The sequence below is a fragment of the Rattus norvegicus genome, chromosome 5 (genome assembly GCF_021556685.1).
Source record: "Rattus norvegicus strain SHRSP/BbbUtx chromosome 5, alternate assembly SHRSP_T2T, whole genome shotgun sequence".
Classification (NCBI taxonomy): Eukaryota; Metazoa; Chordata; class Mammalia; order Rodentia; family Muridae; genus Rattus; species Rattus norvegicus.
Genome location: NC_141538.1, coordinates 138,483,668 through 138,555,756, shown reverse-complemented (window position 1 = coordinate 138,555,756; position 72,089 = coordinate 138,483,668). Strand labels below are relative to the sequence as shown.

Sequence of the window (72,089 nt, the reverse complement as noted above, 5' to 3'; positions counted from 1 at the left end):
CTATAAGTGGAGAGACTCACTCGTTCCTCACATTTGCTCAAATTTGTTGGGAATTCATTCATGTAGTCAGTCTCAGGTCTATCCTGAAAGAGCCATCCGGTATACAATACATTCAAGAACAGAAGGAATGGAATAGTGGATAGGACCTAGAACATGTCAGCTTCTCAATAGCGATCAGCCTCCCCTGACAGACATTCTTTTGCCAGTGAAAGCATCAAAATCCGGCCTGACAGCAAGAGGTTGGGAAATATTTTACTTCCACAGAGAAGCAATGTAAGTCATGTGACAGTGGTCTGGTGTTTATAGTTCCAGTATAGAGAAATAAATAATTACTAGGAGTTATGTAGCGGGCTGTATTTTCCTGGAAGTCCACTGCATACACTTAAGTCAGCAGGAAACTTGTTGTTAGTGATATTGTAATAGAAACAGTAGAGGCTGATGTGCTGCAGGCTAAGTAATACAGCACAGGTTGTCATTATTAAAATTAAAGCAGTGTTGGACGGACATACAGGTTGAGACCAAGTTTCCTGCCTAAATTCAATGTAGTCTCTGGTTAAACATAATGAAGTCCGCCTTGTGTGGTCAAGTGGAAGCTGAGGGAGCTGGTTTCCTTGCAGAAGTCCCAGCTCTTGCTGCAAGTGGCATGAAGCATCTGAGGACACGTCTCCCCTGTGACAGCTGACGCTGGTCCTTTTCTACACTGAGGTGGTGGTATCCTTTACCTATCAGCTCCAGAGTAGCTCTTGTCTGGCCAATAAGCAAATTCCTCTGTGCTTCAGGGCCTGAACTATTCTTTCACTAATGATGTCTGCCTTCTGATTTTCTTCTTTAATCATGTTTGTGGGTTGTGTCCTAAATATAATCCATTGATAGAATTTATTATTTATTTGTGGGTTCGTGTTAAGAGAAGGCCTTATAAACCCCATGCCAGCTCGGACTTTTCAATGTATCTAGAAACAATGTTGAATTTCAGATCTTCCTGTCTCCACCTCCCATTACTGTGATTATGGGTCTATGACACAAGACCTGCTGATATTTCAGTTTTTGGATGATGTCTTTTGTATCATAAGGGCCTCACTTTGGTAAAATCCACCTCAATCACTTTTATCTCTGTCTCCTAGAATATATCCAAGGTATAATTTCCTAATGCAAGGTCCTGAGAAATCCTCCTAGATTTTAAACATTTCATTTACATTTCGATCCATTTTGTGGTAATTTTGTTCACAGCATGTGACCATGGTCCAGTTTTCATTCTTTTATGTGTGCTTGTCTCATTGAGTGATCTTTACATCCTTGACTATTATTGGTTGATGTACATTTTAGTGCTTCTGTTGAGTTAATTGAGATAATGTCATCTTTTTCGATCCCCCTTTGCCTTTGCCTAAACAATCCTCTGCCTTCTTCCTCCCTCCCCAGAAAGGCCAAATCTGCCTTGTCAACATAGTTGAGATTTTTCATGGCCTTAACTATGGTCCAGATGTATTAACCAAAATAATTGTCAAGTTTTGTGTAAAATAACTATTATGCCCTCCCAGGGGTGAACAATTCAAGGTTCCTCTGACCATAATGTAACTGTTATAATTATTAGTTTTTGCTCTTAAATCGGTATCCCAGAAATTGGGCAGCAAGAGGTTCTTCAGAGGATTGACCCTACTCTGTTCTAGCTACCAATAAAATCTACCAATAAAAAGGACTGAAAAATCTTAATTGGTGTAACCAACATGGTTGTCAAGAACTATCGTGTTTGTGTCAAACTTTGGAGTGTCAGTCTTATTATAGTCAATCTCATGTGAACCTTTTGCCACCATCTTTCTTTTCTGGTTGCTATGGATGTGAGATTGGAAATCAGGAGCCCTCCAACCTTCTTTTTTTCAAGATTCTTTTTGCCTTTTCTGAATCCCTTGCAATTTCCAGTGACTTTTAGGACCCATTTCACAATTCTAAAGAATGTGGGAGTGAGGACTATGAGAGAGATACATTGAATATGTAGAGCAATTTAGGAAGCATTGGCCTCTTAACAACAGAATGTCTTCTAATATAGGAACCAGAAGGCATTATGTAATCAGAGGGCCTCATTGACCATGATGAGCTAGGTGTTATTTATCACAGAAGCTGTGTACCACAGAATGACAGTGTGCAAATACAGTTAACTCTTACGTGAACATGAGATTACTCAAGGAGGTGACCCAAGATAGTAGGGGTTTTCTTCTTTTATTCTTCTTTTTTCTTTTCTTTTCTTTATTTCCTTCCTACCTTTCTTTTGTTCTTCCTTCCTTCCTTCCTTCCTTCCTTCCTTCCTTCCTTCCTTCCTCTCTCTCTCTCTCTCTCTCTCTCTCTTTCTTTCTTTCTTTCTTTCTTTCTTTCTTTCTTTCTTTCTTTCTTTCTTTCTTTTGACAAGGTTTCTCTGTGAAGCCCTGGTTATGCGCTGGAAAAAGCTCTGTATTTTAGATTGGACTTGAACCCACAGAGCTTGGCCTGCTTCTTCCTCTTGAGTGCTGGGATTAAAGACATGCACACTACAAACCAGCTATAATTGTAGTTTTAGTTAACTTTTCATGTTGAACGTGTTTCAGGACCAGCTCACAGTACTTTAAAAATCATGTCAATGCTATGGTGGCCTGTGGTAGGACAGGCAAGACCTCTCAGCCCACTCTTCACCTTTGGAATCTTTAGGACTCTAAGGCACAAGAAGAAGTCAGGGATGGACATTCATGATTATGCAAAGTCGGCCACTTCTGGTACCAGGTGCTTGCCATAATCATACTTAGTTCTCTCAGCAACTGCAGATGGGAAGAAGTTATTCTTGGCAATTTACAGAGGAGATAGCTGAGGCGGGGCCACAGTGAGTTTTAGAGAGAATGTTCTAGAACCTGATGTATCTGGAAACCAAGTCTTATTAATGTACTTAAGATCTATAAGTCCCTGAGTGAGTTCCCGCACTCCACTGGGAGGGAGAAGACACCGCTGCCTGCCTATGATGATATACCAGAGTTGACTGTTAAGTACCTGCTGGGGCAGTGATGGCTCAGGTATTGGATATAGAGTTGAAGCAGGAATAGACTCAGGTGTTGTCTCATTGGAAGTGAGAGAAGGGTTTGGGCATTAAATGAGGAGTTTAGGCCTTGACTTTTATGTCAGGTGACAGTGTCACCTCCTCTGTTCTGAGCTGCTCATATTGCCCAAGTTGTCCTGAAATGGAGGTCATGGTTCCTTCATTTGCTAGTTGTTTCCCCTCCCCTGTTGTTCCCCAAGAGTCTCTTCCAGGTAATGTTTTTGTTTACAACATTCAGGGAATCACCCCTGGGAACAGAAATGGCCCTTCTCCAACTCTGCTGGGTAGGCTAAGAGGGAAGGCAGGGTCCTAAAGTCACAGCAGCTTGTACCATGGGAGAAGTTTGACAATTGGAGACTCAATTTGCTATGCAGGTTCTGCACCCTCAGAAGCCAAGCCCAGCCTGCTCTTAGGGGGAAAAAGGCTGGAGACTCAGCTACTTGAACTGTCAGAAACCTTGGATATTGTCTGTATATTGTGCTACATATAATATCAACTCTCTGGATCCAGTTATTTAGTGATTTTCCTGATTAGTCTCTGCCACAAGAGCAAGAAGCAGCCATTCAGTGGCACCTTCTTGGACCAGGAGTGGCATCACAAGGGGTGTGAAGATCAGAAGTAGCGGGACCGCCCCTTTCGACTGTGTACACATCACCATAGACCTGCGGCCCAGCCCCTCATTGCCTGCTCTTCTTCCTTCACCCTGGTTTACCTCACCCTTGTGCCCTTCATTCCTTCCTCTTCACCCTTCTTCCTCCTTTATGCATTGAATGTTTCCTGACAGTTTGTTTCCCGCCATGCTCTAGGTCAGTACTAGACACAAGGATGCAGTGTTATTCTGAGCTCAAGGATCTTTTTTTTATTTATTTAAAGATTTATTTATTTATTATATATATAAGTATACTTCAGACACACCAGAAGATGGCATCAGATCTCATTATTGATGGTTGTGAGCTACCATGTGGTTGCTAGGATTTGAACTCAGGGCCTCTGGAAGAGCAGTTAGTGCTCTTAACCACTGAGCCATCTCTCCAGCCCGAGCTCAAGGATCTTAAGTGAGGCTGAAAACCATAGCCATGAGTATAGACAGCAGTGTTCTGTTAGAAACAGCCTTCCACCAGGCAGGGGGACAGCTGGATGTGCTCTTAGGACATAGACAGATGGATCTCATGTAGCCTAGCCTGGATGTCTTACTATATAGGCGAGGCCACCGTGTCTGATTTACAACACTCTAGGTCCTGGAATTTGGAATTATAAGTTTTTAAATGTGTTTTAATGTTTTCTCCTGAGACTTCAATATTGCCAGGTAGTCCATTTTTGCCCAGAACTCATAAAATGGCTGTTTTTCCCTGGATAGTTCTGGGACTGTGATCTGGATAACCAGACTTAGTAGTAGGATGTTATAAATGAAAACAGACTGCTGGGCAGTCAAGACAACAAAGGTTTTGCTTGACTAATTCATTGTCTTCTCTCTCTCTCTCTCTCTCACTCTCTCTGTCTGTCTGTCTGTTTCTCTGTGCTCTGTATCTCTGTCAGTCAGTCAGTCATTCAATTATTCCTTCAGTCAGTCACTCTCTCTGTCTGTCTCTTTCTGTGTCTCTCCCTGCTTATCTGTCTGTCTGTCTGTCTGTCTGTCTCTCTCTCTCTCTCTCTCTCTCTCTCTCTCTCTCTCTCACACACACACACACACACACACACACACACACACACACACACACACTCTGTAGGTGGAGATTTTCACCCAAAGTACTTAGTTCCAGAATACTTATAATTTACCAAACCCTCTCCCTTTGTTTCCTTTTACCTTTCAATAAATTCCTTGAGCCTCCCCAACTCAGACAAGAGGGAATTCTCACCCTGAGAGCTAATCTGTGGGTAGCCATCCAGCTCTGTCCTAGGATCTCTGCTCTGAGCAGACTCTCAGTGAGCTCAACAGAGGACACTGAAGGCTGTGTTCTTCACCTCCCACTCCAGAGTCTGTGAGCCAGAGCAGAGAAGGCAGGGACTGAGAGCCAGGCTCTGAGACTCTGCCACACAAACTCAAACTTGTCACTGTATTCTTGAACATAACACTTACTTTCCTTATGTCCTAGATTTTCATCTGACAGGCACAACAAAAAAATCTCTCCTTCAGTGACTTGATTTTGGTTGAGCTGAGATTAGTACACAGTTACTGGCCTGGACCAATCACCCTTTAAATATCACTCGCTATTGTTGCTGGACAGCAGAGTGGACAAATCCCCCCTCAGCCATACTCTTATTGTCCATCATCCTTTCCCAGTTCTCTGGGAATTCAGTTAAAATGGAGGAAAGAATTTTCTAGGATTCTTCAGATTGTATCCAGCCAAAGATAGGATGTCTCCTGCCTGGGTTAGGGGTGAGAGGTGGGCATCACTGTGCGGGTGTTGGTCCACCTCTCCATGGTGTGACGCTCGGTAAGTGCCTTAAGGAGGAAGAGGGACAGAGATGTGTAGAATACTCCATTTGCATGGAGATTTTGGAGTGGAGACAGCTGTGCCTGAGATTGACGCCTTCAGTAAGCAGAGCACTGGGGCTATTGTCATCATTCTGGTACGTGAGTGGTGGTCAGGCCTCAGGGATGACAGAATGAGTGAGTGTGAGTTTATGCTGTGGTCTTACATGTTACCCTGCTTATTTAGGCAGCCACCTCTGGGAATGTGTATGTGTATATATTCTCTTTTCTTGTAAAAGTCTTTAAAAATTAATTTTTTCACCATCTGCACCTGGATCTCATCCTCAGCCACAGCCCTCTGTGCCCGGATCCTCCTGGGAGAGAGCTGATCTCCAGGAGTGTGACACACCTGAGACTGAGGTAGCACTACTACTTCTGTTCCAAGGGACCTGCCTGGAGCCCTCGGGATGCAGGAGTTGAGGAGAAGTCTGAGATAGGATCCTTTTAGTTATGTCTGCCCTTGGAAATGACCCTGTGCCACAGTCCTCAGGGCCAGGTCACACTAGGAGAGAGCTAATCTCCCAGGCTTGCTGACACACCTGAGAGTACAGGAGTGTCAAGCCAGTGTCAAAGACAGCAAGACCAGCTAACACCAGAAATAACCAGATGGCGAGTGGCAAGTGTAAGGACATAAGGAACAGAATCCAAGGCCATGTAGCATCTTCAGAACCCAGTTCTCTCACTACGGCAAATCCAGGTTACGCCAATGTTGGTAGCTATTTCCTTAAAACCCTTCATTATTGATGTTATTAGTATAGCTAGAGGTAAGTATGACTGGGTTCATGGAAAATCCCCAGCCAGCTGCAGAAGACTAATACAAATCTGGTGGTCAGGATGAATAATGATCTAATAAAGCTCTGACCTTGCTGAGAAATACATCTGACATCAGGATGCCCAATGTGATGACCTGTAACCTTTCTGAGAAACCAACATCCTGCTGACTAATGATATGACAAACATGTAACCTTTTTGAGAAACCAACATCCTATTGACATCAGCTGACCACAAGAGAGTTGTGTCCTTGGCTTGCGTAAATGTTTGACACTTCCCCCCTCCCTCTGTTACCCCTATTATGGTATACATTCAGCCTTGGGAAAAAATAAAATTATTGTCTTGATCATACTTTTGTCTTGGCATCCTTTTTCGTGTCTCTTGTCCCCTATTCTCTTCTAGGTACCCTCTGCACCCTTGTTGATTGTCCTGCAGGATGGGACAACTGACCAGGACACCTCAACACATCAGAAAAGCAAGATTCTGAGTTGAAATCACACCTCATAATGATGATAGATGAATTTGAGAAGAACATGAATAAGTCCTTTAAACAAATATAGGACAACACAGGTAAACAGTTAGAAGCCCTTAATGAAGAAACACAAAAATCCCTTAAAGAATTATAGGAAAACACAAGCAAACAGGTAAAGGAATTGAACAAAACCATCCGGGATCTAAAAATAGAAATAGAGACAATAAAGAAATCATAAGGGAGACAACCCTGGATATAGCAAACCTAGGAAAGAGATCAGGAGTCACAGACTCAAGTACCACCAACAGAATACAAGAGATAAAAGAGAGAATCTCAGGGGCAGAAGATACCATAGAAAACATTGATAAACAGTCAAAGAAAATGCAAAATGCAAAAAGCTCTTAATCTAAACCATCCAGGAGTCCATGGCATAATGAGATCAAATCTAAGGATGATAGGTATAAAAGAGAGTGAAGATTCCTAACTTAAAGGGCCAGTAAATATCTTCAACAAAATTATAGAAGAAAACTTCCCTAACCTAAAAAAGATGCCTATAAGCATACTAGAAGCCTACAGAACTCCAAATAAATTAAGAAAAGAAATTCATCCTGTCACATAATAGTCAAAACCCCAAATGCACAAAACAAAGAAAGAATATTAAAAGCAGTAGAAGAAAAGGGTCAAGTAACATATAAGGACAGACCTATCAGAATGACACCAGAATTTCAATAAAGACTACGAAAGCTAGAAGATCCTGGGCAGATGACATACAGACCCTAAGAGAAAACAAATGCCTGCCCAGGCTACTATAGTCAGCAAAACTCTCCATGACCATAGATGGAGAAACCAAGATATTCCATGACAAAACAAAATTTACACAATATTTTTCCACAAATCCAGCCCTACAAAGGATAATAAATGAAAAACTCCAAAACAAGCAAGTTACAGTCTAGAAAAAGCAAGCAAGCAATCTTCTTTCAACTAACCCAAAAGAAGATAGCCACACAAACATAATTCCACCTCCAACAGCAAAAATGATAGGAAACAACACTCATTGGTCTCTACTATCTCTCAACATTAGTGGAGTAAATTCCCCAATAAAAAAACATAGCCTAACAAACTAGATACATAAACAGGACTCAGCATTTTGCTGCATAGTGGACATGCACCCGAGTCTGCACAAAGGTGCACAAATGCACAAGAATAGACACTTACTCAGAGTAAAGGGCTGGGAAAAATTTCTCCAAGCAACTCTTCCCAAGAAACAAGCTGGAGTAGCCATTGCAATATCAAATAAAATCGACTTTAAACCAAAAGTTATAAAAAAGAATAAGGAAGGATATTCATCAAAGGAAAAATCCACCAAGAAGAACTCTCAATTATGAATATCTATGCTCCAAATGCAAGAGCATCAACATTCATAAAAGAAACTTTAGTAAAGCTCAAAGCATACATTGCACCACACAGAATAACAGGGAGACTTCAGCACCACACTCCCATCAATGGACAGAAACAGAAACTAAGCAGAGACACAATGAAATTAACAGAAGTTATGAACCAAATGGATTTAACAGTTATTTATTCACCATTTCATCCAAAAGCAGAAGAATATACCTTCTTCTCAACACCTCATGGTACCTTCTCCAAAATTGGCCATAAAACGGGACTCAACAGATCCAAGAAGGCTGAAATATTCCCATGCATCCTATCGGATCTCCACAAACTGATCTTCAATAACAACAAAATGACAGGAAGCCCACATACACATGGAAGCCGAACAATGCTCTGCTCAATGATAACTTGGTCAAGGAAGGAATAAAGAAAGAACTTAAAGACAGGTTAGAATTTAATGAAAATGAAGGCACAGCATATCCATACTTATGGGACACAATGAAAGCAGTGCTAAGAGGAAAACTCATAGCGCTCAGCGCCTCCAAAAAGAAACAGGAGAGAGCATACACTGGCAGCTTGACAGCACACCTGCAAGCTCTAGAACAAAAAGAAGCAAATATATACAAGAGGAGTAGAGGGCAGGAAATAGTCAAATTCAGGACTGAAATCAACCAAGTAGAAACAAAAAGAACTATACAAAGAATCAACAAAACCAGGAGCTGGTTGTTTGAGAAAATCAACAAGATAGATAAACCCTTAGCCAGACTAACCAGAGGGCACAGAGAGAGCATCTAAATTAAGAAAATCAGAAATGAAAAGGGAGACATAACAACAGAATTGGAGGAAATAAAAAAATCAACAGATCATACTACAAAAGCATATATTGAACAAAACTGGATAATCTGGATGAAATGGACAGTTTTCTAGACAGATATCAGGAACCATAGTTAAATCAGGATCAGAGAACCCATCTAAACCGTTCCATAACTCCAAAAAAAAAAAAAAGCAGTCATTAAATGTCTTTCAAAAAAATCTAGGACTAGATGGATTTAGTGCTGAATTCTATCAGACCTTCATAGAAGACTTAGTACCAATACTGTCCAAACTATTCCACAAAATAGAAATTGAAGGAATACTACCCAATTGATTCTGTGAAGCTACGATTACACTTACACATAAGCTACACAAATACCCAACCAAGAAAGAGAACTTTAGACCAATTTCCCGTATGGATATGGATGCCAAAATACTCAATAAGATTCTCACAAACTGAATCCAAGAACACATCAAAATGATCATTCATCATGATCAAGTAGTCTTCATCCCAGGAATGCAAGGATGATTCAATATATAGAAATCTATCAATGTAATGCACTATATAAACAAATTCAAAGAAAAAACCCACGTGATCATCTCATTAGATGCTGAGAAAAGCATTTGACAAAATTCAGCACCCCTTCATGATAAAAGTCTAGAAAAGATTAGGAATTCAAGGCCCATACCTAAACATAGTAAAAGCCATATACAGCAAACCAATAGCCAATACCAAACTAAATGGAGAGAAACTTGAAGCAATCCCACTAAAATCAGGGACTAGACAAGGCTGCCCCTCTTTTTCTACCTATTCAATATAGTACTTGAAGTCCTAGCCAGAGCAATTAGACAACAAAAAGGTCAAGGGAATAGAAACTGTAAAAGAGGAAGTCAAAAATATCACTTTTTGCAGATGCCATAGTAGTATATTTAAGTAATCCTGAAAATTCCACCAAAGAACTTCTACAACTGACATAGAACTTTGGCAAAGTGGCTGGATATAAAACTTACTCAAATCAGTAGCCTTACTGTACTCAAAGAATAAACAGGCTGAGATAGAAATTAGAGAAACAACACCTTTTACAATAGTCACAAATAATATAAAGTAACTCAGGGTGATTCTAACCAAGCATGTGTCTGTATGACAAGGTCTTCATGTCACTGAAGAAAAAATTGACGAAGACCTCAGAAGATGGAAAGATCTCCAATGCTCATGGATTGGCAGGATTCATAGAGTAAAAATGACCACCACTGCAATCCCCATCGAAATCACAAGTCAATACTGAAGTACTGACAGAGTTAGAGAGAGCAATTTACAAATTCATTTGGAATAACAAAAATCCAGGGGGTTGGGGATTTAGCTCAGTAGTAGAGCACTTGCCTAGAAAGCACAAGGCCCTGGGTTCAGTCCCCAGCTCCGGAAAAAAAAAAAAAAAGAAGAAAAAGAAAATCCAGGATAGCCAAAACTTTCCTAAACAGTAAAAGAACTTGTGGAGGAATCACCATCCCTGACCTCAAGCTGTATGACAGAGCAATAGTGATAAAAACTGCATGGTATTGGTACAGGCAGGTAGATCAGTAGAATAGAACTGAAGACCCAGAAATGAACCCACACACCTCTGCCACTTGATCTTAGACAAAGGAGCTGAAACCACCCAGTGGAAAAAAAGACAGCATTTTCAACAAATAATACTGGTTCACCTGGAGGTAAACATTTAGAAGAATAAAAACCAATCCATTCTTATTTCCTTGTACAAAGATCAAGTCCAAGTGGATCTTGGGCCTCCACATAAAACCACATACACTGAAACTAATAGAAGTGAAAGTGGGCAAGAGGCTCCAACACATGGGCATAGGGAAAATTTCCTGAACAAAATACCAATGACTTATGCTCTCGAAAAATGGGACTCCATAACATTGCAAAGCTTCTGTAAGGCAAAAGACACTGTCATTAGGATTAAACTATAACCCACAGATTGGGGAAAATGTCTTTACCAATCCTACATCCTATAGAGAGCTAATATCCAATATATACAAAGAACTCAAGAAGTTAGACTCCAGAGACTCAAATAACCCTTTAAAAAATGGAGTACAGAGCTAAACAAAGAATTCTCATGTGAGGGATATAGAATGGCTGAGAAACACCTAAAGAAATGATCACCATCTTTAGTCATCAGGGAAGTACAAATCAAACAACCCTGAGATTCCACCTCACACCATGAGAATGGCTAAGATCAAAAACTCAGGTAACAACAGATGATGGCGAGGATGTGGAGAAAGAGGAACACTCTTCCATTGTTGGTAGGATTGCAAGCTGGCACAACCATTCTGGAAATCAGTCTGGTGGTTCCTCACAAAATTGGACATTCCACTACCTGAGGACCCAGCTGTACCACTCCTGGGCATATACCCAAAGGTGCTTCAACATAATAACAAAGACACATGCTCCATTATGTTCATAGCAGCCTTACTTAAAATAGCCAGAAGCTGGAAAGAACCCAGTTGTCCCTCAACAGAGGAATGGATATAGAAAATATGGTACATTTAGACAATGAAATACTTCTCAGCTATTAAAAATAATGACTCATGAAATTCACAGGCAATTGGATGGAACTAGAAAATATCATCCTGAGTGAGGTAACCCAGTCACAAAAAACCACACATGGTATGCACTCACTGATAAGTGGATATTCTCCCAAAATCTCGGATTACCCTAAATACAATCCACAGACCACATGAACCTCAAGAAGAAGGATGACCAACATGTGGACTCTTTGGCTCTTCTTAGAAGGGGGAACAAAAATATTAATAGGAGGATATACAGAGACAAAGTCTCGAGCAGAGTCTGAAGGAATGGCCATTCAGAGACTGCCCCACCTTGGGATCCAGCCCATATACATACATTTACCAAACCAAGTCACTACTGGGGATGCCAAGACACGCATACTGATAGGATCCTCATATAGCTGTCTCCTGAGAGTCTCTCCCAGAGCATGACAAATATATAGGCGGATTCTGGCAGCCAATCATTGAACTGAGAATGGGGTCCCCACTGGAGGAGAAAGGATTGAGGGAGCTAAAGGGTTTTGCAAACCCAGAAGAACAACAATACCAACCAACCAGAGCTACCATTGGACTAAAATACCATCCAAAGTGTACACATGAACAGACCCATGAGTCCAGCTGCATATGTAGCAGAGGATGGCCTTGTTGGACACCAATGGAAGGAGAAGGCCTTGGTCTTGTAAAGGCTAGACCCCCTAATGTAGGGGGATGTCATGGTGGGGAGGTGGGTAAAGGTGGGTGGATGAGTGGGGAAGCACGCTCATAGAAGAAGGGGCATGGAGAATGCAATAGGGAGTTTATGTATGGGATACCTGGAAAAGGGATATACTTGAAATGTAAATAAAAAGTATCCAATAAAAAAAGAATTGACAAATGGGACTTCATAAAATTGCAAAGCTTCTGTAAGACAAAGGACACTGTCAATAGTACAAGAGACAACCAACAAATTGGAAAAATATCTTTACCAATCCTACATCCATTAGAGGGCTCATATCCAATATATTCAAAGAATTCAAGAAGTTAGACTCTAGAGAATCAAAGAACCCTTTAAAAATGGGGTACAAAGCTAAACAAAGAATTCTTAACTGAGGAATATCGAATGGTTGAGAAGCACCTAAAGAAATGGTCAACATCCTTAGTCATCAGGGAAATGCAAATCAAAAAACCCCCTGAGATTCCACCTCACCCCTGTCAGAATGGTTACAACTACTCTGGAATTTCAGTCTGTTGGTTCCTCAGAAAATTGGGCATAGTACTAACTGAGGACACAGCTATACCACTCCTGGGTATACACCCAAAAGATGTGCCAACATATAATAAGGACACTTGCTCCACTATGTTCATAGCAGCCTTATTAATAATAGCCAGAAGCTGGAAAGAACCCAGATGCCCTTTGACAGAGAATGGATAAAGAAAATGTGGTACATATACACAATGGAGTACTACTCAGCTATCAAAAACAATGACTTCGTGAACTTGATAATAACATCCTGAATGACGTAACCCAATCACAAAAGAACTCACATGGTATGAACTCACTGGTAAGCGGATATTAGCCCAAAAGCTCGAATTACCCAAGATACAATCCACAGACCACGTGAAGCTCAAGAAGAAGGATGACCAAAGTATGGATGCTTCAGATCTTCTTAGAAGGGGGAACAAAAATACTCACAGGAGGAAATATGGAGACAAAGCATGGAGCAGAGATTGAAAGGTCATCCAGAGACTGCCCCCATGGAGATATATTCCATGTAAAACCACCAAACCCAGACAATATTGCAGATGCCAAGCAGTACATGCTGACAGGAGCCTGATATAGCTGTCTGCTAATATGCTCTACCAGAGCCTGACAAATACAGAGGCAGATGCTTACAGCCAACCACTGAATTGAGAACAGGGTCCTCCGGGGATGAATTAGAAAAAGGACTGAAGGAGCTGAAGGGTGTTTCAACTGCATAAGAAGACACTATCAACCTAACAGACCCCCCTTCCCCAGAGCTCCCAGGGGCTAAACCACTATCCCAAGAGAACACAGGAATCGAAGTATGGCTCCATCCACATATGTAACAGAGGATGGCCTTGTCAAGCATCAATGGAAGAAGAGACCCTGGTCCTGAGAAGGCTCAATGCCCGAGTGTAGGAGAATGCCAGGGTGGGTAGGAAGTGGGTGGGTGGGTGAGGGAGCACCCTCATAGAAGAAGGGTGGTGGTGGTTGCATAGTGGGTTTCTGGAAGGGAAACAGGGAAATGGGATAACATTTAAAATGTAAATAAAAAATACAATTAGATATGTCAGACCAATCTTCAGCTCTGCAATATTTAGGAAGCCGAGGCACAGGCAGAAGGCAGGGATGGCCATTCATGGTCATGGAGCATTAGCCAGTTCTTGTACCAGATGCTCAGTATAATCACACTTAATTCACAGTCACACACAACCCTAGACAAGAAGAGGTTACTGTTGGCACTGTGTGAAGTGTGAAGACACTGTTGTTGTCTTCAGACACACCAGAAAAGGGCATCAGATCTCATTACAGATGGTTGTGAGCCACCATGTGGGTGCTGGGAATTGAACTCAGGACCTCTGGAAGAGCAGTCAGTGCTTTTAATCACTGAGCCATCTCTCCAGCCCCAAGAACTTATTCTTAATTACAAATGGATACCTTAACCTGCAAGGACTTGACACCTATCAAAGTAGAACTTATTTCTTTTTTTTGAACTTATTTCTTAACTACAAACAGAAACCTTAATGAGCATGGGACAAACAGGAAGTTATTCTTAACCAGCTTCAAACAAAACCCTGAACCTTCTAGGTCTGTTGTTTCTGCTTTGGTCTCACAGTAGACCCTGCTGACCTCCAATGACCACAAGTCATGGTGGGGTGTTATATCCCCCTGTGATAGTAGATCTCAGATAGTTCAGGAAGGGATAGAGACCTGACTCAAATGTGGTCTCATTGGAATTCAGGGCTCAGGGTCTGGGCAGTAAATGGATTTTAGGTCTTGACTGACTCATGGTCTATGTTCAGGTGTTGACCGATTCACAGTCAATGTTCTGACTGCTCCTATTCTTCAGTCTGTTAAAGCAAAGAGGTCATTACTTCTCCACATGGAGTCATATCCTTGTAGTGTGTTCCCCAAGAGTCTCTTCCTTGGCATGCTCTTGTTGAGAGCATTAGGGGATCCCCACTGGGAACAGAAATAGCCCTTTCCCAGCTCTCCTGGGGGCCAAGAGAGAAGGCAGCAGTTTTACCCAGCAGCTCATTCCACTGGGAAGAGGGTAAGATGGGGAAGCTCCCTTGGTGTCTCAGGATCTTATAGGCAACATTGTCAGGAGCTGTTCTGCTCTGTGTGGAGAAGGCAAAACACTCAGTTCCCATTAAGGTCTAAAAACCTTCATTATTTTCTGGAAACTGGGCTGCCTAGAATCTGGGTTCCCTCACTGTGTTGTCCTAGGAACTTCCTGGTTAATATCTTTCCCACAAGAGCAAGAAACAGCCACTCACTGACAGCTGGTTGGATCCATGGGTGGTAAGATGTCCAATGGTGCTGGGCTTGTGTGGGGTCCAGGCATGTGTGGGGCTAGAAATCAGAAGAAGCCAGACCAGTTGTATGTAGCCCTTCCGTGTATGTGTTCCAGATCTTTGTGAAGCTTCTCCAAATTACCTGCTTCCTCTCTCAGTTGTGTTCCCTTTATTCCTGGCTCTTTGCCTTCCTTCTGTTAGGAGAACTTACTGCTTCAAGCCACATTCTTCATTGGTATTGAGAACGAACAGTACAACACCCTGAGCTCAAAGTCTCAACCTGCAAGACTGCATCCTCGAGAGAGCAGTGCTGGCCAATGTTGATGGGAACTTTTCTCCATCACAGAGAGGCAGCTTGTCATGGTTCTTAGGGGACAGAGTCATAGCAGCTTTACTCTTTGGTTTTGTGAGACAGAGTCTGCTGTGGACTCATCTCTCTAAGAGCAAGGTGTGCAGCCGAGTCTGTTCTTAAAATCCTGAACCTCTGTCATGGGACGGGTTGTACACCTTTAACTCAGCGTTTGGGATGCAGACACTCGTGGATCTCTGTAAATTAGAAGTCAGCCTGGTCTATATAGTGAGTTCCAGGACACCCCAAGTTACCTAGTGAAACCCTGCCTGACCCTCAGCTTTCTAGGCTCTAGAATCACGGGTTGGAGCCAAGACACCTGGTTGTGCTTTTTTTTCAATACGATTTTTACCATGTAGCTTGTTTCCACCTGGAATTTGCATCCAAGCTCTCACCTCTCCAAAGTGCAGGTCTCAGGCCTGAGCCAGGAAGCTGAGAAGGGACACTGTCCGGGAAGACAGAGGCCATTGTTGGTGGAAAACATAAAAAACTTCAGTCAGTTTAATGGGGTCATCTTCCACGCCATGGGACTGTATTTGAAAGAGGCGAGAAAGGGGGAGGGATTTTTCATCAGTATCTTAAGTTCCAGGATGTTCAGAATTTCTAAAATCTCCTTCAGTTGGTTACCTCTGCCTTTAAGTACAGCTTGTGGCCTCCCCCATTCAGACGTGAGAGGAATCTCGGCAGGAGAGCTGGTCTTTGAGTAGTCATTGTCCTAGGAGCTCTGCTCTGTGCAGAATCACAGTGAGCTCAACTAGAGGACACTGTGGAGACTGCATTCTTCTCCTCCCACCAAAATCTGGTGTGCCACAGCGGAGAAGGCAGGGACTGAGGGCCAGGCTCTGAGGCTGGACCACCTCTCCTCCCACTTCTAGCTTGAAATCTTGAACGGACTTCCTTCTCTAGGTGTTAGGTTTTCCCCTACAATACGGATAAAGATACTCCTTTCAGTGAGTAATTGTGATGTCAGGCTAAAGTTAGTGGAGCGATTTCTGGGATATATAAATCATCCAAAATAAATTGTGGTTCTGTTGTTGCAAAGGTAGAAAATCATCCATATAGTTCTCTGTTGTAGGTCATTCTCTCCGTTGCCTGGGAATTCAGTCCAAAATTGTCTTCAGACCCCTCTTGGATTCCTCAGATTGTAACCAGCGACTAAACAGGAAATGCAGGATATCTCCTGCCTGGGTTAGGGGTGCAAGGTGGCAGCATAGAAGGGAAGTCTTCCTGCTGACCTGTGGCCACAGGGTGGGTCCCCTCTCCGTGGTGAGAAGCTAGGCAAGCAGTTTAAGGTGTGAGGGAGGCAGAGGTGCACAGGACCCTGAGGGACTCCCTGGAGAGAGGGGAGATGGAGACCCCTGTCCTATGAGGCTGAAGTGTTTGCAGATATGGTAGGTTAGGAATGATCTCTGTCTCTGTCTGTCTCTGTCTGTCTCTGTCTGTCTCTGTCTCTCTGTCTCTGTGTCTGTCTCTCTGTCTCTGTCTGTTTCTGTCTCTGTCTCTGTCTCTGTCTCTCTCTGTCTCTCTGTCTCTCTCTGTCTCTCTCTGTCTCTCTGTCTGTCTCTGTCTCTCTGTCTCTGTCTCTCTGTCTCTCTGTCTCTGTCTCTGTCTCTGTCTCTCTCTCTCTGTCTCTCTCTGTCTCTCTGTCTGTCTCTGTCTGTCTCTGTCTCTGTCTCTCTGTCTCTCTCTCTCTCTCTCTCTCTCTCTCTCTCTCTCTCTCTCTCTCTCTCTCTCTGGCTTAAACAACAGAGCCGGGGAACTCTTAAAGGGACCCAGACAGCTCCAGCATGATATACCACCACCCCTGACCAACCCCTCTCCAAACCAGAGAACCAAACCAAAAACCCCTGCAGCACTCATGGGAAGATGCTAAGAGGCAGGGAGAGCATGGTTGGGGCAAGGGGGAGGATGCCGACCTGAATGCAGGTTTATGTGATTGGCTTCTGACCTGGGGTGAAAGCGAAGGGTGGTGATAGCCCAGCCATGGGGGTGGGGAGGGAAAGTGAGCACTGAGGAGGACTTGATGTCTCTTTGCTCTTCAGTCCAAGGTTACCCCTGCTGTATTTATGGTGTTGGTTATTGCACTTGACTGATGCTCTATTGCAGTCCATTTGAGTAGTGTTTGGAAGTCCCTGTCATGTATCTTTTCTTGACCATCTGTATGGATGTGCATAAGCATGTGTGTGGGAATGCAGTTCATTGCTGGGTAATGCACTCTGTGCTCAGTTGAGGGAGATATGCGCCCTTCCATATTGGAAGGGACAGTTGAGTTGGGTCTTCTCCCATTGGCTCCTGTGCTCTCCTCACCAGGGTGCATACTTCACCGTAACCATCCTGGTAGTCATGAGGTGATGGGAGCCTAAGAGACTGGGCAAGTGGAGGTAGGGTTTACGCTGTAACTGTGCTGCACACGTTCATGCTCGAGTGATGCTCGCCTCTGAGAACGACCTCTTTGTTTTCCATTATTCTGTTGGAGAGGTTGCCTTTGTGTGTATGTACAATTTTATAAGTAGTTCTCTTCATAAATCTTTTCTGTCCTTTTAATTCATTCGGGCCTGCCATTCTGTTCTCTATGGTAAATATTCTTCCATTTTTTCATTCTTATTCAATTTTAATAATTTAGTTAATTTGTTTATACTTATTCAATCTCATCTCACTCACCACTAATTTTTTAAAGACTAATTTAGTTTTATTTATGTAAGGGCTCTGTTGCTTTATTCAGACACAGCAGAAGAGGGCATCAGATCCCATTATACATGATTATGAGCCTGTATACGGGTGCTGGGAATTGAACTTAGGTCCTCTGGACTCTTAAGCTGTGAGCCATCCATGTATTTTTGTTTACTCTTCCAGAACACAAAGAAGTATGTATCTGGTTTGATTCCAAAAATTTAGTTGCTTTATATTTAGCACTTAAATCTATCCACACTTGGAATTGATTTTGTGTGTGTGTGTGTGTGTGTGTGTGTGTGTGTGTGTGTGTGTGTGTGTGTGCACAAAGAGGTAGAGGAGACAGAGAGAGAGAGAGAGAGAGAGAGAGAGAGCGAGAGAGAGAGAGAGAGAGAGAGAGGTGTTATGGCACTAACAGACAGTCATCTGCATTTCCTGGAAGGACTGTCAGGTCCCTAGAGCACCATACTGTAAAATTATGTCATAAATCATAAGGCAGTGTATGCGTGTGTGGGGCTTGTGTCTGGCTTGTTCTAACATCTTCATCTGTCTGTTTACGCTCTTTTTTGCATATGTCTGTGGTGTGTGTGTGTGTGTGTGTGTGTGTGTGTGTGTGTGTGTGTGTGTTCTGTGAGTGACATGAAATTCTTCCTCAATTGCTCTCACTTTATTCATTGGGCGGAGTCTCTCACTTGAACCTAGTGCTCATCATTTCAGCGAGAGTCACTCACCCTCTTGCTGTGGGCATCCTCTGTCTCTGCCTTCCCAGAGCTCTACTGAGGATGTGAGACAGCATTTGACCTGTCATGTGCTCTGTTGTTTTTCCAGAGGTTATGTGAGATACCTATCTATGAGGTTGAATAGATTAATAGTTACTAATAATTAACAATTAGCTATTCAACATAATCCAGGGAAATGAGTGTCATCAGCTTCATTTTATAGATGAAGAGACTGAGGCCTGGGTAGTCAATTAACTTGGGAAGAGTGGAGAAAGTGAGCAGTGTGTTCAGAATCCACGCACCAGTCTTCCTCCCTCTGTAGGTGCCATCTTGCTGGGCCACCATGTATCAGGTGTCTCAGTGGAATGCACACAGCTGAATGGGATTCTTTTACAGGCTTGGTGATTTACATGATTCCAAGGCAGAACCAAAGTTGGGTTTCAGAGTTCATCTTGCTTGGCTTCTCCAGTGACCCCACGACCAACAACATCCTCTTCTTTGTCTTCCTTCTCATCTACCTGAGCTCAGTCCTGGGCAACGGGCTCATCATCATGCTGGTCTGCCTGGACACACAGCTGCACACGCCCATGTACTTCTTCCTCTGTACCCTCTCCCTGTTGGATATGAGCTATGTCACCACCACCGTGCCCCAGATGTTGGTGCATCTTCTTGCTCACTCTCAGACCATCTCCTTTGCTGGCTGCTGGGTGCAGATGTATGTGTTTGGTGCCCTGGGTGTAACTGAGTGCACCTTCTTTGTTGTCATGGCTTATGACCGGTATGTGGCCATTTGCTATCCATTGCGCTATACTGTCATCCTCAGCTGGGGCCTGTGCATACGGATGGCAGCAGGGTCATGGATCTGTGGTTTCTCTTCCTCTTTGCTGCATACTTTCTTCACCATGAGTCTGCCCTATTGTGGGCCCAACAGGGTCAACCACTACTTCTGTGAAAGTCCTTCAGTGCGGAGCCTGGCTTGCATGGATACCCACCTCACTGAGATGGTGGACCTGGTCCTGAGTGTTTCTATGATTATCACTCCAATCTCCCTCATTGTGGCCTCTTACATTGGCATTGCCAAGGCAATTCTGAAGATCAAGTCCACCCAGGGCCGCTGCAAGGCTTTCTCTACCTGTGCCTCCCACCTGACTGTGGTCACATTCTTCTATGCTCCAGCCTCTTATGTCTACATGAGGCCCAGCTCCAGCTACTCTCCTGAGCGAGACAAGCAGATCTCTCTCTTTTACAATACCTTCACAGCCTTGCTCAACCCTGTGGTCTACAGTCTGAGAAACAAGGACATCAAGAGAGCATTTCTCAAGATGATAGGACGTGTTAGGGTGGACTTGTGAAGCAGGACGGTAAAGCCTTAGATAAACATTGCATAAAATGTTCAGTGTTTAAGGCATAGTGTCTTTGTTGTATGTGAGCAACATTGTGCATGTGACTGGAACTGGCGACATTTATGAAACTGAGAGGGCTGTCTTGATGAAGTATAGTCTTACAGAAAACACCACCATATCTTAGGGGCTATGAGTGGAGAGACTCACTCGTTCCTCACATTTGCTCAAAATTTGTTGGGAATTCATTCTTGTAGTCAGTCTCAGTTCTGTCCTGAAAGAGCCATCCGGTATACAATACATTCAAGAACAGAAGGAATGGAATAGTGGATAAGACCTAGAACATGCCAGCTTCTCAATAGCGATCAGCCTCCCTTGACAGACATTCTTTTGCCAGTGAAAGCATCAAAATCCGGCCTGACAGCAAGAGGTTGGGAAATATTTTACTTCCACAGAGAAGCCATGTAAGTCATGTGACAGTGGTCTGGTGTTTATAGTTCCAGTATAGAGAAATGAATAATTACTAGGAGTTATATAGCGGGCTGTATTTTCCTGGAAGCCCACTGCATACATGTAAGTCAGCAGGACACATGTTGTTAGTGATATTGTAATAGAAACAGTAGAGGCTGATGTGCCGCAGGCTAAGTGATACAGCACAGGTTGTCATTTATAATTAACATTAAAGCAGTGTGGAACGTAAGTACAGGTTGACACCAAGCTTCCTGCCTAAATTCAATGTAGTCTCTGGTTAAACATAATGAAGTCCGCCTTGTGTGGTCAAGTGGAAGTTGAGGGAGCTGGATTTCCTTGCAGAAGTCCCAGCTCTTGCTGCAAGTGGCATGAAGCATCTGAGGACACGTCTCCCCTGTGACAGCTGTCGCTGGTCCTTTTCTACACTGAGGAGGTGGGTATCCTTTACCTATCAGCTCCAGAGTAGCTCTTGTCTGGCCAATAAGCAAATTCCTCTGTGCTTCAGGGCTCGAACTATTCTTTCACTAATGATGTCTGCCTTCTGATTTTCTTTTTTAATCATGTTTGTGGGGTGTGCCCTAAATATAATCCATTGATAGGATATATTATTTATTTGTGGGTTCATGTTAAGGGAAGGCCTTATAAACCCCGCGCCAACTTGGACTTTTCAATGTATCTAAAACAATGTTGAATTTCAGATCTTCCTGTCTCCACCTCCCATTACTGTGATTATGGGCTTATGACATAAGACCCGCTGATAGTTTGGTTCTGAAAGTGTACATTGTATCATAAATCTCTCCCTTCGGTAAAATCCAACTCAGCCACTTTTACCTCTGTGTTTTCAACATAATCAAGACATTATTACCTGATGCCAGGTCCTAAAATACTCTTGTATATGTTAAAATTTCATTTACATTTTCATCCATTTTGTGGTAATTTTGTTCACAGTTTGTGTCCAGGGTCCAATTTCATTCTTTTGTGTGTGGATGTCCATTGTCTCATCATTGTCTGTTGAAAACAGTGCCTGTGTCATTGAGTCATCTTTATATCCTTGACCATTATTGATTGACGTACATTTTACTGCTTCTGTTGAGTTCACTAAGATAAAGCCATCTTTCCTGACTCCATTTTGTGTTTGCCTAGACAGTTCTCTACCTCCCTTCCCAGAAAGGCCACATCTGCCTTGTCAAGATAGTCAAGATTTTTCATGACCTTAACTATAGTCCAGATGTATTAACCAAAATAACTGTCAAGTTATGTGTAAAATGACTATTATGTCCTCCCAGGAATGAACAATTCTAGGTCCCTCTGACTATCGTTTAACTGTTATAATTTATTCGTTTTTGCTTTGAAATCTGTATCCCTGAACTTGGCACCAAGAGGTTCTTCAGAGGATTGAGTCAACTCTTGGACTGGCTATCAATAAAAAGGACTTAAATTTCTTTTTTTAATTGCATTTTTAAAATTTACATTTCAAGCGTTTTCCCCTTTCCCTGTTTCCCATCCATAAACCCCATATCCCATATCTGCTTCCTCTTCTTCTATGAGGGTGTTCCCCAATGCATCAACCCTCTCCTTCCTGCCACCCCACCCTCCCATTACCCTACACTGGGGATTGAACCTTGACAGGACCAAAGACTTGTCCTCCCATTGGTGCCCAACAAGGCCATCCTCTGGTACATATGCAGCTGGAGCCATGGGTCTGTCCAAGTGTAGTCTTTGGGTAGTGGCTAAGTCCCTGAGAGCTCTGGTTGATTGGTAGTGTTGTTCTTATGGGGTTGCAAGCCCCTTGAGCTCCTTCAGTCCTTTCTCTAATTCTTTCAACAGGGATCCTGTTCTCAGTTCAATGGTTTGCTGCTGGCATTGGCCTCTGTATTCGTCACACTCTGACTGAGCCCCTCAGGAGACAGCTACACTAGGCTTCTGTCAGCATGCAATTCTTGGCTTCATCAACATTTTCTAGTTTTGGTGGCAGGGCTGGATTCCCAGGTGGGGCAGGCTCTGAATGTCCATTCCCTCAGGATCTGCTCCAAACTTTGTCTCCATATTCCTATCCTATGAATATTTTTTGTTCTACTTTCTAAGAAGGACTGAAGCATCTGCACTTTGGTCATCCTTCTTCTTGAGGTTCATGTGGTCTGTGGATTGTATCTTGGGGAATTTGAGCTTTTGGGCTAATATCCACTTATCAGTGAGTTTTCTTCTTTTTTTTTTTTTGTGATTGGGTTACTTCACTCAGGATGATAATTTCTAGTTCCACCCATTTGCCTCTGAATTTCATGAAGTCATTGTTTTTGATAGCTGAGTAGTATTCCATTGTATAAATGAACCACATTTTCTATATCCATTCCTCTGTTGAAGGGCATCTGGGTTCTTTCCAGCTTCTGGCTATTATACGGCTACTATGAACATAGTGAAGCATGTGTCTTTGTTACATGTTGGAGCATCTTTTTGGTATATGCCCAGGAGATGTATAGCTGGGCCCTCAGGTAGTGCAATGTCCAATTCTCTGAGAAATTCCAGACTGATTTCCAGAATGGTTGTACCAGTTTGCAATCCCACTAACAATGGAGGAGTGTTCCTCTTTCTCCACATCCTCGCCAGCATCTGCTGTCACCTGAGTTTTTGATCTTAGCCATTCTCACTGGTGTGAGGTGGAATCTCAGGTTGGTTTGATTTATATTTCCCTGTTGACTAAGGATGTTGAACATTTAAGCACTTCTCAGACATTCAGTATTCCTCAGCTGAGAATTCTTTGTTTAGCTCTGTACCCCATTTTTTAATAGAGTTATTTGGCTCTCTGGAGTCTAACTTTTTGAGTTCTTTGAATATATTGGGTATTAACCCTCTGTAAGATGTTGGATTGGTAAAGATCTTTTCCCAATCTGTTGGTTGCCGTTTTGTCCTAACCACAGTGTCCTTTCCCTTACAGAAGCTTTGCAGTTTTATGAGATCCCATTTGTTGATTCTTGATCTTAGAACATAAGCCATTGGTGTTTTGTTCAGGATAATTTCCCCAGTGCCTATGTGTTTGAGACTCTTCCCCACTTTTTCTTCTATTAGTTTGAGTGTATCTGGTTTGATGTGGAGGTCCTTGATCCACTTGGACTCAAGCTTTGTACAGGGCAATAAGAATGGGTCAATTTGCGTTCTTCTACAAGCTTACCTCCAGTTGAACCAGCACTATTTATTGAAAATGCTATCTTTTACCCACTGGATGGTTTTAGCTCCTTTGTCAAAGTTCAAGTGACCATATGAGTGTGGGTTCATTTCTGGGTCTTCAATTCTATTCTGTTCATCTACCTGCGTGTGTCTGTACCAACACCATACAGCTTTTATCACTATTGCTCTGTAATACAGCTTGACGTCAGGGATGGTGATTTCCCCCAGAATTTTTTTATTGTTGAGGATCCTTTTGGCTATCCAGGGTTCTTGTTATTCCAAATGAATTCCTACATTGGTCTTTCTAACTCTATAAAGAATTGAGTTGAAATTTTGATGGGGATTGCATTGAATCTGTAGATTGCCTTTAGCAAAATGGCCATTTTTATTATATTAATCCTGCCAATCTATGAGCATGGGAGATCTTTCCATCTTCTGAGATCTGCAATTTCTTTCTTCCGTGACTTAAAGTTCATGTCATACAGATCTTTCACTTGCTTGGTTAGAGTCACACCGAGGTATTTTATGTAATTTGGGACTATTGCGAAGTGTGTCATTTCCCTAATTTCTTTCTCTGCTTGTTTATCCTTTGAGTACAAGAAGGCTATTGATTTGTTTGAGATAATTTTACGTTCAGCCACTTTGTAGAAGTTGTTTATCAGGCTTAGTAGTTCTCTGGTGGAACTTCTGTGGTCACTTAAGTATGCTATCATATCATCTGCAAATAGTGATATTTTTTGATTTACTCCTTTGTATCCCTTTGACCTCCTTTTGTTGTCTGATTGCTCTGGCTAGGTCTTCAAGTACTATATTGAATAAGTTGCGAGAGAGCGGGCAGCCTTTTCTAGTCCCTGACTTTAGTGGGATTCCTTCAATTTTCTTTCCACTGAGTTTGATGTTGGATACTGGTTTGCTGTATATTGCTTTTAATATGTTTATGTATGAGCCTTTAATTACTGATCTTTCCAAGATTTTTTAACATGAAGAGGTGTTGAATTTTTTCAAATGTTTTTCAGCATCTAATGAGATCATCATGTTTTCTTTTCCTTTGAGTTTGTCCATAAAGTGGATTATGTTGATGGATTCCTGCATATTGAACTACCCCTGCATTCCTGGGATGAAGTCTACTTGCTCATGGTGGATGATTATTTTGATGTGATCGTGGTTTCGGTTTGTGAGAATTTTATTAAGTAGTTTTGCATCAATATTCATAAGGGAGATTGGTGTGAAGTTCTGTTTCTTTGTTGGGTCTTTGTGTGGTTTAGGTGTTAGCATAATTGTGGCTTCATAGAAGGAACTGCATAGTGCTCCTTCTGTTTCTATTTTGTGGAATAGTTTGGACAGCATTGATATGAGGTCATCTATGATTATCTGATAGAATTCTCCACTAAACCTTTCTGGTCCTGGGCTCTTTTTGGATGGAAAACTTCTAATAACTGCTTCTGTTTTTTTAGGAGTTATGGAACTTTTATGGGATGGTTCATCTGATCCTGATTTAACTTTGGTACCTGGTATTTGTCTAGACAATTGTTCATTTCATACAGATTTTCCAGTTTTGCTGAATATAGGTTTTTGTAGTGGGATCTGATTGTTTTTAGATTATGTTTTAAGTCTCCCTTTTCATTTCTGATTTTGTTAATTTGGATACACTCTCTGTGCCCTCTGGTTAGTCTGGCTAAGGGTTTATCTATCTTGTTGGTTTTCTCAAACAACCAGCTCCTGGTTCTGTTGATTCTTTTTATAATCCTTTTCGTTTCTGCTTGGTTGATTTCAGCCCTGAGTTTGATTATTTCCTGCCTTCTACTCCTCTTGTGTGTATTTGTTTCTTTTTGTTCTAGAGCTTTTGGGTGTGCTGTCAAGCTGCTGATGTATGCTCTCTCCTTTCTTTTTGGAGGCACTCAGAGCTATGGATTTCCTCTTAGCACTGCTTTCATTGTGTCCCATAAGTTTGGGTATGCTGTACCTTCATTTTTATTAAATTCTAAAAAGTCTTTAATTTCCTTCTTTATTTCTTTGTTGACCATGTTATCACTGAGTAGAGCATAGTTCAACTTCCATGTGTCTGTGGGCTTTCTGTCGTTTTTGTTGTTATTGAAGACCAGTCTTAGTGCATGGTGATCTGAAAGGATACATGGGATTATTTCTATCTTCCTGTATCTGTTGAGGCCTGTTTTGTGATGGATTATATGGCCAATTTTGGAGAAGATTCCATGAGGTGCTGAGAAGAAGGTATATCTGTTTGTTTTAGGATGAAATGTTCAATAAATATCTGTTAAATCCATTTGGTTCATAACTTCTGTTAGTTTCTCTATGTCTCTGTTTACTTTCTGTTTCCATGATCTGTCCATTGATGAGAGTGGGGTGTTGAAATCTCCCACTAATCTTGTGTGAGGCGAAATGTGTGTTTTGAGCTTTAGTAAGGTTTCTTTTGTGCATGTAGGTGCCCTTGTATTTGGAGCATAGATATTTAGGATTGAGAGTTCATCTTGGTGGAATTTTCCTTTGATGAATATGAAGTGTCCTTCCTTATCTTTTTTGATAACTTTTCATTGAACATCGATTTTATTCGATATTAGAATGGCTCTTCCAGCTTATTTCTTTGGACTATTTGCTTGAAAAATGTTTTCCAGCCTTTTACTCTGAGGTAGTGTCTGTCTTTGTCACTGTGGTGTGTTTCCTGTATGTAGCAAAATGCTCGGTCCTGTTTACATATCCAGTCTGTTAGTCTATGCCTTTTTATTGGGGAATTGAGTCCATTGATGTTAAGAGATATTAAGGGATAGTGATCGTTGTTTCCTGTTATGTTTGTTGTTAGAGGTGGATTTATGTTTGTGCCTCTCTCTTATTTTAGTTCGTTCCAAGAAGACTACTTTTTCTTTTCTAGGGTATAGTTTCCCTCCTTGTGTTGGAGTTTTCCATCTATTATCCTTTGTAGAAAAATATTGTGTAAATTTTGTTTTGTCATGGAATATCTTGGTTTCTCCATCTATGTTAATTGAGAGTTTTTGTGGATATAGTAGCCTGAGCTGGCATTTGTATTCTCTTAGGGTCTGTAAGACATCTGCCCAGGATCTTCTGGCTTTCATAGTCTCTGGTGAGAAGTCTCGTGTAATTCTGAGAAGTCTGCCTTTATATGTTACTTGTCCTTTTTCCATTGTTGCTTTTAATATTTGTTCTTTGTTTTTTGGGTTTGTTGTTTTGACTATTTTGTGACAGGAGGACTTTTTTTCTGGTCCAATCTATTTGGAGTTCTATACAGTCCTTGTATGTTTATGGGCATCTCTTTCTTTTGGTTAGGGATATTTTCTTCTATAATTTTGTTGAAGATATTTACTGGCCCTTAATTTGGGGATATTTGCTGTCTCCTATACTTATTATCCTCAGGTTTGATCTTCTCATGTTGTCCTAGATTTCTTGGATGTTTTGGTTTAGGAACTTTTTTTTTTTTGCATTTTCTTTAATTGTATTGTCACTGTTTTCTATGGTATCCTCAGCCTATCAGATTCTCCCTTCTATGTCTTGTATTCTGTTGGTGATGCTTGCATCTGTGAATCCTGATCTCTTTTCTAGTTTTTTCTGTCTCCAGAGTTGTTTCCCTTTGTGATTTTCTATTTCCATATTTAGATCCTGGACTGTTTTGTGCAATTCCTTCACTTGTTTTGTTGTGCTTTCCTGCAATTCTTTAAGGGATTTTTGTGTTTTTTTTTTTTAAGGGCTTCTACTTGTTTACCCATGTTGTCCTCTATTTCTTTAAGGGAGTTATTTATGTCCTTCTTAAAGTGTCTCCATCATCATCACGTGATGTGATTTTAAATCCAAATCTTGTTTTTCCTGTGTGTGGGGATATTCCATATTTGCTTTGGTGGGAGAACTGGGCTCTGGTAATGCCAAGTAGTTTTGGTTTCTGTTGCTTAGGTTCTTGTGCTTGCTTCTCTCCATCTGGTTATGTCTGGTGTTAGCTTGTCTTGCTGTCTCTGACAGTAGCTTGTCCCTCTTGTAAGCCTGTTTGTCAGCACTCCTCCACACCAGTTTTCTCCCAGTCGGGTCTGGATACAGAGAGCTGTGGGACCAGGTTAGGTCTAGGTGCAGGCAGGAACTGGAAGCTTGCTTGTTTGCCTTCTTCCGTCCGTCTGTTCTCTCTCTCTCTCTCTCTCTCTCTCTCTCTCTCTCTCTCTCTCTCTCCCTCTTTCTTTCTTTCTCCCCCCTTCCCCTCCCTCTCTCTCTTTCTTAAGACAGGGTTTCTCTGTGTATCTCTGATTGTCCTGAAAATAACTGTAGACTGGCTGGCCCTGGGCTTGAACTCACAGAGCTCGGCCTGCTTCTTCCTCTTGAGTGCTGGGATTAAAGACATGCACACTACAACCCAGCTATAATTGTAGTTTTAATTAATGTTTAATGACGAATTTGTTTCACAACCAGATTACTGTATGGGGGCTGTGGTGGCCTCTTGTAGGACAGGCAAGACCATAATTCTTTAGGACTCTAAGGCACAAAAAGAAGGTAGGAATGGGCAGTCATGGCTCTGGAAAGTCGGCCATCTCTGGTACCAGGTGCTCACCATAATCATACTTAGTTCTTTCAGCAACCCCAGATGGGAAGAAGTTATTCTTGACAATTTACCAAAGAGAGAGCTGAGGCAGGGCCACAGTGAATTTAAGAGAGAATGCTGTAGAGCTTATATATCTGGAAACCAAGTCTTATTAATGTACTTAAGATCTATAAGTCCCTGAGTGAGTTCCCACACTCCACTGGGAGGGAGAGGACACTGCTGCCTGCCTATGATGATATACCAGAGTTGACTGTTAAGTACCTGCTGGGGCAGTGATGGCTCAGGTATTGGATATAGAGTTGAAGCAGGAATAGACTCAGGTGTTGTCTCATTGGGAGTGAGGGAAGGGTTTGGGCATTAAATGAGGATTTTAGGCCTTGACTTTTATATCAGGTGACAGTGTCACCTCCTCTGTTGTGAGCTGCTCATATTGCCCAAGTTGTCCTGAAATGGAGGTCATGGTTCCTTCATTTGCTAGTTGTTTCCCCTGCCCTGTTCCCCAAGAGTCTCTTCCAGGTAATGTTTTTGTTTACAACATTCAGGGAATCCCCCCTGGGAACAGAAATGGCTCTTTTCCAACTCTGCTGGGAAGGCTATGAGGGAAGGCAGAATCCTAAAGTCACAGCAGCTTGTACCATGGGAGAAGTTTGACAATTGGAGACTCAATTTGCTACGCAGGTTCTCCACCCTCAGAAGCCAAGCCCAGCCTGCTCTGAGGGGGGAAAAAGGCTGGAGACTCAGCTACTTGAACTGTCAGAAACCTTGGATATGTTCTATATATTGTGCTATGTATAATAGCAACTCTCTGGATCCCGTTATTTAGTGATTTTTTTCTGGTTAGTCTCTGCCACAAGAGCAAGAAGCAGCCATTCAGTGGCACCTTCTTGGATCATGAGTGGTAAGGTAGTCCCTTGTCTCAGCTTGTTGGAGGGATACAGGCATCACAAGGGGTGAAGATCAGAAGTAGCGGGACCGCCCCTTTCAACTGTGTACACATCACCATAGACCTGCGACCCAGCCCCTCATTGCCTGCTCTTCTTCCTTCACCCTGGTTTACCTCACCCTTGTGCCCTTCATTCCTTCCTCTTCACCCTCCTTCCTCCTTTATGCATTGAATGTTTCCTGACAGTTTGTTTCCCGCCATGCTCTAGGTCAGTACTAGACACAGGATGCAGTGTTATTCTGAGTTCAAGGATCTTAAGTGAGGCTGAAAACCATAGCCATGAGTATAGACAGCAATGTTCTGTTAGAAACAGTTTTCCACCATGCAGGGGGACAGCTGGATGTACTCTTAGGAGTTTGGTTTTGACCATGAGATGGATCTTATGTGGTCTAGCCTGGATGTCTTGCTATATAGGTGAGGCAACAGATTCTGATTTACAACACTCTAGGTCCTGGAATTGTAATTGTAATTTTTAAATGTGTTTTAATGTTTTTCTCCTGAGACTTTAATATTGCCAGGTAGTCCATTTTTGCTCAGAACTCATTATCTGGCTGTCTTTCCCTGGATAGTTCTGGGATTGTGGTCTGGACAACCAGACTTAGTAGAATTTATAAATGAAGACAGAGACTGCTGTGACTAAGTCATTGTCCTCTCTCTCTCTCTCTCTCTCTCTCTCTCTCTCTCTTTCTCTCTCTCTCTCTGTCTGTCTTTGTCACTCTCTGTTCTGTATCTGTGTCAGTCAGTCAGTAAGTCAGTCAGTCAGTCAGTCAATTATTCCTTAGTCAGTCACTCTCTGTGTCTGTCTCTTTCTATGTCTCTTCCTGCTTATCTGTCTGTCTCTGTCTGTCTCTGCCTCTCTCTTTCTCCCTTTCTTTTTGTCTCTTTGTGTCTCTGTCATCTCTGTCTCTTCTCTCTCTCTCTCTCTCTCTCTCTCTCTCTCTCTCACACACACACACACACACACACACACACACACACACACACACAGTGGGAGGAGACTTTCACCCAAAGCACTTAGTTCCAGAATACTTATAATTTACCAAACACTCTCCCTTTGTTTCCTTTCAATAAATCCCCCAGAGCCTCCCCAACTCAGACAAGAGGGAATTCTCGCCATGAGAGCTAGTCTGTGGGTAGCCATCCCACTCTGTCCTAGGATCTTTGCTCTGAGCAGACTCTCAATGAGCTCAACAGAGGACACTGAAGGCTGTGTTCTTCACCTCCCACTCCAGAACCTGTGAGCCAGAGCAGAGAAGGCAGGGACTGAGAGCCAGGCTCTGAGACTGTGCGACACAAACTCAAACTTGTCGCTGTATTCTTGAACATAACACTTACTTTCCTTATGTCCTAGATTTTCATCTGACAGGCACAACAAAAAAATCTCTCCTTCAGTGACTTGATTTTGGTTGAGCTGAGATTAGTACACAGTTACTGGCCTGGACCAATCACCCTTTAAATATCACTCGCTATTGTTGCTGGACAGCAGAGTGGACAAATCCCCCCTCAGCCATACTCTTATTGTCCATCATCCTTTCCCAGTTCTCTGGGAATTCAGTTAAAATGGAGGAAAGAATTTTCTAGGATTCTTCAGATTGTATCCAGCCAAGGATAGGATGTCTCCTGCCTGGGTTAGGGGTGAGAGGTGGTCATCACTGTGCAGGTGTTGGTCCACCTCTCCATGGTGTGACGCTCGGCAAGTGCCTTAAGGAGGAAGAGGGACAGAGATGTGTAGAATACTCCATTTGCATGGAGATTTTGGAGTGGAGACAGCTGTGCCTGAGACTGACGCCTTCAGTAAGCAGAGCACTGGGGCTATTGTCATCATTCTGGTACATGAGTGGTGGTGAGGCCTCAGGGATGACAGAATGAATGAGTGTGAGTTTATGCTGTGGTCTTACATGTTACCCTGCTTATTTAGGCAGCCACCCCTGGGAAGCATTTGTGTGTGTGAGTGTGTGAGTGTGTGAGTGTGTGTGTGTGTGTGTGTGTGTGTATGTATAGTGTGTGTTTTCTTGTAAGAGTCTTTAAAAATAATTCTTTCTAGGAATTATTTGAGTTTTACTTACTTACTTACTTACTTACTTATTTTTGTACCTTGTTGTATTTCTGTGTGAGAATGTCAGATCCTGTGGAACTGGAGTAACAGACAGTTGTGAGCTGCCATGTGGGTCCTCTGGAAGACCAGTCAATTATCCTAAACCATTTATCTAATCCTCCCTCCTGCTCTTCCAGAGGTAGAATTTCTCTATACAGACCTGGCTCTCTGGAACTCACTGTATAGTCCAGCTGGCCTCAAACTCAGAGAGCTTTGCCTGCCTCTTCCTCCAAAGGACTGTGATTAAAGGTATGCACCACACCACACAGCTGAGTACTTCTCCTTTAAAAAAATACAGTACTTTATTCTGTTTTTTAAAAAAGATTTATTTATTCTATGTATATGAGTATATTGAAGCTGTTCTCAGGCACACCAGAAGAGGGCACCAGATCCCATTACAGATGGTTGTGAGCCTCCATATTGTTGCTGGGATTTGAACTCAGGATCTCTGGAAGAGCAGTCAGTGCTCTTAACTGCTGAGGCATCTCTCCAGCCCTGTTTTTTTTTTTTTTTAAAGGAATCTTTGCTTACCTCATAAGGCAAAGCCCATTATTATTATTATTATTATTATTATTATTATTATTATTATTGTTGTTGTTGTTGTTGTTGTTGTTGTTGTTAATTTTGATTCTAAAAATATGGGAGCCCTGGAATTGATTATTGTGTGTGCAGAAAGAGGAGGATGTGAGGAAGAAAGAAATCTTTTTCTGCATGAATATCCACACTGAACAGTAGCCTTTCTTGTAGACACTAGACCCAGTGCTCTGTAGCGTGACCTTCCACCCTAAACCATTTGACTATGTGTGGGGCCTGCATTTCAATTATTTGTCTGTTTTGTTGTTCTCTTTGTTGATTTGTTGTGTGTGTGTACTTGCATGCTGGCACCTTTGCACAGCATACTCTCCTTCTATGTTGTGGCTTCATGGATTGCACTGGGGCCATCCCTGAGGACACACACACACACACACACACACACACACACACACACACGCGCGCGCGCGCGCGCGCGCGCGCGCGCGCGCATGCTAGAAAGTAATTATTTTATGGCCTTAGGTCATACTTTTTATTCATGATTGCATTTCAAGTTTTATAGTGCTTGGCACAAATTCAATGCACACGGCATCTTCTTAGAATTCCACATCTGGAGAAGCCCTGTGTTCACATGCTCCAACGACACTAATAACTGTGACCACTCGAAGACTCTGTCCGATTCCCTTACTCTCTATTAGCTGTTCCTTGGCAATTTGTAAATGATAAAAGTGCTTTGAAGTTAGGCAGATTACAGGTCTATAAGAACTTCTGTGTTTCTTATCAAAATTATTCCCGCGGATAGGGCATTTGCATCATTCCCCATTCAGTAAGGACACAAGAAGAACCCTAATTTGAACTGGGAGAATACAATATGAGAACTTGCTAACTGATAAAAAGTACACTGGAAAAGAATCAATGAGAAGCTAAAAAATCCAGAAGTGGCAAGGAAAAAGGAAACAAAACCACTAGGCTGTACTTGTGGGCTGCAGGAGTGTGCACAGTGAAGGGTCTGAAGATTCAGACGGTTGTATTCTTTCTTTGCTTACCCAAGACAAAAAGCCTAAAAATGGTTTGGTAAGAGAAGAAACAAGATAGCTGATGGCTACTTTTACTTATTTTTCTAAATATAGAACCTCACATAGCTCAGGCTAGCTTCAAACTCATTAGGTAGCCTAGACTACACACGAACTGCTGATTGTTCTTCCTCTGCCTCTCAAGTGATGGGATGACAGATGTGTCACCATCTTATATAGCCTGTGTAATCTGGACAGAGATCCAGGCTTCAATGAAGAGGCCGTTAAATAAAGAATGTGTAGCCTGTGAGTGGACACTACCTGATAGAGTTTGCATGAAGTGGCTACCATATGTGGAAAACGTTGCCTGGAGTGTAGCCAGGGCTGCTCTGCTGACAGGGAGCTATAGGCAGCCTACTGGAAGTGTCAGGATTACAGTTGCTGGTGTGGTGTGTGTGTGTGTGTGTGTGTGTGTGTGTGTGTGTGTGTGTGTAAGAGATAGTGTGGCACTTGTCATGCTGGCTGTTGGTCCAGTGAGACCATGGAGGACGAGGTGAATACTGCCAGTCCTGACACATCCACTGGCTTTCGAGACCGGGGAGGGAGGACTCAAGACCAGGGAGGGAAAACTCAAAGCAGCAACTGTGAAAGGACTGTCCTGGACTTGTTGAAGCTCAGAGCCTTCCACTTCTCTCTGTTGATGAAGCCTCAGGATGCACTATCTGGTCAGGTAGAAAGGATTCCATGGTGTACGGAGAGGCCAGTTATGCACAGGACACAGACTCTACAAGGTTGATGGCCATTTCAGGTCTTCTAAGGCACCTATTGCTGGGTGGGTGGGGAACTAATGTACACTATGGAGTAGAATGAGAGTATGAGACAGTCTAGGACATGCCATGTGTTATGTGGTCTATACAGAGTTATGTTAGACATGCTAAATATTCACAATAATATCAGGCTGTCGGTGTCATCAGCTTCACTTTATAGATGAAGCTCACTGAGGCACTGAGGGGTTAAACAACTTGGAAAGAGCACAGAAACTGAGCAGTGTGCTCAGAATAACCACTCCAACCTTCCTGCTTCTGTAGATGCCATATTTCTGGGCTACCATGTATCGAACGTTACATATGTGGCTGGGATTCTTTTACAGACCCTGTGTTTTGGATGATTCCAGGGCAGAACGAAAGTTGGGTTTCTGACTTCATCCTGATCGGCTTCTCCAGAGACCCCACAACCAACAGCATCCTCTTCATTGTCTTCCTTCTCATCTACCTGAGCTCAGTCCTGGGCAACGGGCTCATCATCATGCTGGTCTGCCTGGACACACAGCTGCACACGCCCATGTACTTCTTCCTCTGTACCCTCTCCCTGTTGGATATGAGCTATGTCACCACCACTGTGCCCCAGATGTTGGTGCATCTTCTTGCTCACTATCAAACCATCTCCTTCGCTGGCTGCTGGTTGCAGATGTATGTGTTTGGTTCTTTGAGTATTACTGAGAGCATTTTCTTTGTTGTCATGGCTTATGACCGGTATGTGGCCATTTGCTATCCACTGCGCTATATTGTCATTCTCAACTGGGGCCTGTGTATATGGTTGGTGGCTGGGACTTGGGTCTGTGGTTTCTTTTTCTCTCTGTTACATACTTTCTTCACCATGAATCTACCATATTGTGGGCCCAACAGGGTCAACCACTCCTTCTGTGAAGGTCCTTCAGTGAGGAGCCTGGCTTGCATGGATACCCACCTCTTTGAGATGGTGGACTTTGTGTTGAGTTTCTTTGCAATTGTTATTCCAATATCACTAATTGTGGCCTCCTACATTCATATTGCCATGGCAATTCTGAAGATCAAGTCCACCCAGGGCCGCTGCAAGGCTTTCTCTACCTGTGCCTCCCACCTGACTGTGGTCACATTCTTCTATGCTCCAGCTACTTACATCTACATGAGGCCCAACTCCAGCTACTCTCCTGAGTGAGACAAGCAGATCTCACTCTTTTACAATGTCTTCACGGCCTTGCTCAAACCTGTGGTCTACAGTCTGAGAAACAAAGATATCAAGAGGGCATTTTTCAGGTTGATTGGGCATGGTAGGGTGGACTGGTGAGTCAGGTTCCTAGGACGTTGGAGTTTTAATATTCACTATTTAAGAAAAGAACAGTGTCTTTATTTTATGAAACTGACCTGTGCATTTGAACCAAGGTAGTACTTAGTAGTTGGGACAAAACATCCTGAAACCATTATGGCTTATTGATTGATAGGTTTCATGAAGTATAATTCCAAACATCTTGGTAATCCGCTCTTGTTTGTAGCTATAGGTTGGGAGTGACTCTCTGCGCTCTCATATTTGTCTTGTAGGAGGAACCTTATGTCCAACTTGCCATTCTATAACAGAAGGAAAGAAACAGTGGAGAAACTCGCAGTGATTCAGCTTGGGAAGGATATCCGGCTTCTCTTCCCATACATTCTTTTGGCCAAAGCAAGTAGTAAGGTCTGGCCTGACAGGAGATGGAAAGAATTTGTCTATAGAGAAGTAATGCAACTCATTTGGCTATGGTCTGATATGTTGGTTCCTATACCTAGAAGACAAGTAATGTACATCATGTAACTTCATGTAGTTCACAGAACAGAACAGCATACCTTTAAACCAACAGAAAACACACCAACTCTGGAGAGCACCATACCATAGGCAGCAGAAGGCTGAGGCAGTGTATTCTAAGTAGCACAGCATGTGTTGTCATATTGATGGTTTGTGGTACAGAATCAATATAGCTCAGAGAGGAAACTTCACATAGAAGTTCAGTGTGGTCTATGGGAAACCATGGTGACCTCTCCTGTGAAATGGTGCACTGATGAAAGAGAAGGAGTTTGGTTCTCATCAGAACTTCCCAATATCTGCTCTACATTGCCTGCATAATCCAAGAGTGTGTCTCACCTTTGGCTGCCCACTGCAGGTTCTTTTCCCCCTAATTGATGGTGGCAGATATGGACAGCCTGTCATCTTCAGAGTAGAATTCCATGACTAATCGGGAAATTCCTCTGTGATTCAATACTTGAACCATTCTTTCACTAAAGAGGCCTCAGTCCCTTCAACTTTATTCTGTGGCCTGGAACTTCTCACATTCATAAAGATAACCTTGAATTTTTGATCTTCTTGCTTCCACCTGCCCAATGTTGGGATTATAGGAAGGGGCACCACGGCTGGGGGAACTTTTGATTCTTTGATGATTTCCTTTGGGATGACATGTTTTCTGTTAAGTCTTGGCCTGCATCTGGACAAAGCACAATAAGCCAACATGGTTTCATATGGAAAGGTTTAATGAGAGAAGAAGAGTAGAGGAGAGGAAAGGCTGACCATGAGGGAAGAGGGGGATGAGGAGAGAAGGGACAGGGACAGGGGGGAAGAGAGCAGAGAAGTGAATGAGAGAGAGAGAGAGAGAGAGAGAGAGAGAGAGAGAGAGAGAGAGAGAGAGAGTGTGTGTAAGAGGAGGAGGAGGGGGCAAGCAACCCTATAGTCAGGCACAGCTGGCTGTTGCCAGGCAACTGTGGGGCAGAGCATACCTGGTTGTTCCCAGATAGCTGTGGGGGGCAGAGCTTAGACAGAATACCAACATTCCCCTGTTTTAGTTTAATTAAAAAAAGAGAAATTAGAGGTGATTGTGGAGCAGGAATAGGGTCATCATGATCTCTGACTACTTCCTGCTTGCTTTGGGGCAACATGTCTCTAGGGAACCTAGAAATGTGGGTATGGGATGTTTGTCCAGTCTTAGAGTTGGCTGTTTCCTTGTTGTCCAGAGTCTGTGGAACCATCTGAGGACAGGTCAGAAGGAACAGCTCCAATAGAAGCATCTGTGTCTGTGAGAGGAGAGTGAACATCTGGAGGTCACTTCTCTGGAGCTGTCCCGGGTGTAGCAAGCTCCTGGACTTGATAAGATGCTGGAACACACATATATATTTATTATAGGTAGAGAATAAGATTAAGCACATTTGGGAGAAAAAGAAAACATTTTTTTCTTAGATGTACATTTGAAACGCAGAGGAATGCCACCCTTTGGTATAGGTAGTAAGTGGGAACTTTAGGCAGATGAACTTACCTGGATGGAGTCTATTTGGTCCATGAGAGGTAGGTCTGAGTGGGTTTCCTGTAGCTTATAAGTTCACAAAAAGATAACAACATGAGTTAGCAACATGAACATTCTGTAAGATAAGCTTTTCGTGGAGCAGAAGGAAGAATTTGTCCTATAAAACGTGTCCTGGATGTCTTTTTTTTTTTATCTTTGTTAACTTGAGTATTACTTATTTACATTTTGATTGTTATTCCCCTTTCCGGTTTCCGGGCCAACATCTCCCTAACCTCTGCCCCTCCCCTTCTTTATGGGTGTTCCCCTCCCCATCCTCCCCCTATTACCTTCCTCTCCTCAACAATCTCGTTCACTGGGGTTTCAGTCTTGGCAGGAACAAGGGCTTCCTCTTCCCCTGGTGCCCTTACTAGGCTATTCATTGCTACCTATGAGGTCAGAGCCCAGGGTCAGTCCATGTATAGTCTTTAGGTAGTGGCTTAGTCCTGGAAGCTCTGGTTGGTTGGCAGTGTTGTTCATAGGGGTCTCAAGCCCCTTCAAGCTCTTTCAGTCCTTTCTAAGATTCCTTCAACGGGGGTCCCGTTCTCAGTTCAGTGGTTTGCTGCTGGCATTTGCCTATGTATTTGCTGTATTCTGGCTGTGTCTCTCAGGAGAGATCTACATCCGGTTCCTGTCTGCCTGCACTACTTTGCTTCATCCATCTTATCTAATTGGATGGCTGTATATGTATGGGTCACATGCGGGGCAGGCTCTGAATGGGTGTTCCTTCTCCCTCTGTTCTAAACTTTGCCTTCCTATTCCCTGCCCAGGGTATTCTTGTTCCCCTTTTAAAGAAGGAGTGAAGCATTCGCATTTTGGTCATCCTTCTTGAGTTTCCTGTGTTCTGTGCATGTAGGGTAATTCGAGCATTTGGGCTAATAGCCACTTATCGATGAGTGCATACCATGTGTGTGTTTCTGTGATTGGGTTACCTCACTCAGGATGATATTTTCCAGTTCCATCCATTTGCCTACGAATTTCATAAAGTCATTGTTTTTGATAGCTGAGTAATATTCCATTGTGTAGATGTACCACATTTTCTGTATCCATTCCTCTGTTGAAGGGCATCTGGGTTCCTTCCAGCTTCTGGCTATTATAAATAAGGCTGCTATGAACATAGTGGACCACATGTCTTTTTTATATGTTGGGGCATCTTTTGGGTATATGCCCAAGAGAGTTATAGCTAGGTCTTCAGGTAGTTCAATGTCCAATTTTCTGAGGAATCTCCAGACTGATTTCCAGACTGGTTGTACCAGTCTGCAATCCCACCAACAATGGAGGAGTGTTCCTCTTTCTCCACATCCTCACCAGCATTTGCTGTCACCTGAATTTTTGATCTTAGCCATTCTGACTGGTGTGAGGTGAAATCTCAGGGTTGTTTTGATTTGCATTTCCCTTATGACTAAAGATGTTGAACATTTCTTTAGGTGTTTCTCAGCCATTCGGCATTCCTCAGCTGTGAATTCTTTGTTTGGCTCTGAACCCCATTTTTTTTTTTTCGGAGCTGGGGACCGAACCCAGGGCCTTGCGCTTGCTAGGCAAGCGCTCTACCACTGAGCTAAATCCCCAGCCCCTGAACCCCATTTTTTAATAGGGTTATTTGTCTCCCTGCAGTCTAACTTCTTGAGTTCTTCGTATATTTTGGATATAAGGCCTCTATCTGTTGTAGGATTGGTAAAGATCTTTTCCCAATCTGTTGGTTGCCGTTTTGTCCTAACCACAGTGTCCTTTGCCTTACAGAAGCTTTGCAGTTTTATGAGACCCTATTTGTCGATTCTTGATCTTAGAGCATAAGCCATTGGTGTTTTGTTCAGGAAATTTTCTCCAGTGCCCATGTGTTTGAGATTCTTCCCCACTTTTTCTTCTACTAGTTTGAGTGTATCTGGTTTGATGTGGAGGTCCTTGATCCATTTGGACTTAAGCTTTTTACAGGGTGATAAGCATGAATCGATCTGCATTCTTCTACATGCTGACCTCCAGTTGAACCACCACCATTTGCTGAAAATGCTGTCTTTTTTCCATTGGATGGTTTTAGCTCCTTTGTCAAAAATCAAGTGACCATAGGTGTGTCGGTTCATTTCTGAGTCTTCAATTCTATTCCACTGGTCTATCTGTCTGTCTCTGTACCAATACCATGCAGTTTTTATCACCATTGCTCTGTAATACTGCTTGAGATCAGGGATAGTGATTCCCCCAGAAGTCCTTTTATTGTTGAGGATAGTTTTAGCTATCCTGGATTTTTTGTTATTCCAGATGAATTTGCAAATTTTTCTGTCTAACTCTCTAGAGTTTCTACTTGTTTACTTGTGTTTTCCTGCATTTCTTTAAGGGAGTTCTTTATGTCCTTCTTAAAGTCCTCCATCATTATCAAAAAGTGTGATTTTAAATCTAAATCTTGCTTTTCTGGTGTGTTGGGATATCCAGTATTTTCTTTGGTGGGAGAACTGGGCTCTGATGATGCCAAGGATTCTTGGTTTCTGTGCTTTGGTTCCTGCACTTTCCTCTAGCCCTTGGGTTGTCTCTGGTGTTTGCTTGTCTTGCTGTTTCTGGGAGTGACTTGACCCTGCTGTAGGCCTCTGTCTCAGCACTTCTGTAGAACTGTTTTCCTGTCTTCTTTCAGCCTTTCCTGAGAGCAGGTGCTATGGTTTAGGTGTGTAGGTGCACCTGGTGACTGTCTTCCAGCTCTAGGCATGGCCAGGAATCAGAAGGGCCCTGTTCCTGATTGCTTCTAGAACCTTGTGCCAAAAGGGGGCTCATTTGGCACTAGGCAAATCCCTCTCAGGTCTGGAATGTGGGCAGAGGGTAGTCTCCTCTGGCTTCTCAGGAGTGTCCACACTTCTGAGGGTCCAGCTCTCTCCCCCATGGGATTTGGGTGCAGGGAGATGTTTGGCCAGTTCAATTCCATCCTGGGGCAGACAAGATCCACAGGTACCGGTGGCTGACTGTTCCTATATCCCTGTGTCCAGAGGCACTGTGCAGTTTCCCCTTGGACCAGGGATGTTGGCAGAAGTGTGCAGAAGTGCAGTCTGTCCTGTGGTCTCAGGATGTCTGCACTTCTGGTTGTTCAGCTCTCTTCCCCATGGAATTTGGGTCCTGTTGTAACATCTTAATATGCAAAGTCCCGTTGTAGTCACTGGTGTGGTACTAACTGTACAGTTCAGTTTCCTGACCTGGAAATCAAGCTAACACTACATTTCATAGGGATGTTCTGGCTGTGAAATGAGTTATTTTAAGTAAATCCTGACAAAAAAGTAACATTCTTGGATACTGTTGCTAATATGATCATCACCATCATCCTTACATACCATTTGTTGTTTCTGGTGACATCATTTGCATGCTGCTGACATCATTTGCATGCTGTTGACATCATTTGCACACTGCTGACATCATTTGCACACTGCTGACATCATTTGCATGCTGATCAACATCCTTCTGTTTTCCAGGTCTCTGTGTCCCTCTGTTCTCCCACATACCTTTGAAAATACAACACGGGACTCTGGATGTTAATAACCTATGCAGGAAGATACTGTGGTGGGTGAATTAAGTTGGAGAGCAAGACAAACAGCCCTTCAAAGCCCCAGAGAACGAAGCTGATGGACAGGGCCCACAGCTTGGGGGCCACACAAGAAGAATCCAGGCTCCCACACGAGTCCACCTGTTTGATAATCATTTTCATTTGGAGGATTTATATCTAGGCTTAGTTTCTATGGCTCTAAAAGAATAAGCAGCTGGATGTGTTGGCCCTTCCTGACTCAGAGAACAGCAAAATGTCCTAAAGCAGCATCAGCAACTGTCCTAGGCTTTGCTATAGCAATGGCTCAGTGTCTATCACCGTGGAGATGGAGACTCTAAGGCTTACCCAAGGGACCATGCTAATGCTCTCAGTGGTTACTAACAGCACAGCAAACTCCTGCCATTCCTCTTTGTTTTTTCCTCCAGACAGTAACCCAGAAAAGTTTGTGAAGTACTCATCTTAGCAAATGAGCCAATTCTCACACGGTCCACTAATGAGGCATTGTCAGCTGGGGCCAATTAGGGAGTCCCTGGTTGTAAGAGCTGTGAATCTACTGGCTTCTTCTTCCTCCAAGCTCACCATCTTCTCCTTAATACCTGTGGGTCCCCCTGGTGCAGACTGAAATCCCTAGAGTTGGACTTGTCCTTCACGCTGACCTCGGTGTAGTCTTATAACCACTGTGGGTCAGGCCCAGCTCTGAGCCTCAGGAGGGGTTTTGGTTACAGCCCAGCATTAGCTTGAACTCACACAATTAGACATGTGATAGACATGGCAGAGTCAGTCTCTCCCAAGAGACCATGGGCCCAGGCCCTGAAGTTGGTTCTACCACTTTCGAGCTGGGTGACCTTTGCCAAATTGCTCATGTCTTCTGGGTCATTGCTCATTATCTGAGAAATGGGCAGATAGGGCCACATTGACACTCTCTTGGTGTTGCAGTCATTTAAAAAACAAACAAAAAAACAAAAAGAAAAAAAAAAACCAGGGTGTGTCGCAGTTGGCGCAGTGCGCTGATCTACCTGAATTATGGCATACCGGGCCAGCATCTTGTTGCTGCTTTCTGGCTGCCCGGGGGGCCATGAAATGCCTGCCCTGCCTGCCCAGGCTGCTGCCCTGCGCCGAGCAGTCCCGGAGGGCCCTGTGTATGGCGGCTGTGTGCCTGAGCCTCACTCACTGCCTGCTGTGGCCGTGCGACTGCTCTGCCTCCAGGAGTCAGACAGCGCCGAGCACACCCAGTGCTGCAGGTGATGTGCAGCGGTTTAGAACCTCTGATGCCTCTCAAGCTACTTTAGCTAGCATGACCCGGGTGTTTGCTGTGACAACGTTTGACAAAGAAGGACGCGTTACCTCTTTTGAGAGGAAGAAAACTGAATTACACCGTGAGTTAGCACTCCAGGCCAGAGACGGGCAGTTTCAGCACATGATGAGCATCGCTACCAGAAACAACAGGATCATCACGAGGATGGAGCATTTAAAGGCTGTGATAACTCCAGGGTGCCTTCTGATACTAGATTATCGGAATTTAAACTCGGAGCACTAGCTGTTCCGGTAACCGCCATCACAGCTGGCTGGGGAAGGTCACCACCCATTCCTGTTTGAGTTCAGAGCTATTGAAGCGCTCCTGCAGTCTTGGGCCATGGTGTTATCTAGATTGACACCCTTCAGGGAAACTAAGCATCCTGCAGCCACTGATCCTTGAGGCCCTCCATGCATTCATGCATGCATTCATGGATCCCAAGCACTCTGCTGACGACAGAAGCAAACTGCATGTCCTACTCCAAAACGGCAAAAGTCTCTCTGAGTTAGAAACAGACATGAAAAATTTCAGAGTCGATTATGGAGCTCTCGGATGAGGAGGAGGTGCCGGAAGAACTCTATCTAACCGAGTGGAGCGACCCACATGACTTAGAGAAGAGCAGCACTGAGGTTGACCACGCAGAGGAGATGTAGCGGGAGGACCTCTCCAAGGAGCCTCGGGAGCTTCGGGTCCTGACTGACGATTCACAGAGCATCATCTTCATCAATCTAGACAGCCCTCGCAATGTGATGATGAGGTTAAATCTCCAGCCGACCACGGGAACCTTCTCCCTTTCACGCTTGGACTGATGGGAGTTACCTTTGACATGAATTTGGAATCGCCCCTGGAAGACGATCATCGTGTGTTTTGGCTGATGACAGGAATTATGTTTAGAGGAAGTGGCCCCATCTGGAGGAGGTTGCTTTCATCCCTTGGGAGACAGCTGGAAGCTCCTTTACCCCCTATGAGGGCCTCCTTTCCTAAAAAGGAAAGATAGAAGGATGGACGTGAACAACAGAAGGGCTTGGAGCAAGCAGGACCATCCTGGCAAGCCGCTAGCAGCAGCCTGGCCGACAAGAATTTTTATACTTCTGAAGCTGTTATCACTTTCTGGGGAAAAAAAGACAACTGGTGTTTAAATTATGAATGACTAAAAATACTCTGGTGTTCACAACTTGATCGTGTCTTCAGAATTCTTTGAGATAATGCTTTCTTTGTAAAAAGCCAAAATCCTATGTCCTACCAAGTTTGAGGACTGCCTTTATGGGTGTTTTAAAGTATAGATTAATTTATTGTGAGTAGACTTATCTAGATCAGTGCCATCACACATATCGAGGAGAGTGCAGCTTTGTGCTGATGGCCCAGGGACTCAGCAGAGCCCGTGGTTCCTGTCAGCACAGTTGGATTCCAATTAATCAATATTGTTACTATCTTCTTTGATCAGTTATAAGTAGAACCATGGGAAGTTAAGTTTAAAGAAAGTGTTTATTTATTCTCTTACAATTTTATAGATGTTTTGATCATTGCCTGATTTAAGAGCTTGTCGTGCTACCCACTCCCCAAGAGAAAATGTATACAGCGGGCTAATGCCTTTGCCTACCTCTCAAAACTTAACAGGTGGGCTTGTCAAAGAAGAACATAGCTAATGTAAGAATTATAGAAGCACTATCTTCCCACTCAGAAGCTCTTGTTTAAAATAAATGGCAAGGCAGGAAAAACAAAACAAAACAAAAAACCAGGGTGTGTAGTCCCTGAGAGCAGCCATGAGGTTGTGTCATGTTGCCTACTTTTTTGAGTCCTCATTGGGAAAGGTGTAGCATCTCCCACCTCACTTTTCTTTTTTTCTCTTTTGCCAGATCACTTTTTCTAAGTCCCATCCCCATCATGTGACTGCTTTCCAGCCATTCTCTCTCTCTCTCTCTCTCTCTCTCTCTCTCTCTGTCTCCCTCCCTCCCTCCCTCCCTTCCCTCCCTCCCTCCCTCCCTCCCTCCCTCCCTCCCTTCCTCCCTCTCCCTCCTCTCTCGCCTCTCCCTATGATAAAATCTTCATTACTAAAACCAACAGAGCCAGGATGGCTGTTTCACTCTACTTGCAACACTCAATCAGTTCTGTCTGGTTCTCCTTGAACCTCTGTCTCCTCATTGATCCTGCGGGGAAGACTCTGCCTGAACTCACCTGCCTCTCCAGAGCTAATGGGGGTCATCAGCACTAGTGAGAGGAGTTTGGCTCAGGACTGTGGAACATGCTTAGCATCAGCACTGCAGGGGCCAGGGCTGAGGCCAAGGCAGTTCACATTAGTGATGACTGCCAATTACTGAGATGTAAATACACCCATCATGGCCAACCTCACGGTTGCCAACGTGCCACTGAACAACAGTGGAGATTACATACCACTACACAGTATTTCAACCAGCAAATGCACCATGCTAATCAACTGCCTGAACACGGACCACAGGAAAATGTAGTCAACCATCAGGGTGTGAAGAGTTTTGGAGAATCTGTTGCTTTTCTCTTTTTCAATGGGATGAATCAAACTCCAGACTCAAGCATTTTGTTCACTCAGGTGCTATCCAGCTGAAGTACATTCTTAGACACCCTGTCTCTGTTTCCAATACAATTGATTTAATTGCCTTTTTATAATTAACTCTTAGTATCTGGTTTAAGGATCAGCTCACAGGAATTCTAAACTTTATCAGTCGATTACCCTAACCAGAAAGGACCTAGAGTCCAGTCTTCTCCTTTCTGGATACTTTTAGGAAACCAAGACTCAGACAGAAGGCTGGGATGGAGATGAAAGGTCATGGAGCAAAGGCCAGTACTTGTGGCAGGTGCAGCAAGCACATCATCACATTTTAATCTAGCAAGCCTAGAAGGGAGGAGGGTACTGTTGGAATTCTACAGGAAATGAAACCAAGGTAGAATAGCAGCTCTGGAGCTTGATGTATTTGGTCCCCATTTCTTATTTGTATCCAAGAGTATGGAACCCCTGGGAATTTTTCTCAGCCTGCTGGCATCAGGATGCCTCAGCTGACTTCTATGTTGGTATGATATGGTTGACTATTTTTTTGGTTATGTGTATGAACATTTCGCCTGCATGTATGCATGCATTCCTCATCCCTGGGGAGTCAGAAGATGGTACATGGTCCTTTAGAACTGAAGACGGATAGTTGTAAGCTGCCCTGTGTGCTGGGATCCAGACTAAGTCTTCTAAGTCTTCTGCAAGAACAGAAAAACTTAAAAAAAAAAAGCCCTCACAGCTGCCTTTCTAGTCCCCATTGTTATTTCCTCTTCATTGGCACCAGGGTATCTGAGTAACTAGATCCGTTGTATAGTAGGGAAGGGAGGACTTTGGTTTGCCCAAAGGTAGAGGAAGTGTGAGCAAACATGGTCTCATTACTGCTTGTCTGGGCTCAGGGTTTGGATGGTAAAAGGAATCACAATGAGAACTTGATCACAAGTTCACAATGACCTGTGTAACAGGAGACCAGGTTCCATCTCCTGTTCTCTGAGCTGCTCTTATTCCCCAGTCAATCCAGAAAAGGGAACAGGTCCCCATCCCCTCACCTGTGGGCTGTTTCCTCCTGCCTTGTCCCCAGGGCCTCACTTGTAGTGCTCTTGTTGACAGCATCCTGGGATTCATCCCAGCATCCCTACTGGGAACAGAAGTGAGCCTGTCTGTGCTCTCCTGGGAAAGCTAAAAGAGGAGGCAGGGTCATAAAACCTCAGCTGCTGGTCCCACTGGGAAGAGGTGAAGATGTCTGAGCTTGCCTTTGTTAGTCAGGATTTTATAGACACCATCCTCAGGTGCCAGGGCTGCCTGCTCCTTGTAGAGGAATCAAAAGACTTAGCCTTCAAACTCCATGGCACTTGGTATTTTCCTGGACACTAGACTGCCTAGAATCTTGACCCTCTTTTCTCAGTTGCTTTAGGGGTTCCCCCTCTAGCTTTTTTTCCCTAAGAGGAAGAGACAGCCATTCAGAGACACATTCCTTGGATCTACGAGTGGTGAGATGGTCACTGGTGTTTGGTTTGTGGGTGGGTTCCAAGCCTCTGTGGGACTGGAGAAGAGAAGTAGCAAGGACACCCATCTTAAGGTCCATGGTACATACATCTCAAGCATCCCAGAGCTCTCCTATCCTTGCCTGTGTCACAGAAAACACACCTCAAAACCTCTTTCATTGGACCTTTCTACGTTCTCTACACACTGGCTCCTTTCACACTCAGACACGAGGGGAATCTCACCAGGAGAGCTGCTCTGTGGGTAGCTGTCCAGCTCTGTCCTAGGAATTCTGATCTGTGCAGAATCTCAATGAGCTCATCTAGGTAGCGTGAAAACAAAGCACAAAAGCTTCATCTCCCACTTGAGAGCCTGTGTGCCAGAGCAGAGAAGGTAGTGACTGAGAGCCAGGCTCTGAGGCCAGATGCTCCAAACTCCCACTTCTAGCTTGTAATCTGGGACAAACCACTCTTCTCCAGTCCTTACGTTTTCATCTATAACATACAGGTAATAACATTTCCTTCAGTGAATTGTTGTGCTGTTAAGCTAAAGTTGTGGGAACAAGAACAATGGCTGGTTATGCAAATGACTCAATAAATATTAGTCATTATTATTGCAAAGGTTAGGAAATCATCCATATAGACGTATTCTATCATTGTTAATTTTTTTCCTCAGTCATGTGGGAATTCAGATAACAGGACAAGAGAAGGGGTTTGTCCAAGGCATTAGACGTCAAAATTGTTATCAGTTCCCTCTAGAACTTTTCAGATTGTAGCCGGCCAATGACCAATAAATGCAGAATGTATCCTACCTGGGTTAGGTCTAGGAGGTGGTAGCAGGGAGTGCTTCCTGGCTTATATGTGTCCTGCTGTGGTCACAGTGTGGGCGACAGTGCAGGTGGCGGTCCCCTCCTAAGGCTGAGAAGCTAGGCAAGTGTCCCAAGGTGGGCGAGAGGCAGGTGTGTACAGGACACAGAGAGTGCTTCCGTGGAGATTTGAGCATGGAGATGGGAGGTGGAGGAGACAGCTCGTACTGAGGCTTAGCCTTCACAGAGCAGGCAGGTTAGGAATGAGCAGTGTGTCTGCCTCAAATGATGGAGTTTCAGAGCTCTTAACAGGCTTTTAACAGGGGCCAGATAGGACAGTGAAATTTTGAAAAACCCCTGGAGCAGTCACATGAAGAACACGTTGACACAGACACATGCCTATTACTGAGAAGGGAAAGTGGACATAGAGTCCCGCCCCTAAACAGGAACCTATTTGTGACTAATATGTACTAGGTAAAGCGGAGATCAGACTTCTCCACTAAAATATCACTGAACATATGTGGTCACACTGCAGGGCAGGGCAGGGCAGGGCAGGGTGGGGCGGGCCACATGCCCAGGAGTACTTGTCCAAAACAAAACTGACTCCATGTTGGTTTTGGTTTTGTAACTTTTTTTTTTTTTTAAAGATTTTATTTCTTTCAGTTTGTCTTTTCTACTTTCCTCCTTTGTTGTGTTTTGTATTAAAAGTGAGAATGAGAGGCGAAAAAAACTTGAAGCAAGGGGAAGGGAAAGGAAAAGATCAAAGTATATTTCTAAAAATAATTTTAAAAATTAAAAATAAAAGCCAGGAGGTGGTGGTGCACACCTTTAATCTTTGCATTCTGGAGGCAGAGGCAGGCCAGCCTAGTCAATAGAGTAAGTTCCAGGACATCCAAAGCTACACAGAACAGCCCTGTCTCAAAACTAACAAACAAAAAGATAGTATTGAAGGAGAAATACTTAGAGACAATAAGTGTATGGAGACTCTGATTAAAAAAAATGTCAGGAGAGATCATGGGCTTCTGGTATGCTGTGAAGGAAAGGTTGGCTGTGAGGGCAATGAGCAGTGACTGGTCAGGAGAGGGGATGGGGAAAGTGAAGACTAGGAGGGCTTCAAGTATCTTTCATGGTTCTACTCCCATCAAAAGCAATTCCTGCCTCAACCACTGTCTTGCTCATTAGCTTATGAGTGGAACCTTGGTTCAGACTCTTTAGAGTAGTGTTTGGAAATTTCCTCTACAGTCTTTCCTTGAGCGTATACTTGTATGTGTCTATGTGCTTGCATCTCGTTTCAGAATTATACCCAATATTTGTATTGCTGGGCAACGCATTGAATGTGTTCAGTCTTAGGGAGCACAGCCAAGCACACAGTAAGGAGCTTTTTAAAATTTTCTTCCTCATTGGATCTAGTCACACTGGTTAGTACTAGATCTGTGTCACTGCAGCCCTGCTGGTAGGTGTGTGGGGATGTGAGACTGAGAAGCAGAGGTGGGCGTGGCTCTGTGGTTTTCTTCTGCAATGTCCAGAGGAGTGATGGTGTGAGAACCTCTTACCCTTCATGAGTGCTTAAGAGACAGCTGCCTCCATGAGATGCCTTCAGTAGTGTCCTCTGCTCTCCTGGAGTGTCTGATGTTATGTTTGTGCTTTTCTGAGTCTGCGTATAAATACTTTGCGTACTTCTTTTTTGGTTTTCTGGCTTACCAATACTTTTCCCCTCCATGGAAAGTACTTCTTTGTGTTCCTTTAAGAAAATCTTTGCTTACCCCCAAAAGATATTTATAAGGATTGATTCTAAAAATTTTAATTGCTTTAGATTTATCCCTTGAATCCACAGTGTACCTGCAATGGACGTTTGTGTGCAGAGAGAGGTGGGCATTTTCCTAACAGAGACAAAGTGTCCCCAGTGCAGTGCACACACGCACGTCACAGTGTCCCTGATGCACACATGCGATTCTATCCTTGTTCATTTAACCTTATGTGCACGGGTCTGGGGTTCATTTCTGCCTTTTTCATCTATTTCTCTACTAGATTTTTCTCATGTCAGTGGTGTCCATGCCTCTGTCTGTCTGTCGGTCTGTCTGTCTGTTTGCCTTCCTGCCTGTCTGTTTTTCTTCCTGTGTGTGTGTGTGTGTGTGTGTGTGTGTGTGTGTGTGTGTGTGTGTGTGTGTCCAGAGACTGATATGCAAACCTTACTCAGTTGTTCTCCATCTTATTCACAGAGGCAGGGTCTCTCAGTTGACTCGAGTGCTCATCATTTCAGTGAGTGGAGCTTCTCTCTCTTGCTGTGGGGACTTCCTGTCTCTGTCTTCCCAGAGATGCATTGAGAGTTTGTAACAACATGTGACCTGTCCTGTGTTATGTCTTGTTTCCAGGAATTATGTGAGATGGTTTAGATAGCCATCATAACCCTGAGACATGACTGTCATCAGTCTTAGTAGATGGATGAAGAGAATGAGGCTTTGGGAGGTTCAGTAACTAGAGAAGAGTGCAAGGAGCTGACCACTGAGCTCAGAACCCACATTCCAGTCTTTCTTCTTCCTTTTTTTTACCATCAGAAACATTACTTTTTATTTTATGTATATGGATTTTGCCTACGTGCATGTTTGTGCACATGTGTGTATGTCTGGCCTGTGGAGATGAGAGCAGATCTCTTGGAACTGGAGTTGGACACAGCTTTGAGCTGTCTGGTCCCCTCTTAGCCATCTCCTTAGCCTGGATCTCTGTTTTCTGTCTTTACTTCTGACATGTGTCAGGTGACACACAGAGAATAATGGATTCTCTTACAGCCTCCACCATGTGGATGATTCCGGTGCACAACCAAAGTTGGGTTTCTGAGTTCATCCTGATCGGCTTCTCCAGTGACCCCATGACAAACAGCATCCTCTTCATTGTCTTCCTTCTCATCTACCTGAGCTCAGTCCTGGGCAACGGGCTCATCATCATGCTGGTCTGCCTGGACACACAGCTGCACACGCCCATGTACTTCTTCCTCTGTACCCTCTCCCTGTTGGATATGAGCTATGTCACCACCACCGTGCCCCAGATGTTGGTGCATCTTCTTGCTCACTCTCAGACCATCTCCTTTGCTGGCTGCTGGGTGCAGATGTATGTGTTTGGGGCCCTGGGTATAACTGAGTGCACCTTCTTTGTTGTCATGGCTTATGACCGGTATGTGGCCATTTGCTATCCACTGCGCTATACTGTCATCCTCAGCTGGGGCCTGTGCATACGGATGGCAGCAGGGTCATGGATCTGTGGTTTCTCTTCCTCTTTGCTGCATACTTTCTTCACCATGAGTCTGCCCTATTGTGGGCCCAACAGGGTCAACCACTACTTCTGTGAAGGTCCTTCAGTGCGGAGCCTGGCTTGCATGGACACCCACCTCATTGAGATGGTGGACTTTGTATTGAGTGTCTTTGTGGTCGTTACTCCAATCTCCCTCATTGTGGCCTCCTACATTCGCATTGCCAAGGCAATTCTCAAGATCAACTCCACCCAGGGCCGCTGCAAGGCTTTCTCTACCTGTGCCTCCCACCTGACTGTGGTCACTTTCTTCTATGCTCCAGCCACTTACATCTACATGAGGCCCAGCTCCAGCTACTCTCCTGAGCGAGACAAGCAGATCTCACTCTTTTACAATGTCTTCACAGCCTTGCTCAACCCTGTGGTCTACAGTCTGAGAAACAAAGATATCAAGAGGGCATTTCTCAAGGTGATGGGACATGGTAGGGTGGACTGGTGAGCCAGCATCCTGGGGAGCTTGACTTAGAGTATTCACTATTAAAGAGAGTACAGTGTCTTTCTTTTGCATTTCAAAATTTTCAAATTAACCCTTTGCCATTAATGTTTTTATTGAGCATTTTATGTATTTACATTTCTTTTTATAAATTGGATATTTTCTTTACTTACATTTCAAATGTTATCCCCTTTTCCGATTTCCCCTCTGGAGTCCCCCTATTCCTTCCCCTCTCCCCTGACTCTATGAGAGGGTTCACCCACCTACATACCTATCCTCCCCCATCTCCCCACCCTGGCTTTCCCCTACACAGTGTCATTGAACCTTCACAGGGCAAAGGGCCTCTCCTCTCATTGATGCTCAATAAGACCATCCTCTGCTACATATGTGACTGGAGCCATGGGTCCCTCCATGTGTACTCTTTGGTTGGTTGTTTAGTCTCTGGGAGCTCTGAGGGGTCTGGTTGGTTGATATTATTGTTCTTTCTATGGGATTGAATACCCATCCAGTTCCTTCAGTCCTTTCTCTAATTCCTCTATTGGGGACCTGTTCTTAGTTCAATGGTTGGCTTCGAGCATTCGCCTCTGTATTTGTCACCTTATACCAGGCTCCTGTCAGCATGCACTTCTTGGCATCCACAATATTGTCTGGGTTTGGTGACAGTATATGGCATGAATCCCTGGGTGTGGCCATCTCTTGATGACCTTTCCCCCAGTCTCTGTTCCACACTTTGTCTCTGTATTTTCTCCTGTGAATATTTCATTCTCCCTTCTAAGAAGGACTGAAGCATCCACTCTTTCATCTTCCAACTTCTTTAGCTTCATGTGGTCTGTGGATTGTATCTTGAATACCCTGAATTTTTGATCTTTCTGCCTACATCACCCCAATATTGGAATTATAGCATGGAGCACCACACCTGGGGCAATTTTTGATTCTTTGATAATGTTTTTTGATTATAAAAGTTTTCAAATTGGAAAAATCCAATTGATGATTTTTTTCTTTTGACATCAATTCACTCTATGTAAGCATGTCTTGCCTAGAACTCACTGTGTAGATCCAGCTAACCTCAAACTCACAGTGATCCCCAATCTTACAGCCTACTTACAGAGATTAAAAAAAATACTCCATTGCTCTTAGCCAAACACGTGAATCTCTTGTTATTTTTCAGTAGATCTATGAGCTTCTATTCTTTATCCCATATTGTGGAGATTTATTCCTGTGCTTTATTTTTAAAGTTTCTTTTAGGTATTGATCTTAATTTTTTTCAACTTTCAATTTTTATTGATTTTTTATTTGAAATTTTACACAATGCACCCCAATGACACTCAGTTCCAACCCTCACATATGTACTCCTCTACCCTTGTGCTGTCCTCTACCAATAAAAAGAAAAAGAAAAGAAAACAAAGGAAAACTATACCAATCTAATTAGTGCTGTCCATGTACTTATTAGATTACTGTTAAACTCTCAGTGTCCAGTCCCTAAAAGAAAACTGAGTCCTTCCTCAACCCCACCCCATACCAGAAGCCATCAATTGTGAAGACCTTCATGTCAGTCAGCACCCCATCACTCATTTTGTGAGTTCTCTTCAGTGGATTCTTTTCCACAGTATTTCTTTTTCCTGGTGTGTGTGTGGAGGCTGTCAGAGAAGGCTTCAGTGTCTGTCACAATCAACTGTGAGTCTGCAGTCTTCACTGATACCACTGCAAAGGAAGCTTCCTTACCCATCACAGCCTACAGCAGCCTGGATCATTGACTTCCGTATATTTCTGGTGACAGCATGGACCAGGGACATTCACAGGAATTCTAGTGTGGGCAGGGAACATGGACACCAACATGGCACTCAGATGTAGTACAGTCCATTGATATCAAAATGGGTCACAGACATCACCATGGAACAGGACAGCAACATGAACTACTGACATCAGCATGTCTCTGGCTATAGCATGAACTATGGACACCAACATGGCCTCCAGTGGCAATACAGACTGTGTCAGTTTTTTGAGGTTACCCAATTCAGACAATAAACCATTCTTCCTTGCCCAATACTTTACTTCTCCCAGGAGGACAAGCAGTGTGGGCTGCAGTGTGGAGGTTCCATGCTGCTGGCTGTCCAGCTGGCCCTGGCCCATGATAAGCTGAGGACCAGCCAACTTCAGCAGTGACATGTTATCTTTGCAGTGGCCACACTGGCACAGCTCTCCCATAAGCTTTGCCACCTCATCCCTAGTTTCTCCATTTCCTTCCATTTTCATGAGACCTCTGTCTAAAAGCATCTTCCCATAAGATCTGCCTTTTAAAGAAAGTTGTCCTACAGATACTGCAGGTTCTGGAGTCTCCTCCACCATGATCATGTCCCTGCTTGGAACTTCTATGTCCCTCAGGCTCATCAGAGCTGCTGTGTGATCCTGCAGGCTCCAGTGTCTACTGCCATCTTGAATCAATTCTCTCTTTTGGGTTTTAATCCATTCTGAATAATTTTGTGGACACTATATGGCTGGATTACATTCTTCTCATGTAGATTTCCATGTTATTAATCCACATTTCTGGAAAATACGCTTTAAACATTGAAAGGTTATTTAAAAAGAGTAATTTGTTTTATGTATATGAGCATGCTGTCCTTGACACACCAGAAGAGGACATTGGATCCAATTACAGATGGTTTGAGTCACCATGTGGTTGCTGGGAATTGAAGTCATGACCTTTGGAAGAGCAGCCAGTGCTCTCAACCACTAAGCCATCTCGTTTCTCCAATCCACAATGAATGATTTATGTCCTTAACTAAAACTATTAGTAAGCGTTTTAGTGCTGATATCTGAAGTGACGTTCCTACTCTACTAGATTCTATGATCCTTCTCATTAGCTTTGGCCTTGTGGATGGTTTCAGAAGTCTTAAATGTGAGTGATTACCATTTGTCCTTCTTTCTAGAGACTGTTTGGTTTCCTCTCAGTATCTTGTGTATTGCTATGAAGACACAGTTGCCATGGCAACTCTTGTCAAGGAAAGCCTGCAATTGTGGGCTTGCTTACAGTTTTACAGGTTTACTCCATTATTCATCATCATGGCAGGGAAATGGAGGCACCCATGGCTCTGGAGCAGAAGCTGAGAGCTTCATTCTGATCCACAGCCAGAGAGACACATGACTTGGCATGGCCTTTTGAAACTTCCAAGTCCACTTCCAGTGACACACTTCTTCCAACTAGGACATAGCTTCTAGCCCTTCTAATCCTTTCAAAGTGTTCCACTCAGTGGTGATGGGGCATTCAAATGTGTGAGCCCATGGGCCATTGTTATTCCAACCACCACAGGCCTTTTCTGAACCTCATATCCTTTCTATTCCACTCCCTCTGATGGGTGATGGGCTAAAACATAGGCTAAGGCATTTAAGAACCATCATTAAAAATAGGTTTTGGAAACTGAAAGGTACAGTGAGGCTTGAGCTCACATATGTTCATGGTACACCAGTGTGGCACACAACTTCCTGTTAACTATGTATCAAAATACAGAACTCTCGGCCCCTCCAGTACCATCTCTGACTGCATGTTCCATGCTTCTGGCCATGATAATAATGGACTAAATATCTTAAATTGCAAACTTGGCTCAATTAAATGTTCTATCTTGGGTGCTAGAGATGACTCTGAGGTTGGAAGCAATTATTGCTCTTATAGAAGACCTGGGTTTAATTCCTGCCACCCCCATGGCAGGTAACAACCAAGTATATCTCCAGGGAAATTCATCTAAAACCTTCTTTAGATCTTCAAAGGCATTGGGCATACAGAAGACAGACAGACAGACAGACAGACAGACACACACACACACACACACACACATACACACAGAGAGGCAAAACACTCATATACATAAACAAACTGAAAATAAATACTTTTTCTTTGCTAAGAATTGCTATGGTTATGTTGCCTCTTCATAGCAATAGAACCCTAACTAAGACAGAAGTTGGGACCAGGGACTGGGGTTTTGCAGTGATAAGTCTGACCATGTTCTGTTTGGAGGAATGTGGAATTAGGGACTTTGGATTAAGATAGCAGTGACCTGGTTAAAGTGGGACTTAATGGGCCACACTAGTAGATGCATGGGAGACAGTGGTGCTGAGTGTCTCAATCTAGGGGGGCCTGGCTGAAGAGAGAACAATTTTAATGTTACCTAGAGACTGTTCTTGTGATATTTTGGTGAAGAATGTGGCTGATTTTTGACCTTGTCTGAGGAATCTGCCTGAAGCTAAGGTAAGGAGATTTAGATTAATTGTATTCTCAAAGGAAATTATAAAACAGTCTAGTATAGACTCTGTTTTGTGGTTCACTCTTATTAAGAGAGTTTTGATGAAACAGTGCAAGCTTGGAAAGGAAAAATACACAATGTATGTTTCAAGGATTAAAAGGGCACCAGGAAGTAGAATGAAGTTAAATCTTGTGCTCAAGGAGAGAAGTGGATTAGAGTGGGTGTGGTGACTGCAGTGGTAATAAGATCCCACCCCGCTAAGCTTCCATCTTGTGAAAAGAAATAAAAAAAAAAACCAACTAGGAATGGTGGTCTATGGCTTTAATTTCAGCACTCTGGAGACAGAGCCATGCAGATCTCTGAGGTCAAGGCCAGTCTATAGAGCAAGTTCCAGAACAGACTTAGTCAGCGAAGGAAATCATCAAATACAGAGAGCTGGTGAAGATGTAATTGAAAAAAGGAGCCATAGAACTTGGCAGCAAGCAGCAGAACTTGGCAGATTCAGCCTTATGTTTCTGGCTTTAGAGTCAAGAAGAAAAGAAAGTGTAGAATCTCCCTCCATGACTAAGGAAAGTTGCGGAGGACAGGCATGTAGCAGGGGTGTCCCTGCATGAAGGCCCAGGAAGGCCATTGTGTGAAGTTGTGAAGTTGATGTCTGGATTGCCTTCAAGACCCCAGATGTTGGAGATGCCAGAGTCATGGGATACCTGTAAAGGAAAGCTACTAACTGGCCTTGGAACCAGCCCAAGAGAGAGAAATGTGTTGCAGTCAACCAAGCTGAAAGGCATTGGAGATCTTAGGAGCCCTTTGGCATCAGACATGGAGATGCAGCGTTTAAAGTTTTCCCGGATGGTTTTTGGTCCTGCTTGGTTCCAGTATCCCTCAGTGTCCTGCCTCTCCCCCATTTAGGAACTATAATGTATATCCTGTGCCACTGTATGTTGGGAGTATGTGATCTGTATTTTTATTTTTATTTTCTAGGGGATTGCAGTTAAGTGATTGCATGAATCTTAGAAGAGACTTTGAACTTTGGACATTTAAACAACTTAAGACTGTTATAGACTATGAGGACTTTTGAAGTTGGACTGAGGGCATTTCTAGATTATGATATGGCTACAAGCCTTTGGGGACCTGGAAATGGGATGTGGTGATTTATAGATATCTTGCTAATATACTCATGTGTTTGAAGGTTGGCTACAAGGATTAGCATTATTAGGAAGGCATGGGCTTATTTTAAGGAGTATGGCCTTGTTAGAGGGAATATGTCACTGTGGAGACATGGTTTTGAGGTCATATATGCTCAAGGTCCATCACTGTAATGTATAGTTTCTTTCTGCTGCCTATTGATCAAGATATAGAATTATTTTCTCCTTCAGCACCATGTCTTCCTTCAAGCTGCCATGCCTCCTTCTATGATGACAACACACTAAAACTCTGAAGCTCTAAGCTAGTCCCATTAAATGTTTTCCCTCATAAGAGTGGCCATATTTATGTTTTCTCTTCTCAGTAACAACACACTAAGACTGTACCCATACATGTGTGTACATACAAGTAAATGTACATGCACATGCACACACATGTAACTTTAATTATTTCAAACTCTACTTTTAATGATGGTTCTTAAATGCTTGCACCTCTCTTGTAGCCCACTACTCACTAGAGCTGGTAGAAAAGGAAATACTATGGTGTGTGTGTGTCTGTGGATGTATAACTGTTCAAAATGGATCGTTGTTGGTCTTCCTGTCTGTATTGTCTGGAAATCAACACTTTACCTCACAGGTTCTCAGCGGTAGTTTGATCATCTCACAAACACTTCATAGATACAGCAGTAGTCCAGTTAATTAGAGTCAATTTAGCAAACACGAATCAGCAGAGGTGCCACTACCACCCCAGGCCTGAGCTCAGCACAAGACAGCATGAAGGACCCAGATGTAATCCAGGAGTTCTTGGTTATGCCTCTCAAGCCTAGCGTAAGCTGCATCACTGTCCATCTGTTGGGAGCGATGCGCTTGAAGCCCTCCATTGTTGATGTTAAAATTAAGTATGACTAGGTTCATGGAAAATCCCCAGCCAGCTGCAGAGGATTAATACAAATCTGGTGGTCAAGAAAAATAATAATATGATAAAGACATCCTGCTAATAGATATGACAAACCTGTGACCTTTCTGACAACCTGTTAACATCAGCCTACTCTCTGACCACATGAATATTGTGTCCTTGGCCTGCGTAAATGTTTCTTACTTCCCCCTCCCTCTGTTATCCATGTTATGGTATGAATTCAGCCTTGGGGAAAAATAAAGTTGTCGCCTTGATCAGACTCTTGTCTTGGCGTTCTTCTTTGGGTCCCTTGTCCCCCATTCTCTTCCAGGTACCCCCGGACCCATCATTTACATCCATCAAGCTCTATTTATACTCCCTCCCAACATCATGTGTCCTCCACAGGTCTTGCCTCACCAAGTGTCTTGCTTAGCACACATGTCTGTCTCAGCTGACATCACTCTGCCAATCATCCTCAGTCTGCAGAAGTGGTGGCAAGAAACTACATCACACCAACAGAAGTTTTTTGATGTGTTTCTCTCTTTGAAATTCCGACAAATGCAGCTGACCTATGCAATATAAGGATAACCAATTCATGTATGTCAGTAGAAAAGCCTCCCTTATCACCCATCCTTTTTTTGTGCTTGGTTTAGTAGAACATCCTTTCTCATATGTTAGCTCCAGTAAAATGTTTCTTCATGGATCTGTCTTAGTCTTTCAGGAAAACACTCCTTCATGTGTTTGCACAAGCAAAACACCATCTAATTGCCTTTCCAAAGAACCTTTAAGTTTCTAGTTCATATCCCCTAAAGGTTCTGTTTAAGATTTGTCAGGTCCTCTAACAGTAACAAACTATATACAATAGAAATAAGTGTATAAAGTATCCCATATTGTATAAGTGGATTATGTACAATATAGTCAAAATAGTCTAACAAAACAACCTTAAATTTATATCAATATACAATGGACAAATCCCCTAAATATCTATCAATATACAGTAATTCAAACCAAACAAGTTAATCTTAACCATTAATTTTCCATGTTCCATTCTTATATACAGATAAGCATATGTACATATATTTGTGTGTGTTTGTGTGTGTGTTTTTCTTTCCTTTTATTATTTTTTCACTACTGCCAATAATTAATTAGGCACCCATGTGATGTGTCACAAAATTGTCATAATCACTTCTCAGTGTGCACCTATAGATATCTCTCACAGACCATGAAGGCATAAGAAAGTGGTCCAAGTGGTTTATTCCTGACACATCCTCATCACCTTGTAAGCCTGTGGTCCCCATGTGCCATTCTCTATGGTTGAACGGGGAGGAGGACCAAAATCATGCTGGTTACACATGGTTTTGAATGGCATATCTGCCCCAATTGAAAATGGACAGAAGAGCACTGTGTACTACTTCTGGGATGTGCCTGAAGACAGTTTGTTCCAGGGAACAAAAATACTGTGCAGGACATTTGGTTGTTTCTTTGGTTTAGAAGGAAGATTTTGTTCTAGTTAAGAGCCTATATTGATGAGGTCTTTGTGGCCCATGGGTTGGTTACATAGTCAATTAACATCCATGGACTATAATTGTAAGATTGGGGAGAGTGAGTGTGGAGAGATCCATGGGTAGCCTTCATAGAAATGGGAATGCATGTTATGATGTCTCTGTCTTATGTGCATCTGCATCGACGGTGTCCTCAACAGGAAAGGGTGTGAAGAACTAAGTAGATGGGATGGCATTGTCTGCCTCCTGTCAGCCTTGGCCTCACTGCTTGTCATGTTTTTTTTCCATTTCCTTCTCCAGACACAGTAAAATGGATCATTTTAATTCAAGTGTAAAGAATTAAATTAGTCCAGCAGCTGTATATCTTTGTCTTTGCTAGTTCCCTATAATACACAGAGAACAAAGATTTATTTCAAGCTTCACCTCAGTAGCTGAGAAGTTAAAGGATCTACCTTAAACATTAGGCCTCCCATTCACAATTTAGTGATACCTGAATCAACGTTATTATTGATCTGGCTCTGTGGCTTCAGATGTTCATTTTCATGGTGTTTTCTCAGACCCTCTTCTTTTCATCTTGACCTGAAATTCCTTTTTGTCTCTCTCCTCCCTGTGGCTGATGTAACCTTCCTCCCTATTCTGTCTTCTGCTCAGCCATTGTGTGATCAGTATTCATTGACAAGACAGAGAGTAAGTGGTAAGAATGCTTACACAAACTTGAGACAGGAGATTCATTGGACATATACAATATATGAGGGCAGAGAAATCACCATTTGAATAATAAAACTGTAAACTTTACACAATGTAGAAAAACATTATGCATACAAAACACAAATCAAGAAAACCTTTGAAGTACTCAATTTCTGAAATGAGCCAATTCTCACATGGTCCATTAATGAGGAGTTGTCAGCTGGGGGCTACTTAGGGAGTCCCTGGTTATTAGAGTTGTGGATCTGCTGGCTTCTCCTTTCTCAAAGCTCACCATTTTTCCTTCAACCCTATGGGTTCCCCTGCTGTAGAATGGAATCTCTAGAGTTGGACTTTCCCTTCATGCTGACCTCAGACCTCAGTGTAATCTCATGACCACTGTGGCTTAGGCCCAGCTCTGAGAGGCAGGAGTAGTTTTTTGGTTAGAGCCCAGGTCCAACCAGTAGATTGAATTCACACAATTAAGCATGTGATGGACAAGGCAGAGTCTCTCTCACCAAGAGGCAAGTGTCCAGTTCCTGGAATTGGTTCTACCATTCAATAGCTGGGTGACCTTTGCCAAATAGCTCATGTCTTCTGGGTCATTGTTCATTATCTGGGCAATGGGCCATGCGCAACACTCTCCTGTTGGTGATGTCATTAAAAAATCCAGAGTGTGCCGTCTCCGAGAGCAGCCGTGAGGCTGTACCATATCTGCACACCTTTTAGTCCCCACTCTGTAGCAGACGTTTTGTTTTAACATACAAGTATCTTCAAGTCTGTGTGATCCTGGTGGAATGACACATATTTAACCTCTATGACTGGAACACAGACAAGACCTTAGTACACATCTGTAACCCCAAACATTGAAGAAAATTTTAGTTTGTAGATGTAGTCATGTTTGAAAGTGATGTCTTATTGAGTGGCTGACAATATGACGAATGTGAGAAATATTTGACAGAATGAGTCAGAGATAGGATGTACAAAACTTTCAGGAGAACAGCACAGGAATGAGAGGTGATTTAAGAGAGCAGTGGATTGAGAGAGAGAGAGAGAGAGAGAGAGAGAGAGAGAGAGAGAGAGAGAGAGAGAGAGAGAGAGAGGAAGAGGGACACAGAGTGACACAATGATAGAAAAAGAAAGAGAGGAGGCAGTTTTCCTCACCCAGTTTTGCAACACAGGTTGCATGTGAAGACAGAATGAGCAGAGAATGAGGAGCTAGTAGATTAGAGCAGATTGCCAGAGGTAGTTTGTAGCCAAGCAGAACCATTCAGCAACTAGCTGAAACAATCAAGTTTGAGTCAGTCACCTTGGAGAGGCATTTGGGCCAGAACAGCTGAGTTGAACCAGTCAGCCATTGTTCAGAAAGATCAAGAAAAATGAGTTTATTCAGCAGCAAGCCTCTGAGACAACAATTTTCTCTGAGAAAATAAAATCGACATTTACATTTATATCACTCAGAAAGGTGTAACATTTTCCCACTTCCAACTTTATTCTTTTTTTGCCCTTTTTTTGCATGATTCCAAATAAACTTTTTGTGATACTTTTTTCAAGTACCATCCCTATCATGTGACTGCTTTTCTTCCATGTTGCTGACATTTAAGTCTGAGTCAAATCTCTCTCTCTCTGTCTCTCTGTGTCTCAGTCCCTGTCCCTGTCTCTCTCTTTCTCTTTCTGTTTGTTGAGACTCTCCTTATGAATCCATAATAAAATCTCCATGAATAAGACCAACAGACACAGGGTGGCTGTATAATTTACATGTGACACTCAGTTCTGTCTATTTCTCTGTGAACCTCTGTCCCCTATCCTGAGGTAGAAGAGTCTCTGTCTGCACTCGCCTGCCTCTCCAGAGCTAATGGGCATCATTAGTAATAGTGAGAGGAGTTTGGGTCAGAGCTGTGGGACAATACTTACTAACAGCATTATAGGCGTCAGGGCTTTGCCATGACGCTCCTGATTAGTGCTGATTGCCAGTTACTGAGGTGTAAATACACCCCTCATGGTCAATGTCATGGTTGTCAACATGCCACCGAACAGCAGTTGACATTACATATCATTACACAGTACTTCAACCAGCAAATGCACCACACTCATCATCAGGATGTGATGAGTTTCGGAGAATTTGCCCCCCTCCTTTAACTTACATAGGTGTTCATATTAATACCATTTTCTATTTGTCTATTTGCTTCATCTTTAAAATTTTTTAATTGATCATTCCATTTGTTTACATCTCAAATAATATCCCACTTCCCAGTTACCCCTCCACCAACCCCCATCCAACATCCACCCTCCCCCCACCCCTTTGCCTGTACCAGGGTGCTTCCCCCCACTCTCTCCTGCTCCACAACTCCACCATCCCCCTACTCTGGGGTATCAAACCTTCTCAGGAGCCAAGGGCTTCCCCTTCCAGTGCTGTCAGGGAAGGTCATTCTCTGCTACATATGTATCTGTAGCCAGGGATCCATCCCTCCAGGGACACTCTTTGGTTGGTGGTCTAGCCTCTGGGAGCACTGGGTGGTCCAGCCAGCCAATGTTGTTCTTCTCATGGGGTTGCAATCCCCCTGTGCTCCTCCAGGCCTTCTGGCAACTCTAGCACCAGGTTCCCTGAGCTCAATCTGATAGTTGGCTCCAAGCATCTGCATCCGCATCTGCATTGGTCATTTGCTGGGTAGACCTCCCAAGGAACAACCACATGATGTTCCTTTCAGCAAGAGCCTCTGGAGCACTGCACAGTATCAAGTTTGTTGTCTGCAAGCATGACTGATCCCTAGGTGGGGCAGTCCCCAGATGGCCTTTCCATCTGTTACAGTTTTTTGTCCCTTATCTTCCTTTGGATAGGAACATTTCTGGGTTACAAACTTTGAGATGGATGAGTGGCCACATCCCACAAGCAGGGGCCGTGCCTATCTACTGGAGGAGGTCGATACAGGTTCTATCACCCCCTTCTCTGTGCATTTCAGCTAAAGTCATCCCCATTGGGTCCTGGGAGTCTCACGTTTCCCTGTCATCTAGGACACTCCAGTGGCTATTCCCAGTTCCTCATTCCTCCTGCTACATATTTCTGTTTGATTTCTTGACCCTCTGTACCGCTCTCATATCCTCACCAGTTCTAATAAGGCCCCCGTATTTCCTCCCCCTGCTCTCTCCCTAAAAGTTCCCCCTCTCCCCCTACCTCCCACAATCATCCTGTTCCTCCCTCAATGCAGGAAAGAAATGTCTACACCATAGGAGGGTCTTCCTTCCTTCTACGCTTGATATGGTCTGTGAGTTGTATCATGGGCATTGTGGGGTGTTGGGCTAATATTCATTTATCAGTGAGTACATACCATGTGTGTGTACTTTTGTGTCTGGGTTAGCTCACTTAGGATGATATTTTCTCATGCCATTCATTTGCCTGTGAATTTTATGAAGTTATTTTTCTTTATTTCCTTAGTAATACTCCATTGTGTAAATATACCACATTTTCTGTATCCATTCTTCTGTTGAGGGTCATCTGGGTGGTTTCCAAATTCTGGCTATTATAAATGAGGCTGCTATGAACATAGTGGAGCATGTGTCCTTGTTATACGTTGGAACCTTTGGGTATATGCCCAGTAGTGATATAATTGGGTCTTCAGGTAGAACTACTTCAAATTTCTCAGGAAATGACAGATTGATTTGCAGAGTGGTTTTACCAGCTTACAGTCTCACCAGCAATGGAGGAGTGTTCCTTTTTCTCCACGTCCTCCCCAACATCTGCTGTCATCTGCGTTTTTGATCTTAGACATTCTGACTGGCGTGAGGTGGAATCTCAGGGTCTGTTTGATTTGTATTTCCCTGATGACTATGGATGTTGAACATTTCTTTAAGTGCTTCTCAGCCATTCAAGATTGCTTGGTTGAAAATTCTGTATTTAGCCCTGTACTACACATTTTAATAGGGCTATTTGGTTCTCTGGAGTCTACCTTCTCCGGTTCTTTGTTAATTTCCAATATTATCTCTCTATGAGATGTAGGGTTGATAAATATCTTTCCCCATTCTTTGGGTTGCTGTTTTGTCCTACTGACAGTGTCCTTTGCCTTACAGAAGCTTTTAAATTTTATGAGGTCCCATTTGTCAATTGTTGCTCTTAAAGCATAAGCCATTGGTGTTCTGTTCAGGAAGTCTTCCCCTGTGCCAAGAATTCCAGCCTCTTCCCCAATTTCTCTTCTATTAAATTCAGCATATCTGGTTTTATGTGGAGGTCCAAGTTTGGACTTGAGCTTTGGACAAGGAGATAAGAATGAATCAATTTGCATTCTTCTACATGCAGACTGCCAGTTGTACCAGCACCATTTGTAGAAAATGCTGTCTTTTTCCCACTGGATGTTTTTAGCTTCTTTGTCAAAGAACAAATGACCATAGGTGTATGGATTCATTTCTAGGTCTTCAATTCTATTCCACCGATCTATTTGCCTGTCTCTCTACCAATACCATGCAGTTTTTATCATTTTGTATTTATTTGTATCATTCAAGTATTGCTTGAAATCCGGGATGGTGATTTCACCAGAAGTTCTTTCATTGTTGAGAATAGTTTTCACTATCCTGGGTTTGTTTGTTTGTTTGTTTTTTGTGATTCTAAGTGAATTTGCAAATTTCTCTAACTCTATGAAGAATTGAGTTGGAATTTTGATGGGAATTGCATTGAATCTGTAGATTGCTTTCATCAACATGGTCATTTTTACTATATTAATCCTGTCGATCCATGAGCATCAGAGATTTTTCCATCTTCTGAGGTCTTCCTAAATTTCTTTCTTCAGGGATTTGAAGTTCTTGTCATGCAGATCTTTTCCTGGCTTAGTTAGAGTCATATCAGGATAATTTATATCATTTGTGGCTGTTGTGAGTACAGTTGTTTCCCTAAATTCTTTCTCAGCCTGTTTTTGAGTAGAGGAAGTCTGCTGATTTAATTGAGTTAATTTTATATTCAGCCACTTTGCTGAAGTTGTTTATCAGCTATAGGAGCTCTCTGGTAGAACTTTTGGTGTTGATTGTGTATACTATCATATTATCTGCAAATAGTGATATCTTGAGTTCCTCCTTTCCAATTTATATCCCTTTACTTCCTTTTGTTTTCTGATTGCTCTAGCTTGAACTTCAAGTACTATATTGAATAGGTAGGAAGAGAGTGGGCAGCCTTATCTTGTTCCTGATTTTGATGGGTTGCTTTGAATTTCTCTCCATTTAGTTTGATGTTGGCTATTAGTTTGCTCTTGTTATATTTAGGTATGAACCTTGAGTTCATGAGGTTTCCAATATTTTTAACATGAATGACGTATTGGATTTTTTTTAAACTTCAAACATTTTTTATTGTTTATTTATTTTATGAGTACACTGTCACTGTCTTCAACACACAAGGAGAGGATTCCATTACAGATGGTTGTGGGCCACCATGTGGTTGCTGGGATTTGAACTCAGGACCTCTGGAAGAGCAGTCAGTGCTCTTAACCACTGAGCCATCTCTCCAGTCCGAGGTATTGGATTTTGTTAAAGCTTTTTCAACAGCTAATGAGATGATCATTTGGGTATTTTTTTGAGTTTGTTTATATAGTGGATTACATTGATGGATTTCCGTACATTGAACCATCTCTGCATTCATGGGATGAAACCTATTTGATCAAGATGGATTATTATTTTCATATGCTCTTGGATTCAGTTTGCAAGAATTATATTGATTATTTTTGCCTTGATATTCATAAGGGAAACAGTGTAGTTCTCTTTGTTGTGTCTTTTTGTGGCTTAGGTTATCAGTGTAACTCTGGTTTCATAGAAAGAAATTTGTAGTGTTCCTTCTATTTCTATTTTATAGAATGGTTTGAGAAGTATTGGTACTAGTTCTTTGGAGATCTGATAGAATTCCAGTCTAAAACCATCTGGTCCTGGGCTTTTTTGTTTGTTTGTTTGTTTGCTTGTGAGACTTCTAATAACTGTCTCTATTTCTGTTGGGGTTATGGGGCTGTTTGGTTGGTTTATCTGATCCTGATTTAACTTTGCTACCTGGTATTTGTCTAAAATACCGTCAATTTCATCCAGATTTTCCAGTTTTGCTGAGTATGGACTATTGTAATAGGATTTGATTATTTTTTGAATTTCCTCAGTTTCTGTTGTTTATGTTCCCCTTTTCATTCCTGATTTTGTTTATTTGGATACTGTCTCTGTACCCTCTGGTTAGTCTGGCTAAGGGTTTAACTATCTTGTTGATATTCTCAAAGAGCCAGCTCCTGTTTTTGTTGATTCTTTGTATAGTTATCTTTTTTTCACTTGGTTGATTTTAGCCCTGAGTTTGATTATTTCCTGCCATCTACTCCTTTTTGGTGTATTTGCTTCTTTCTGTTCTAGAGCTTTCAGATGAGCTGTTAATCTGCTAGCATATGATCTCTCCATTTTCTTTATGGGGGCACTCAGGGCTATACATATTTCTCTTAGCAATGCTTTCATTGTGACACATAAGTTTGGATATGTTGTACCCTCGTTTTCATTTAATTTTAAAAAAGTATTTAATTTTCTTTTTTAAAATGGGATTTTTCTTTCTTTTGTTGTAATTTTATTTTTCTTGGGTATTTTATGTATTTATATTTCAAATACTATCCTCTTTCCCCCCTTCTCCCATTTGTCCTCCCCCTCATTCTATGAGAATGCTCCTAGTTCCACCCACCCACTCCCACCTCAATGCCCTAGCATTCCCCTACATCAGGTCCTGCATCCACAGGACCATGGGCTTTTACTCCTATTAATGCTAGACAATGCCATCCTCTGCTACATATGCTGCTGGAGCCATGGGTCCCTCCATGTGTACTCATTGGTTGGTAGTTTAGTCCTGGGAGCTCTAGGGGGGTTGGTTGGTTGATATTGTTGTTCTTCCTATGGGGTAGGACTCCTTCAGCTCCTTCAGTCTTTTCTCTAACTCCTCCATTGTGGTCCCCTTGTTCAGTCCAATGGTTAGCTATGAGCATCCTCTTCTGTATCAGTAGGGCTCTGGCACAGCTTCTCAGGAGATACCCATATCAGGCTCCTGTCAGCAAGCACTTCTTGGCATCAGGGCATCAGCAATAGTGACTGGATTTGGTGGCTGCATATTTGGTGGGATGGATCCTCAGGTAGAGCAGTCTCTGGATAACCTTTTCTTTAGTCCCCGATCCACTCTTAGTCCCTGCATTTCCTCCCTTGCGTATTTTGTTCTCCCTTCTAAGAAGGAATGAACTATCCACATTTTGGTTTTCCTTTTTCTTGAGCATCATATGATCCGTGAATTTTTTCTTAGGTATTTCAAACTTTGGAGCTAATATCCACGTATCATTGAGTGCATACCATGTGTGTTCTTTTGTGACTGGGTTACATCACACAGGATGATATTTCTAGTTCCATCCATTTGCCCGTGCATTTCATGAAGTAATTGTTTTAATAGCTGAGTAATACTCCATTATATAGATGTACCACATTTTCTGTATCAATCCCTCTGTTAAGGGACATCTGAGTTCTTTCCAGCTTCCTGCTGTTTTAAACAAGGCTTCTATGAACATAGTGGAGCATGAGTCCTTGTTATATGCTGGAGCATCTTTTGGGTGTATGCCCAGAAGTGGTATAGGTAGTACTATGTCCAATTTTCTGAGGAACTGCCACACCAATTTCCAGAGTGGCTGTACCAGCTTGCAATCCCTCCAACAATAAAGGAGTGTTCCTATTTCTCCACATCCTTGCCAGTATCGACTCTCACCTGAGTTTTTGATCTTAGCCATTCTGACTGGGGTGAGGTGGAATCTTAGGGTTGTTTTGATTGCATTTCTCTGTTGACTACGGATGTTGTACATTTCTTCATATGCTTCTCAGCAATTCGGTATTCCACAGTTAAGAAGTCTTTGTTCAGCTCTGTACCCCATTTTTTTTATTAACTTGAGTATTTCTTATTTACATTTTGAATGTTATTCCCTTTCCCGGTTTCCGGGCAAACATCCCCCTAATCCCTCCCCCTCCCCTTCGTTATGGGTGTTCCCCTCCCCACCCTTCCCCCATTGCCGCCCTCCCCCCAACAATCACGTTCACTGGGGGTTCAGTCTTAGCAGGACCAAGGGCTTCCCCTTCCACTGGTTCTGTACCCCATTTTAATAGGGTCATTTGATTCTCCAGAGTCTAAATGCTTGAGTTCTTTGTATATAATTGATATTAGTTCTCTATTGGATGTAGAATTGGTAAAGATTGTTTTCCAAATCTGTTGGTTGCTGTTTTGTCCTAATGACAATGTCCTTTGCTTACAGAAGCTTTGCAATTTTATGAAGTCTCATTTGTCAATCATTGATCTTAGAGCATAAGCCATATGTGTTCTGTTCAGGAAAATTTCCCCTATGCCCATGTGTTTGAGGCTCTTGCCCACTTTCTCTTCTATAAGTTTCAGTGTATGTGGTTTTATGGGAAGGTCCAAGATGCACTTGGACTTGAGCTTTGTACAAGGTGATAAGAATGGATCGAATTACATTCTTCTACAGGCTTAACTCCAGTTGAACCAGCACCATTTGTAGAAAATGCTCTTTTTTTCCCACCATATGGTTTTAGCTCCTTTGTCAAAGTTCAAGTGACCATAGGTGTGTGGGTTAATTTCTGGGTCTTCAATTCTATTCCATTGATCTACCTGCCTATCTTAGTACCAATACCATACAGTTTTTATCACTATTGCTTTGTAATACAGCTGGAACTTAAAGATGGTGATTCCCCCAGAAGTTCTTTTATTGTTGAGTTTATTTTTCACTATCCTGTTTTTTTGTGATTCCAAATGAACTTGCAAATTGCTTTTTCTAACTCTATGAAGAATTGAGTTGGAATTTTGATGTTCAGGTATGGACCTTGAATTTCTGATCTTTCCAAGACTTATCATGAAGGGGCATTGAATCTTGTCAAATGCTTTCTCAGCATCTAATGAGATGGTCATGTGGTATTTTTCCTTGAGTTTGTTTATATAGTGTATTACATTGATAGATTTCTGTTCATTGAATGATCCTTGGATACTTGGGATGAAGCCTACTTGATCATGGTGAATAATCGTTTTGATGTGTTCCTGGATTTGGTTTGCAAGAATTTTATGGAGTATTTTTGCATTGTATTCATTAGGGAAATTGGATTGAAGTTCTCTTTCTTTGTGGGGTCTTTGCATGGTTTAGGTATAAGCATAATAATGACTTCAAAGAATGAATTGGGTAGTTTCCTTCTGTTTGATTTTGTGGAATAGTTTGAAGAGTACTGGTATCATATCTTCTTTGAAGGTCTGATAGAATTGTGCACTAAATCCATCTGGTCCTGGGCTTCTTTTGGTTGGGAGACTTTTTTTAATTAATTAATTAATTATTTATTTATTTTTTTATTAACTTGAGTATTTCTTATTTACATTTCGAGTGTTATTCTCTTTCCCGGTTTCCGGGCAATCATCCCCCTAATCTCTCCCCCTCCTCTTTATGGGTGTTCCCCTCCCCATCCTCCCCCCATTGCCGCCCTCCCACCAACAATCACGTTCACTGGGGGTTCAGTCTTAGCAGGACCAAGGGCTTCCCCTTCCACTGGTGATCTTACTAGAATATTCATTGCTACCTATGAGGTCAGAGTCCAGAGTCCAGGGTCAGTCCATGTATAGTCTTTAGGTAGTGGCTTAGTTCCTGGAAGCTCTGGTTGCTTGGCTTTGTTGTTCATAAGGGGTCTCGAGCTCCTTCAAGCTCTTTGAGTTCTTTCTCTGATTCCTTCAACGGGGGTCCTGTTCTCAGTTCAGTGGTTTGCTGCTGGCATTCGCCTCTGTATTTGCTGTATTCTGGCTGTGTCTCTCAGGAGCCATCCACATCCGTCTCCTGTTGGCCTGCACTTCTTTGCTTCATCCATCTTGTCTAATTGGGTGGCTGTATATGTATGGGCCACATGTGGGGCAGGCTCTGAATGGGTGTTCCTTCTGTGTCTGTTTTAATCTTTGCCTCTCTATTCCCTGCCAACGGTATTCTTGTTCCCCTTTTAAAGGAGTGAAGCATTCACATTTTGATCATCCGTCTTGAGTTTCATTTGTTCTAGGCATCTAGGGTAATTCAAGCACTTGGGCTAATAGCCACTTATCAATGAGTGCATACCATGTGTGTTTTTCTGTGATTGGGTTACCTCACTCAGGATGATATTTTCCAGTTCCAACCATTTGTCTATGAATTTCATAAAGTCATTGTTTTTGATAGCTGAGTAATATTCCATTGTGTAGATGTACCACATTTTCTGTATCCATTCCTCATTCCTCTGTTGAAGGGCATCTGGGTTCTTTGGTTGGGAGACTTTTAATGACTGCTTTTATTTCTTTAGGGGTTATGGGATGGTTTAGATGGTTTATCTGATCCTGATTTAACTTTGGTGCCTGATATCTGTCTATAAAATTGACCATTTCATAGAGACTTTTTAATTTTGTTGAGTATAGATTTTTGTAGTAGGATCTGATTACTGTTTGAAGTTTCTGAGTTTGTATTGTTATGTATTACTTTTCATTTCTGATTTTCTTAATTTAGATACTGTCTTCATGTTCTTTGGTTAGTTTGGCTAAGGGTTTATATATTTTGTTGATTTTTTTTATAGAACCAGTTCCTGGTTTTGTTGATGCTTTGTTTAGTTCTTTTTGTTTCTACTTGGTTGATTTCAGCCCTGAGTTTGATTATTTCCTGCCGTATACTCCTCTAGGGTGTATTGGCTTCTTTCTGTTATAGGGCTTTTGGCGTGCTATCACCTGTTAATATATGCTTTCTCCAATTTTTCTAGGAAGGCACTCAGAGCAATGAGTTTTCCTCTTAGCACTGATTTCATTGTATCCCCAAAATTTGGATATGTTGTGCCTTTATTTTCTTTTTTTTAAATTTTTTTTTATTAACTTGAGTATTTCTTATATACATTTCAAGTGTTATTCCCTTTCCCGGTTTCCCGGCAAACATCCCCCTAACCCCTCCCCCTCCCCTTGTTTATCGGTGTTCCCCTCCCCATCCTCCCCCCTTGCCGCCCTCCCCCCAACAATCTAGTTCACTGGGGGTTCAGTCTTAGCAGGACCTAGGGCTTCCCCTTCCACTGGTGCTCTTACTAGGATACTTATTGCTACCTATGAGGTCAGAGTCCAGGGTCAGTCCATGTTTAGTCTTTAGGTAGTGGCTTAGCCCCTGAAAGCTCTGGTTGCTTGGCATTGTTGTACCTATGGGGTCTCGAGTCCCTTCAAGCTCTTCCAGTTCTTTCTCTGATTCCTTCAACGGGGGTCCTATTCTCAATTCAGTGGTTTGCTGCTGGCATACGCCTCTGTGTTTGCTGTATTCTGGCTGTGTCTCTCGGGAGAAATCTGCATCCGGCTTCTGTCGGTCTGCACTTCTTTGCTTCATCTATCTTGTCTAATTGGATGACTGTATATGCATGGGCCACATGTGGGGCAGTGCCTTTATTTTCATTAGATTCTAAAACAATCTTTAATTTTTTCTTTGTTTCTTCCTCTACCAAGTTGTCTTTGAGTAGAACATTATTCAGTTTGTGGGCTTTCTTTTGTTTTTGTTGTTGTTGATGAGCAGCCTTAGTTCATGTTGATCTGATAGGATGCATGGGATTTTTCAATCTTCTTGTATCTATTGAGACCTGTTCTGTGACTGATTATATGGTCAATTTTGGAGAAGGTACCATTAGGTTCTGAGAAGAAGTTATTTTCTTTTGTTTTAGGATGAAATGTTCTAGAGATATGTGTTAAATCCATTTGCTTCATAACTTTTGTTAGTTTCACTGTGTTTCTGTTTAGTTTCTACTTTCATGGCCTGTCCATTGTTACAAATGGTGTGTTGAAGCCTCCTACTCTTATTGTGTGTGGTGCAGTGTATGCTTTGAACTTTAGTAAACTTTCTCTTATGAATATGGTTGCTCTTGCATTTGGACCATAGATGTTCAGAATTGACAGTTCATTTTGGTAGATTTTTACTTTGATAAGTATGAAGTGTCCTTCGTTATCTTTATGAGAACTTCTTCCTGAAGGTCGACTTTATTTGTTATAAGAATGGCTTCTACAGCTTGTTTCTTGGGACCATTTGCTTATATACATACATACATACATCATACATACATATATATATATACATACATACACACACACACACACACACACACACACACACATATATATATATATATATATATATATATATATATGTATAAAATCAGGGAGTGAGGACTTTAGTTTTCTCCAAGGTAGTTGAGGAAGGGAAAAGAGTGTGAGTCAAACACGGTCTCATCATGTTTGTCTGGGCTCAGGCTTTGGATAGCAAAAGGAAAAAAATGAAAACTTAATTATTTAACGTGTATATCTGGTGACCATCTTCCATCTCTTGGTTTTTGAGCTATGATTATTCCCCTAGTGTAGAAAAGAGAACCTCTAACCCATGGGGTCTTTCCTCCTACTTCGCTCCCCAGGGTCTCACTTGTGGTGCTCCTGTTGACAGCATCCTGGGATTTATCTTAGTATCCCTACTGGGAACAGAAATGAGCCTTTCAGTCCTCTCCTGGAAAAGCTAAGAGATGAGGCAGGGTCACAAAACCTCAGCTGCTGGTCCCACTGGGAAGAAGTGAAAATGTCTGTGCTTATCTTTGTTAAGTAGGGTTTTATAGACACAATCTTCTGGAGCCAGGGTTCCTTGGTCTTTGCAAAGGACTTAAGGGACTCAGTCCCTCAAACTTTATAGCACCTTAGCATTTTTCTAGAGACTGGGCTGTCTATCATCCTGTCCCTCTCAACTCTGTTCCTTTAGGGGGAATTGATGTTTAGGCTTCTCCTTTTAAGACCAAGAAACAGCCACTCTGTGAGACATTCCCTGGATTTACAAATGGTAAGATGGTCACTGGTGTTTGGCTTGTGGGTGGGGTTCAGACATAGATGGACTGTAGCTGAGAAGAAGTCAAGCCTTCTGTCCTTTTGTCCTCTGTGCATACAACTAAACTCCCAGTCATCTCCCCCCATTGCCTGCTCTTTTTTCTTCTCATTCTCACCTTGTTTCCTTCTTTCCTCTTTTTTCCCTTTATTAAACTTAATAAATATTTACAGAGAGTTTGTTTCAAATCATGTTAATAAAAAACGTGGAGGCCTGAGCCCAAGATCTCAAGACAAGCAGAAAGCCCTATGCATGAGAGAGCAGTGACAGTCAGTGTCTCTGATGGTGTCTTCCCACTCCACAGAGACACAGCTTGATGTTCTTTGTGGGCATGAGCATCATGGTTTTCTTTTTGGGGGACGAG

General features: G+C 42.7%; 1 protein-coding gene and 3 pseudogenes across 1 annotated transcript; all 4 read left to right on the top strand.

Annotated features, from left to right (window-relative positions):
* Or10ak7c-ps1 (olfactory receptor family 10 subfamily AK member 7C, pseudogene 1) lies at nt 19,206–20,147 on the top strand (annotated as a pseudogene).
* Nucleotides 34,064–35,005, top strand: Or10ak7d-ps1 (olfactory receptor family 10 subfamily AK member 7D, pseudogene 1; annotated as a pseudogene).
* Mrs2-ps1 (magnesium transporter MRS2, pseudogene 1) lies at nt 41,602–42,883 on the top strand (annotated as a pseudogene).
* Nucleotides 42,884–49,420: 6,537 nt separating this feature from the next.
* On the top strand, nt 49,421–50,368 carry Or10ak7 (olfactory receptor family 10 subfamily AK member 7). Its single transcript, NM_001000413.1, has one exon. The coding sequence runs from the start codon at nt 49,421–49,423 to the stop codon at nt 50,366–50,368; it is 948 nt and encodes a 315-aa protein (NP_001000413.1).
* Nucleotides 50,369–72,089: the final 21,721 nt, after the last annotated feature.

What these genes read in the sequence shown, in the direction of transcription:
- Or10ak7 (NM_001000413.1), top strand. Translation starts at nt 49,421, where the DNA reads ATGTGGATGATTCCGGTGCACAACCAAAGTTGGGTTTCTGAGTTCATC.